Source organism: Oncorhynchus clarkii, chromosome 4 (genome assembly GCF_045791955.1).
Source record: "Oncorhynchus clarkii lewisi isolate Uvic-CL-2024 chromosome 4, UVic_Ocla_1.0, whole genome shotgun sequence".
Taxonomy (NCBI): Eukaryota; Metazoa; Chordata; class Actinopteri; order Salmoniformes; family Salmonidae; genus Oncorhynchus; species Oncorhynchus clarkii.
This window is the reverse complement of record NC_092150.1, coordinates 31362841-31434929: the sequence shown is the minus strand read 5'-3', so window position 1 is coordinate 31434929 and position 72089 is coordinate 31362841. Positions and strand designations below refer to the sequence as shown.

At 41.2% G+C, this 72089-nt stretch overlaps 1 protein-coding gene across 1 annotated transcript; it reads left to right on the top strand.

The window, feature by feature from the left end:
* The first annotated feature begins 28157 nt into the window (after positions 1-28157).
* LOC139407667 (BMP/retinoic acid-inducible neural-specific protein 3-like) lies at positions 28158-53852 on the top strand. Its single transcript, XM_071151511.1, has 8 exons — positions 28158-28384; positions 35961-36151; positions 40098-40288; positions 47360-47465; positions 47850-48086; positions 50274-50496; positions 51422-51764; positions 52578-53852. The coding sequence occupies exons 1-8, from the start codon at positions 28173-28175 to the stop codon at positions 53364-53366; spliced, it is 2292 nt and encodes a 763-aa protein (XP_071007612.1). The 5' UTR covers positions 28158-28172; the 3' UTR covers positions 53367-53852.
* Positions 53853-72089: the final 18237 nt, after the last annotated feature.

Here is a 72089-nt window from a genome sequence, read left to right as displayed (position 1 = left end):
CAGATATTGCAAATAAATGCTTCACAAATCTCAACATCAACTGTTCAGAGGAGACTGCGTGAATCAGGCCTTAATAGTAGAAGATCTCTGCATGTGTGGTTCCCACCGTGTTATTTAATAGTTTTGATGTCTTCACTATTAATCCGCAATGTAGAAAATAGTAAATATAAATAAAAACCATTGAATGAGTAGGTGTGTCCAAACTTTTGACTGGTACTCTATTTCCCTACAAAATATATGGGTGATTGGAAATTATGCAGACAATTACATTAATGGAAGCCACAATCTATCTGCAATTTTTAAAGGTGATCTACCCTCTAAAGAAAATCTAATGTATCCCATAACTGCCTATTCAAGTGGGCTTTTTATGTGGTTTTAAATCAATTTGGTGTTGTTTTTTATTCAATGTGGAAAGGAAAAGCGCTCTACCTCAATAAACCTTTCAGTAGAATACACACACACACACACACTGAGTACACAAAACATTAAGCCTTCCATGACATAGACTGACCAGGTGAATCCAGTTGAAAGTTATGATCCCTTATTGATGTCACTTGTTAAATCCACTTCAATCCTTGTAAATGAATGGGAGGAGACAGGTTAAAGAAGGATTTTTTAAGCCTTGAGATAATTGAAAGATGTATTGTTTGTGCCATTCAGAGGGTGAATGGGAAAGACAAAATATTTAAGTGCCTTTGAATGAGGTATGGTAGTAGGTGCCAGGCGCACTGGTTTTTGTGAACTGCAATGCTGCTGGGTTTTTCAAACTCAACAGTTTCCCATGTGTATCAAGAATGGCCAACCACCCAAAGGACTTCCAGCCAATTTGACACAACTGTGGGAAGTATTGGAGTCAACATGGGCCAGCATCCCTGTGGAACGCTTTCGACACCTTGTAGAGTCCATGCCCTGACACATTGAGGCTGTTCTGAGGGCAAAAGGGCTGGGTGGTGCATCTCAATATTAGGAAGGTGTTCCTAATGATTGATATCTCATTTTATACACACACACACACACACAAACTTGGTCAAGTCTTTCGCCTGCCACCATATCAAGTATCTAAAAGGGAATAGCTGTTAGCCCAGTTTTTACTTTTATATATACGACTATTCACTCAGCAGAACTAATGCTCTTTATTTAGGAGGGACCTTTTGGGCCTGCTTGTACCCGGCCACTGTCTCTCGTTTTCAGAAGAGGCCTATGTGTGCTTTACTGAGATTTATAGAAGCATTTGCCCGCTCTGCTCCCAGCCTCCCAGTGATATGCAGGTAAATCAAGTGAGAACTTTACAAGCTGAATAGCCATAATCAAGACTGTTTTTTTATCATTCCTTTCCAGAATTGACTATTCAAGTGGGATTTTTGTGGTTTTATATCGATTTTGTGTTTTTTATTCAACGTAGAATGGAAAAGTACTCTACTTCAATGAACCCTTCAGCAGAACACTCACTCACTCACTCACTCACTCACTCACTCACTCACTCCACTAATTGATTAGATTCAATTGAAATCTTTAAGCCCCCACACACACACTTCTGCATTATATCTCCGGTTGTGCCAATTAAAACCGATGCTCATTTCAAATTGATTCGGGGCTGCAAGAACTGGGAAAAAGCATATTTTAACAGCACTCAGGTTTTTCCTTTTTTCCAGTGAGTTGTGCCTAATGTTTCAAACATAAAGATAAATCAGTCATGTGATGTGTAACATACAAGCTAAAGCACTGACCAACATAATGTAGCTTCACATGTTTGTTCAGTTAATGAAGTAAATAACAAGCTGTAGTCCATGTTAGCTTACATGTAATAGCATCCACTAGTCTACATGGCGCTCTGATTTCATACTGTATTAGACCGCTGGCCAGGCAGTCATCTATCGTCCCCTAAAGCATCAGTCTATACTCAAACAGTCCATTACTCAAAGTGACAGCCATATTAGAAAGGATATTTCATTCTGTCTTCCACCACCTGACACTGTCTGCCACTGTTTCTAACACCACAACTGAATCTCTGCTTTTTAATATTGGTTTTGAAATGCTTTCAATGGGAAACCTTCTCTTTGATGCTCTCCCACACCCAGAACCGCCTCATCCTATACGCTGCACGCAGTAGTAATGCACAGGTTTATTCACCCGCACTCACCCGCAATTGCTAATAGCTCATCCGCGACCGCCCGTCTATGTGATAAAGTGAAAATCTGTGGCCTGCAAAATCTGTGGCCAACCCTAACCCGCAAAAACAGAAGATGCGCTTTATTTTACACAATTTATTTTACACGATTTTTAATGTCTAATTTAGATATGTTTCTGGTTATTAATTTCTGACATTTTGGTAGGCTATTTGTTAGTCAACTTATTTTGTAGTCTATAATTAGATACATGCAGCTTCTCTTCTGTCATTACTTGTCGTCCTAGGCCTCTAGAAGGCTAAATAAACCCTTGTTCACCAGGATAATGTCATAAATCAATAGAATGAATGCTTCAATCTAGTTGACTTTGGTAAACTTTTCTCTTTCATCTCTGCTTACATTTTTTTTAAATAATTTTGATCAGTTTTAAGGAAATTAAAAGCTGAGACTACCCAACATATTTCTGATGAGATTTCAGTTGTGCTTGGATGCATATTTTATGTGGTCGTTAAAATGCTATCAGCTTTTATGATGCTAATAAAGATAGAACTTTTTACAGTCCCTAACTGCACATTCACATTCTCTCAAGATGCTAAAAGAAAGAAATCATGTTTCTCCACTCCTGTTCCCAAGTCAAAATGTACATTTTATAGCAATTCTGCAGGAGTTAATATTATATTAGGCTATAGACCTATAGCCTAGATACTATTCTATTTAACCCATTTGAACTGTAAAGTTCCCTTGACGTGCCATATTTGAAGTTCTGTCCTGTGACTGTCAAATGTATATGGTCCCTCACAATCACTGCTATCATCCACTTTTACTACTTCACCAAATCATAGAGTTTCTAAACCCAGAGAATTTTTTTTGTTGTATTTAACTTGGGAAGTCAATTTAGAACAAATTCTTATTTACAATGACGGCCTACCACGGCCAAACCCAGACAACGCTGGGCCAATTGTGCACCACCCTATGGGACCTCCAATCACAGTCAGATGTGATGCAGCCAGGATTCGAACCAGGGACTGCAGTGACACCTCTTGCACTGAAATGCAGTGCCTTAGACCACTATGCCACTCGCTGTGTCATTTGTGAGACTTTGAGGAACAATTGCAAAGCAGATCATGCAGACCAGGCTGGGGTTTGGGATTTGATAAGTCAATGAGAGAAATAAGAGATTCATACAAACTTGGTCTCTTTTCTGTTTTCTTGAATTAGGGATCTCCAAAATGCAGGTGTTTCAGCCTAGCTCAGTGCTTTATGTGGTGGTGGGGCAGCCAGCAGAATGTGTAATGGTAATGTTCTCTAGTTGCGCTGTGATTGGCTCAGTGTTCTGTCACTCATGGGGACACTACATCACCGCGAAATCTACAAGTAGAGATAGAAAATTCAAGCCTCTTGGGTGCTGCCATAGAGTTACATTAGAAGTGCCTATCCATGAAGGCTCAAGGTCATTGGCCACAGGTAATATGAGGTAAAATAACAAATCTACAGTAGCTTTGATTGGACCTTCAAAATCTTAGTTAGCATGCAAGCAATCTACCAGCTCAATTCAGTCTCATGTAGCAACATATGAAATTGTGTTTTTTACATTGGATGAAAATACAGACTCCGAGCTAGAAAATGGCATATCATACACTACAGTTCAGGAACAATGGGAAAGTAATTTTGAAAGTTGATAAACTTGTAAACTCACTTGAGAAAATGTCCTTTGATTTTTTAATACTACTACTGTAGAGCCCTTCTTTGTCTACATCCATTCAGCATTGTTCACGGTATCCCGTCCGCGGGATGGTTGAGCTAACGTAGGCTAGTGTGATCAGCATGAGGTTGTAAGTAACAAGAACATTTCCCAGGACATAGACATATCGGATATTGGCAGAAAGCTTACATTCTTGTTAATCTAACTGCACTGTCCAATTTACAGTAGCTATTACAGTGAAATAAAACCATGCTATTGTTTAAGGAGAGTGCACAATTTTGAACATGAAAAGTTATTAATAAACAAATTAGGCACAATTGGGCAGTCTTGATACAAAAATGCAATGGTTCATTTGGATCAGTCTAAAACTTTGCACATACACGACTGCCATCTAGTGGCCAAAATATAAATTTCACCTGGCCTGGAATAATGGCCTTTCTCTTGCATTTTAAAGATGCATTTCCACAAACTTCAAAGTGTTTCCTTTCAAATGGTACCAAGGATATGCATATCCTTGCTTCAGGGCCTGAGCTACAGGCAGTTAGATTCGGGTATGTCATTTTAGGCGAAAACTTTAAAAAAGGGGCCGATCCTAAAGCTTTATCCCCACCCATCTCTTTAAGGGTTGATCTGAGCATTCTGTACTAACAGCAGTCAATCACCCAAACTAACTTGCTAGCTACTTCCAGAAACAAGTGAGAGAACAGCTCACTGAACATTACTATCTCTAGCAGAGCTGGTTAGGCTGTTATGTTATCCAGAGCGTTGGTGACTGCAACTATGCTGTCAGATTGTCCATTCGTATATTCAGAGCATTTCACTCTCGGAGCGTTCAGAGTGTACACTGGATGCTCTGGCTGAGGAGTAGAGTTGATCCGAACATTCTGACCTCACAACGGCAGACAAGCACCCAAGCTAACTGGCAAACATTGGCTAGCGTGCTAGCTACTTCCAGACACAAATGACAGAACACCCCACTCTGACCATTTTCCTCGCCTTAGCAGAGCTGCATAGGCTGTTTTAATGTTATACAGAGCGTTGGAGACTAACTGTGCTGCTGGCAACAATTTAATTATGCTAGCTAGCTAGGTAAACAATGAAAGCTAGCTAACATTAGGCTAAACTAGTCAACCAAATGGCTCTGCAATACGAATAATAAGATCACACACTTTACGTTAGCTAGCGAGCCCGCCAGCTAACATTAGCTATCTAACAATACACTAACTTGAAATGAAACCACTTTCTGTCACTTAGGAAGGTGTAATATCTGAAAATGTAGCTAGATAGACTATCTTACCCGTATACATCATGGATGGACGTGTCTCCTGTCGGATGCCATGGTTTCCCTTAGTTTGAAGATGTAATCCGGAGACAGGTGTTTTTTCCATCTCCTTAGCTATCATACTCAAATTCCACTGATTTCAAAACTCGGCCCTCCAGAAAGTGGAGAGCATCACTTATGCAATTTTACTACGCAATACATTATATATAAAAGCCGCGTTAGGAAGGATTACCTGGACATAATGACCAGCTCAAATAGACAGAAGTGTGCTATATGGCAGACCAATCCAAACTCATCCCTCGGCATGTCCAGCCCACTCATTATCTCAGCCAATCATGGCTAGCGGGAAGGTTGCTCATTTTTTCTCTGGCTAAATCAACTTGGCTCGTAATTTTAATAATTTGTAATTAATTTTTTCTCGATCTGGGGCTCCACGCAAGATCTCAACCCGTGGGGTCAAAATGATCACAAGAACGGTGAGCACAAATCCCAGAACCACACAGGGGGACCTAGTGGATGACCTGCAGAGAGCTGGGACCAAAGTAACAAAGCCTACCATCAGTAACACACTACGCCGCCAGGGACTCAAATCCTGCAGTGCAAGACGTGTCCCCCTGTTTAAGCCAGTACATGTCCAGGCCCGTCTGAAGTTTGCTAGAGAGCATTTGGATGATCCAGACGAAGATTGGGAGAATGTCATATGGTCAGATGAAACCAAAATATAGCTTTTTGGTAAAAACTCAACTCGTCGTGTTTGGAGGACAAATAATGCTGAGTTGCATCCAAAGAACACCATACCTACTGTGAAGCATGGGGGTGGAAACATCATGCTTTGGGGCTGTTTTTCTGCAAAGGGACCAGGACGACTGATCCGTGTAAAGGAAAGAATGAATGGGGCCATGTACAGTGCATTGCGAAAGTATTCGGCCCCCTTGAACTTTGCGACCTTTTGCCACATTTCAGGCTTCAAACATAAAGATATAAAACTTTATTTTTTTGTGAAGAATCAACAACAAGTGGGACACAATCAGGAAGTGGAACGACATTTATTGGATATTCCAAACTTTTTTAACAAATCAAAAACAGTAAAATTGGGCGTGCAAAATTATTCAGCCCCCTTAAGTTAATACTTTGTAGCGCCACCTTTTGCTGCGATTACAGCTGTAAGTCGCTTGGGGTATGTCTCTATCAGTTTTGCACATCGAGAGACTGACATTTTTTCCCATTTCTCCTTGCAAAACAGCTCGAGCTCAGTGAGGTTGGATGGAGAGCATTTGTGAACAGCAGTTTTCAGTTCTTTCCACAGATTCTCGATTGGATTCAGGTCTGGACTTTGACTTGGCCATTCTAACACCTGGATATGTTTATTTTTGAACCATTCCATTGTAGATTTTGCTTTATGTTTTGGATCATTGTCTTGTTGGAAGACAAATCTATGTCCCAGTCTCAGGTCTCTTGCAGACTCCATCAGGTTTTCTTCCAGAATGGTCCTGTATTTGGCTCCATCCATCTTCCCATCAATTTTAACCATCTTCCCTGTCCCTGCTGAAGAAAAGCAGGCCCAAACCATGATGCTGCCACCACCATGTTTGACAGTGGGGATGGTGTGTTCAGGGTGATGAGCTGTGTTGCTTTTACGCCAAACATAACGTCTTGCATTGTTGCCAAAAAGTTCAATTTTGGTTTCATCTGACCAGAGCACCTTCTTCCACATGTTTGGTGTGTCTCCCAGGTGGCTTGTGGCAAACTTTAAACAACACTTTTTATGGATATCTTTAAGAAATGGCTTTCTTCTTGCCACTCTTCCATAAAGGCCAGATTTGTGCAATATACGACTGATTGTTGTCCTATGGACAGAGTCTCCCACCTCAGCTGTAAATCTCTGCAGTTCATCCAGAGTGATCATGGGCCTCTTGGCTGCATCTCTGATCAGTCTTCTCCTTGTATGAGCTGAAAGTTTAGAGGGACGGCCAGGTCTTGGTAGATTTGCAGTGGTCTGATACTCCTTCCATTTCAATATTATCGCTTGCACAGTGCTCCTTGGGATGTTTAAAGCTTGGGAAATCTTTTTGTATCCAAATCCGGCTTTAAACTTCTTCACAACAGTATCTCGGACCTGCCTGGTGTGTTCCTTGTTCTTCATGATGCTCTCTGCGCTTTTAACGGACCTCTGAAACTATCACAGTGCAGGTGCATTTATACGGAGACTTGATTACACACAGGTGGATTGTATTTATCATCATTAGTCATTTAGGTCAACATTGGATCATTCAGAGATCCTCACTGAACTTCTGGAGAGAGTTTGCTGCACTAAAAGTAAAGGGGCTGAATAATTTGCACGCCCAATTTTTCAGTTTTTGATTTGTTAAAAAAGTTTGAAATATCCAATAAATGTCGTTCCACTTCATGATTGTGTCCCACTTGTTGGTGATTCTTCACAAAAAAGTTTTATACCTTTATGTTTGAAGCCTGAAATGTGGCAAAAGGTCGCAAAGTTCAAGGGGGCCGAATACTTTCGCAATGCACTGTATCGAGAGATTTTGAGTGAAAACCTCCTTCCATCAGCAAGGGCATTGAAGATGAAACGTGGCTGGGTCTTTCAGCATGACAATGATCCCAAACACACCGCCCGGGCAACGAAGGAGTGGTTTTGTAAGAAGCATTTCAAGGTCCTGGAGTGGCCTAGCCAGTCTCCAGATCTCAACCCCATAGAAAATCTTTGGAGGGAGTTGAAAGTCCGTGTTGCCCAGCAACAGCCCCCAAACTTCACTGCTATAGAAGAGATCTGCATGGAGGAATGGGCCAAAATACCAGCAACAGTGTGTGAAAACCTTGTGAAGACTTACAGAAAATGTTTGACCTCTGTCATTGCCAACAAAGGGTATATAACAAGTATTGAGAGAAACTTTTGTTATTGACCAAATACTTATTGTCCACCATAATTTGCAAATAAATTCATAAAAAATCCTACAATGTGATTTTCTGGACTTTTTTTCTCCTTTTCTCTGTCATAGTTGAAGTGTACATATGATGAAAATTACAGGCCTCTCTCATCTTTTTAAGTGGGAGAACTTGCACAATTGGTGACTGACTAAATACTTTTTTGCCCCACTGTATACGCATAATTTCCTGAAATGGGTCACACACATATCCTAAAAATCCAAAACAAATAGCTAAATGATCCATAGTATGACCATAGTGCATATATAATAAATCACTGTGTTCATTTAATGAAAATATTTGCCTCTTTTGGGTCTTGAAATGTCTGGTCAAAGATATTTACATACACAGCCTTGAATGGCTGATAAGACAGTCTAGAGCCCACCCCCTTCTACTATTATAATCAGATTACATTGTGACATCATGATGTCGGCCAAAGGCAGAAATTCCAGGATTTCTTTTCAAACTGCTCGTACACAAAAATGGTATTAACTTTTTCAACATTTCTGAGTGTTATTTCAACCTCATATTGTGGAAATATCATTAAACAAACAGCAACATCAGGTTCTTAGCTGCCAAATGGGGGACACTAAAACATTTTTCCCGCGAGGTGGGGTGCCCCCCCCCAACCAAATCTCGCCCACACCTCTTACTATTCCTTTGCATAACATAGCAGCTTTTCTTTGGGTGTTGATGTGTAAGACATCCGAATAGGAGAGGAGCTGTAGATCTGCAGACATATTATTATTTCACAAAGGCTTTGCGTCCCCCCAGCGCCTGTATGAAAGCCATTGTTGACAGTCATACCCGTAGGAGGGGCAATACTGTATGTGGGTTAATTAGGGCCAAAAACCTTTTTTAGTCAGCACCCAAGGGGAGATTGTAAAGTTTATCACTTCATGCTTCCACACTTTGAAGATGCTTTTGGGGATGGCTCGCAGACAAGTTTCAAAGTGGACCAGTTACTTCCTCCCCTCCTCCTCTCTCCCTCCTTCCCTCACTCCCTCTGCCTTCAAGTGTATTCAAAGTTGGGAGAAATCACGAAGTGAGGGCCATCCCCACATTAGCATAGTTGCAGTGCCAGCGAAGGGAAGGCGCATCATCTCTATGGCTCCGGTGTCCTAATGGGTATAGTGGCTGAACAGATGTTCTGAGAAACACTACACTCTCTTTTCTCACTCACTCACTCACTTACTTACTCCCCCCCCCCCCGATCCCTTTCTCTCCTCTGAATGGGACTAGTGGAATGCTTTAGACAGATTAGGTTGGGGAGTTCCCAAACCTCATCAAGCATACAACAGTACAGTATCTCCTCTGAGCCGAGAGGGAGAGTGAAGAGACTGTCTAAACACTGCGGTAGGTCTGACACTGTAGGTTAAACAGTCTCTGGATGTGTCACTCAAAAAGACCGGTGCAATCGAGACATACCTTTAGATCTTTAGAAGTAGCTGTAGTAGTAGTTGCATAGTAATGTCACACTTAGGGCTGGGCGATATATCAAATTAATTATGTACATTTGATTGTATGTTTAAAACACAATATTCCAAATGCCTGTATTGCAAGAATCAAGGTTTATTTTAGTTTTAGTTTATGGCCGTTTGTTCTCATGTTGTCTTTTGGTCTCATCTCCTTCACTCCTTTTGTTGTGACTGTGCACCCTCCCATTTAGACTCACACACCAAGTTCCTCCTCCTGCCACTCAGAATAACTCAAATTAAATGTCTCTTCTTTCTCTCTTTCAACTCACTATTTGCATTTGAGGTTTGGTCCAACAGCTCATATGGACACTAAAACACATTGAGATGTTATTTTACTGTAATAGAGGAGAACCGACATTGTGTGAAGAGCAGACCTTACTGAAACGGGAGTATCAATTAACATTGATTCTGGAAAATTAATGATCAGTTTCTGTTGAGCACAGCATTGCGGTACCATGTACCCCTAGCAGCATTTAAGCCACAGACTGTTATACTAGCTGTATAGTCTGTGTTTGTTAAATGTGCAAAGACCATAAAAAAAAAACAATTATATGAGGATTTGGCAACACATTCTCGTTCTGAGAAATAAGTTGGGCCACTTGATATAAACATCTGAACAAAGTGGACAGGCTAGCATGCTGTTCAAACCGTTGGAGACAGACAGAAGGGTGTGTTCATAACAATTGAACTTTTATACCTAGGTATATAACAGGTGACTGTAAAGACTCTCGAGCGTGCAAAAAGGAAATATATAAAACATGAGCTCTGAGAAATGTTCTGTGAGAACGGAGTAGAGATTACGTGAATGAATGGCATTATTAATAATCAATATGATTATTTAGCATGGATTTAGGGCAATCCTCTGTGGGACATCTAAATGGGTCACAGAGCTATAGAACCAACCATCCCTGGCCCCTTTTCAAGGCTTTCAGCACTAGCTACTAGTCCAATCTGCTGAATGAACAATGAGAATGAAGACAATCACAGTTTATTATAGTTTCAATATATTGTAATAATGTTGTCCTGTTGTGTCTAAAACTGAACATAATAAAACCTAATCAAACTCAAAACATAAAAAAAATTATATTAATATATTTTATATTAAAATCTGTACTTCTGTGCTGATTGCTGGTCTATTCAGTCAGTGTAACTAGGGTTGGGTGATATGGCCTAAAAATCATATAAAAAAAGTTTCTAATGAATGGGCGATTCACAATATACTGTATATGGACTTTTTAAATGTTTTCTCTAAGTCAGCTTTGTTATCCTAAAGCAAAACAACTGGCATGTTCATGAGAGTCTCACCTTTCCATAGAAGGGTCATATTAGTGTGAAGCCCAAAGTGTTCGGATGCTACAGAGGTTGGCAGATCGGCAGTACCGTGTTCATGAGAGTCTTTCCTTAGAGTGGTCATTTTAATTGGCCATATTGTAGGCCAAACAGTTCGGCTACTACAGACATTTTCATAAAAAATGCTCGCCGGGGCCTCCCGGGTGGCGCAGTGGTTAAGGGTGCTGTACTGCAGCGCCAGCTGTGCCATCAGAGTCCCTGGGTTCGCGCCCAGGCTCTGTCGTAACCGGCCGCGACCGGGAAGTCCGTGGGGCGACGCACAATTGGCCTAGCGTCGTCCGGGTTAGGGAGGGCTTGGTCGGTAGGGATGTCCTTGTCTCATCGCGCACCAGCGACTCCTGTGGCGGGCTGGGCGCAGTGTGCGCTAACCAAGGTGGCCAGGTGCACGGTGTTTCCTCCGACGCATTGGTGTGGCTGGCTTCCGGGTTGGATACGCGCTGTGTTAAGAAGCAGTGCGGCTTGGTCGGGTTGTGTATCGGAGGACGCATGACTTTCAACCTTCGTCTCTCCCGAGCCCGTACGGGAGTTATAGCGATGAGACAAGATAGTGGCTACTACAACAATTGGATACCACGAAATTGGGGAGAAAAAGGGGTAAACAAAAAAAATAAAAAATACCTGTCGCCAAACCCACTGGCTTCAGGTCATCTACAACATCCTGCTAGGTAAAGTCCCCCCTTATCTCAGCTCGCTGGTCACCGTAGCAACACCCACCTGTAGCAAGCGCTCCAGCAGGTGTATATAGGTATATAGGTCTCTGGTCACCCCCAAAACCAATTCTTCCTTTGGCCGCCTCTCCTGCCAATGATTGGAACGAACTACAAATATCTCTGAAACTGGAAACACTTATCTCCCTCACTAGCTTTAAGCACCAGCTGTACATAGCCCATCTATAATTTAGCCCAAACAACTACCTATACCCTACTGTATTTATTTATTTTGCTCCTTTGCACCCCATTATTTATATCTCTACCTTGCACATTCTTCCACTGCAAATCTACCATTCCAGTGCTATATTATATTTATTTCGCCACCATGGTCTTTTTTTTTTGCCTTACCTCCCTTATCTCACCTCATTTGCCCACATTGTATATAGACTTTCTACTGTATTATTGACTGTACGTTTGTTTTACTCCATGTGTAACTTTGTGTTGTTGTATGTCGAACTGCTTTGCTTTATCTTGGCCAGGTCGCAATTGTAAATGAGAACTTGTTCTCAACTTGCCTACCTGGTTAAATAAAGGTGAAATAAAACAATTAAAAGGCCGATTTTCAGGATGTCTCATGGTCTGACAAACATCGCTGTAGCTCTAGATATCTCTAGATTAAACAGACTGATTTTGATGGGAATGTTTGTATTATGCTAATTTGATTTTGGAAACACCTACTCGTTGAATGAGTAGGTGTGTCCAAACTTTTGACTGGTACTGTATGTGACTCGTTTCAGGAAACTAGCTGTATGTCACATGTCATTACTTCACAGGAGAGCTATTTGAACAAACTTACAAAATATATAGATATGTTTTTAGACAGAAATGCCTTTTGGAACATGTGAATTTTCATGAAATGTTTATGCCATCTGTAAATACTAATAAAATTGTTAAATTACGAGCCTAGTTGGTCTAGCCATGGAAAAAGACAGCAATCTTCTCGCTAGCCATAATTGGCTGAGATAATGAGTGGGCTGGATATGCTGAGAGATGAGTTTGGATCGGTCTGCCAGGTAGCACGCAGGGGTCTATAACATGAGCTGTGTGGGTAATCATTTCTAACATATTTTGAAAGATATCACATAGTAGAACTGCATAAGTGTTGCCCTTCACTTTCTGGTGGACCGAGTTTTGAAATCAGTGGATTTAGATTATGATAGCTAAGGAGATGGAGAAAATTCTGGTGTTTGATTGAAAATATGCAGACAGATTTGGAAAGAAAATGCACGCAAGGCTGTTGTATAGAACAGCTGTCTCCAGACTACTGTAACATTTTCAAACAAAGGGCAAGCATGGCATCCATGACAAAGAGGGAGAAGCGTCCATCCATGTACACTGGTAATATAGTCTAGCTAGCTACATTTTTTGATTTGACACATTTCTAATTTTGTCAAAGTTGTTTTCATTTCAAGTTAGTTTACTATTAGCTAGCTAGCTAACGTTAGCTTGCTGGCTCGCTAGCTAACGTTATGTGTATGATCTGTGTGGTAATATTATTCCTATCTCCTCATTTGCATTGCTAACATTGAACCTGGTTGGCTACCTGCAGATTCATGCAGGGTAGTAACATTATGAGTTGGGATTATGGTTAATTGTTTACCTAGCTAGCTACATGTCTAAACAAAAGACTCCACTATGCAAGTAACCATTTCAATAGAATGTTCATGATGTTACTGTGACAACTGTCGATAGCCAGAGTGAATTTACCACCTACGTCTATCTACTCCGATTTCAAAGCACTCTTGTCTGAGTGTGCCAGAGTGCAGAATAACTGACCAATTTACGAACGCTCAACACCCGTTGAATGTGGCCGGTGTCAGTAAACATTAGCAAAAAAGAATAATTAAATTGTTGCCAGCAGCACAGTTCCAGTCACCAACACTCCGGATAACATAAAAACAGCCTAACAAGTTCTGCTATTCTGAGTAAAATGGTCAGAGTGAGCATTTCTCTCATTTGTGTCTCTAAGTACTTAGCAAGCTAGCCAACATTAGCCAGTTAGCTTGGGTGCTTGACTGCAGTTGTTAGGTCAGAACGCTCGGATCAACCCTCTGAACACTCAGAGAGCGAAAGACTCTGAATTTACAAATGGACAATCTGACATCTTTATGAACACCCAGAGCACACTCTGGCATTCCAGATTGAATTTACGAACACACTTGTAGTATAAACCAGCCTTTAGCCTTGAAATCTTTGGTTGTTTAGTATATGGCCTCATGTGAATCCTTAAAGAGATGGGTGGGGCTAAAGCTTAAGAGGGTGTGAAGATGCTGAATCGGTGTAGACAAAGAGCTCTCCAGTAGGTGTACCAAAATATTCAATTTTCTCAAAAGTGAGGTTACAAGTTTATCAACATTCAAATAATTACTTTCCCATTGTTCCTCAACTGTAGTGTATGATATACCCTTTTCTAGCTCTGAGTCTCTAGTTTTAGCCAATGTAAAAAAAAAAACACAATTTCAAATTTTGCTACGTAAGACCAAATCGAGCCAGTCTGCCACAGATCATTCACATTATATCCCAAAAGTTGGATTCCATAAGATAATACATCTGATAATAAGTTCTCGTATACATTTTTGAGAATTTTAAGTCGTCGACTTCAAGTTGTTTTTGCAAATAACTAAATAAACCTGACACGAGTTGAATTAAATGGAAAATGCTTTGAAAATAAATAAATAAATCTTGCTCAGTGTTCTATTGACATTTCACAGATAAGCTGGTTTGTGTTTCGAAGTCTTCGAAAAATAACAGGAACTTCACATTTACATGTCATATCTCAAAATCGAAATCTATCTTACCTCTGTTTTATGTCCTCCGGATTTGAGAAGAGAGATGATGAGTTCAATGATAAGCCTGTGAGGTATTCTTAATTCTCGCACAGCATGCAGTCTAGCAGACGCAAGCTATTTTCCAGATTTTTAACCACTTTTTTTTCTCTGGCCATTGATTTAGTTGCCCTAATTTTTTACCATCCTACAAGGGTTAATAACTACAATACGTTTTGAAAAGATTATGATAGAGACATGACGTTGGACCATTTGTTTTCTCCGAGGACTATCTACACAATTAACATATTTATTATTTTACCCATTGGTCAAAAGATGCGTTTTTGATTGGACACCCTAATCATTTGCATTCTTATCATCCAGAACACTTCACACATACATTGCCTAACAAACATACACCCATCTCTGGCCTTTGTGCGGTGGCTACAAACAGCCCTGGGTTAATAGCTGGCCCACGTTGTGTGCTGTATAATAATATTTGAGTGGCTGTATAATAATATTTCAGTGGAGACACCAGGGCCTTTGTTCTCTCTCTTACGGCTGGTAATAATTAAACTGCCTTTCACGCCACAGCCACAGCCTCGGCTACGACAATCCTTGTTGTTTCTATATATATATATGGTGGTGTTCCAGGTCACCTACATTGCAGTCACGCTGTGCAGAGCAGTAGATTGCTATACCGATGTTGTTCCTTGGATAAATACTTCTCCAGGCATTATGACATCCCAAACAGGGAGTATTCTTGCAGGCCTAGTATCTACATAATATAAAGAATGTGATCAACAATCTCACTTCCTATTGAATGCAGAACGAGGGAGAGCTGTTTGTTGTTTTGAAAGTCTCTGAAAAAGTGTTTTATTGAAAAGGTTTGGTAACTAGTTACCTTTTGAGTTTGGATCCTGCAACATGGTTGGCATCAGTTGCTGGAACCACTGCCATATGCCAGCTGCTTGCCATAGCAGATAGGCAGCTTACAGTGGCAGCTAGGCTATCAAGCTGGCGGGGTTTCCTTGAGGGCTTGAACGCAGCTTGTCTCGGACTTGTGACTGTCTATATCCTTGCTGTTTCTTGCTACTTGCCCTGTCTGGAACTGTGAGGAGTAACAGCATAGCTTACATTTTTACCATGACAAATACCATGGTAAAGGACAGTGGTGTCTCTCTCTCACAGTTGAAGGATCTTTTAAATAAACAAAAATAGTTCTACAAGCAGTTGTTACAACAACAAGAAAATAGCTTCAAGTGTTTTGTCCAAATACTGGTGGAGTCATCTAATAAAATTATAGATTACATGACCAGAGAGGTCCAGGACCCGAAGAACAGTTTGCAGTTCTCCCGGGGTCAACTCGATTTAGTGTCAGCAGGAAAACGGCAAGATGACAGCAATCTGTAAGTCACTCAGGGAGGACATAAGTTCTTTATGTGAATCCAAGATAACAATGACAGAGAAATCAGACTCAAGGGACAATTAAATGTGGAAAAACATTGTTTTGGACGAAATTTAAAAATCTCCACATGAAACCTGGACCAAATTTGAGGACAACGTGAGGGAAATGATCTTGGAGAAACTGAAGATGGACCACAGGAAGATTGAGGTGGAGCACTCCCACAGGATTGGGAAAACCCACCACTGGCCCAGGTGACCGGCCCAGGCCGATCGTGCTCAGGTTCAAGGACAAGGTAGCTGTTCTGGAAAGAGCCAAGAACTTGAGAGGAACAAGGACTATCCTGAAGTTGTGCACCCGAAGAGAAAATAACTTATCCCAGCCATGAAAGCTGCCAGAGTGCTTGGGGACATGGCTTACATCCACTATGACAGGCTCATTACCCACCCTCCCTCCCAAAAGCCTGGAAGGGATGAGAGAGGCAAGCCTATGGGTTCAAAGCTTCAACCCCGCAGCGGCGCACACACACACACACCAACTGATTAATGGACTGCAGAATGTTTTTTTTCTTTTCTTTGCTTTGTTTTTTATTTTCCATACGTGACCGACCATCTTGATTCGGTCTTATGTAGAAACATTTGAGATTGTGTTTTTTACATTGGATAAAAGCAGAGAAACATAAATACAAAATGGTATATCATACACTGCATTTGAGGAACAATGGGAAAGTAATTCTGCTTTGAAAGTTGATAGTTTAAAGTAACCTCAGTTTTGAGAAAATGGCCTTTGAATGTTTTGGTACCTCCTGGAGAGCTCTTCTTTGTCTACACCCATTCAGCATTGTTCACACCCTCTTAAGCCAACCCCACCCATCTCTTTAAGGATTCACATGTGAGGTCATGTTTATTTTATATTTTTTTTATTTCACCTTTATTTCACCAGGTAGGCTAGTTGAGAACAAGTTCTCATTTACAACTGCGACCTGGCGGTCAGCTAGGTAGGCTGTTTTGTGCTAAACAGTGAGTAGTATAGTAAAGATTAAGACTAAAAGTGGTAAACGTAGTAGCCTAAAATAAGAAAACGTTCCAGGTAAACAAAATATCCAGATAAAAATATGATATAAATATTAGATGATGCTTACCCAGACACACTTGATTGATGGGTCATGTGAAATAAATGCTATAACCTCCAGCCACATCTCGCTAAGTGGATGGGTCTCTACAGAAAGTTTAAACGGTATAGTGAAATGATTACTTGCATAGTACCAATATCAAAAAACAGAGTGCCAATATGAAGAAAATAATATACAGTATGTACAAGAGCATACAATCAGGGGTCAAACGGCTGAGCAGCAGAATAAAAAAAATAGCAGCAACATATGTTGTGTGTTAGGAGAGAGTCATTTGAATAGAGGTACTGCAGAGAGTGCTGATGACTGGGAACTCACCCCCGGTGATGAACTGGTCCGTCCAGTTCATCACCGGATAAACGCATAAACAAGATAATATATAATCGGAGAGCCTGTTTCTGTCCTGCCCTTGACTTTGTTTCAGGGCATGTGACGTCCATAGCCTCTTCGTCACAAAATTCCCTGATCTTCTCAAAGATATTTGTCTAGCTGTGTCCAGTCCAGGTGATGCTTGTACAGAAAGACCATCTTTGGGAGAAATGATTTCAGTGTTGCGCAGCAGCTGAAACCTGGTTCCGACTTGAGTCCAAATGCTCCTTGTCGACAATGACACCAGGCTCCAGAGCATCAAAGTTGTAAAACAGAAAATTACAAAAAAATTTATGTGAGATCAATAAAAGGAGCGCCACTCATGTTGGAGGTAAATTAAATAATCAAAATGTGTTTATGCTTTACATACCAAGTTTTGTCATCGATTCCTTGTAGAGACGCCACACCGCTGCTTTTCTCATATGGGATGGTGGCAGCTTTCCATCAAGTGTTTGTGTCCTGGGTGGCATCCTCGTAATACCATTGCATTATCCTTTGCATAGTTGTTGATGAAGTTCACAACTTGCTGCAAGTCCTCAAATCATAATCCTAATGCATAAAGTAATAGCAATACAAACCGATTGTCATATCTAGCTAAAGTTAACCAAATGGGTTCAATGTTAGGTAGTTAGCTAGCTAACATTAGGCTATAACTGGCAATGCGAAATTGTATTCTGAGAACATTACTACACACAGATCATAAACGTAATGTCAGCTAGCGAGCCAGCCAGCTAACATCCGCTAGCTAGCTAATGGTAACCTGTTAACTTCTCTAGGGTAGGGGGCAGCATTCAGAGTTTTGGATGAAAAGCATGCCCAAATTAAACGGCCTGCTACTCGGGCCCAGAAGATATGATATGCATATAACTGGTAAATTTGGATAGAAAACACTCTAAAGTTTCTGTGAGTATAACAGAACTGATTTGGCAGGCGAAAACCTGAGAAAAATCCATTCAGGAAGTATTTTTTTGTGGTTTTGTAGTTTTCTATTCAATGCCATTACAGTATCAATTGACTTAGGACTCAATTCCTATGCCTTCTACTAGATGTTCTTATAAATGAGGGAGTAAGACCAGTCTGAATGAGTGGACCCTGACGTGTCACAGGGCTTTTTCATGCGCAATCCCGAGAGAGTGCATTTCTTGTTTACCTTTTATATTGACGACGTTATTGTCCGGTTGAAATATTATAGATCATTTAGGCTAAAAACAACCTGAGGATTGAATATAAACATTGTTTGACATGATTCTATGAACTTTACGGATACAATTTGGATTTTATTCTGCCTGTTTTGACTGCGTTTAAGCCTGTGGATTACTGAAGAAAACGCACAAACAAAACAGAGGTTTTTGGATATAAAGAGACTTTATCGAACAAAATGAACATTTATTAAGTAAATGAATGTCTTCTGAGTGCAACCATATGAAGATCATCAAAGGTAAGGGATTAATTTTATCTCTATTTCTGAGTTTTGTAACACTTCTGCTTGGCTGGTTACTGTTTGTAATAATTTGTCAACTGGGCTATGTTCTCAAATAATCGTAAGGTATGCTTTCGCCGTAAAGCATTTTAAAAATCTGACACCGTGGTTCGATTCACAAGAAGTTCATCTTTAAATCTATGTAAAATATGTTTTTGTTTTCTGAATTTTTATAATGAGTATTTCTGTATTTGAATTTGGCTCTCTGCAATCTCACTGGATGTTGGCCAGATGGGACGTTAACGTCCCATATACCCTAGAGAGGTTTTAACTTCAAATTAAAACAACTTTCTGACAAAATTAGAAAGGTATAGTATATGAAAATGTAGCTAGACACTTACCCGTATACATGGAAGAATGCTTCATGGCAGACTGCAATCCCTTTCATTAAATAAGACTTGGCCCGTTGTGCCCGTTGTGTCAAGTCAATCTGGTTCACACTGACAATGCCATAAGAATCATCTTAAGCTTGAGCCCCGACCCAAACTTTGACCATTTTGCTCTCTCTGGCAGAGTTGATTAGGATGTTTTCATGTTATCCAGAGCATTGGTGACTGTAACTGTGCTCCTGGCAACAATTGAATTATGCTTTTTTGCCAACATTTACTGACACCGGCCATATTCAACCGGTGTTGAACGTTTGTAAATTCATCAGTTATTCTGCGGTACAGCAATAGCAATACAAGGATATAACATCTATAGAAGAGACAGGAACGCTTAAATGGGAGGTGTTGCTACAGTGTACATTTACAGTACCAGTCAAAAGTTTGGACACACCTACTCATTAACTTTTTCTTAATTTGTACTATTTTCTACATTGTAGAATAACAGTGAAGACATTACAACTATGAAGTAACAAATATGGATTCATGTAGTAACCCAACAAATCAAAATATATGTGAGATTCTTCAAAGTAGCCACACTTTGCCTTGACAGCTTTGCCCACTCTTGGCAATCTAATCTAAATCCATCCTCAAACTTGCCCACTTTTGATAGACTTAACGGGGCAATCTGTAGTTGCTACATCCATTTTTAGACTTATAAATTATATATATTTCAATTGATTCTTGAAGAATATGATATAATAAATGCCTCATGAGCTTAGTTCAACTGTCACACTCCATGAGAACCCAAACATAAGGATCGTCAGTCCCATGTATCCATAGCTATGTCTTAATCTGAGAGTTGTTACATTTCTCCAAGCCCATCCCTCAGCTTTTTGCCAAAACAGAGGCGGGTCAACCATTATTATTTCATCTGTGGATTTGCCCTTTAAACAGCTGCATATTATTGAAATATCAAAGTGTCACCAACAAAAAGGTATACAATAGGCCTATAGCAAATGCAGCATATGACATTCATTTTACACATGTGAATAGCACTTTTCAGTTGTGCTCAAAGCATGCCATTCCGTGATGAACTCGAATCCATGAGCCCAATCAGTTACCCATGACAAAAGTGTAGGGCTGGCTAATAAGTCCTTAGTTTTGGGGTCATGCTCAGGTAAAATATTTAGGCTAATCTATATTTCCTATTCTTAATTGTCAAAGTGGGCAAACTTAGGCAGGAAATGCCAACAGCGAACAGTGAGCCATCGTATTCATGCATTAAAACAAATTAAATAATGAAAGAAAGGCATTGTAAGTTTCAATTATTTAAAGTTAGTGTGGGAGAGGTGGATCTTTTTTTTGTCGTTCAATGATGACAAACCTTCTGGCATTGACGACTTAGATGGAAAGCTACTGAGGATGATAGGAGTGGCCATAGAGTCATCTATCTGTCATATATTTAATCTGAGTCCAGAGGAAGGTGTTTGTCCTCAGGCCTGGAGGGAAGCCAAAGTCATGCTGCTACCCAAGAGTGGTAGATCAGACTTTACTGGTTCTAACAGCAGACCTTGCCAGCTCTTAGTAAGCTGTTGGAAAAAATGGTGTTTGACCAAATACAATGCTATTTGTCTGTAAACAAATTGACAACAGACTTTCAGCATGCTTATAGAGAAGGGCACTCAACATGTACTGCACTGACATAAAGGACTGATGATTGGTTGAAATAAATTGATAATAAGATGATTGTGGGAGCTGTACTGTTATATTTCAGTGCAGCCTTTGATATTATTAACCATAAACTGTTGCTGAGAACTTACATCTTATGGCTTTTCAAACTCTGCCATATTGTGGATTCAGAGCTATCTATCTAAAATAACTCAGAGGGGTTTGCTTTCATAGAAGCCTATCTAATGTTAAACGTATAGGGTGTGGTGTGCAAGAGGGCAGCTCTCTAGGCCCTCTATTCTTTTTTTATATTTACCAATGACTTGCCACTAGCATTAAACAAAGCCTGTGTGTCCATGTATGCAGATGATTCAACCATATTCAGTTGAAGTCGGAAGTTTACATACACTTAGGTTGGAGCCATTAAAGCTAACTTTTCAACCACTCCACAAATTTCTTGTTAACAAACTATAGTTAGAGCAAGTCAGTTAGGACATCTGCTTTGTGCATGACACAAGACATTTTTCCAACAATTGTTTCCAGACAGATTATTTCACTTATAATTCACTGTATAACAATTCCAGTGGGTCAGAAGTTTACATACACTAAGTTGACTGTGCCTTTAATCAGCTTGGAAAATTCCAGACAATTATGTGATGGCTTTAGAAGCTTCTGATAGGCTAATTGACATAATTTGAGTCAATTGGAGGTGTACCTGTGGATGTATTTCAAGGCCAACCTTCAAACTCAGTGCCTCTTTGCTTGACATCATGGGAAAATCAAAAGATATCAGCCAAAACCCCAGAAAAAAAATTGTAGACCTCCACAAATCTGGTTCATCATTGGGAGCAATTTCCAAATGGCTGAAGGCGGGACCATGCACCATGGGACCACGCAGCCGTCAGACCGCTCAGGAAGGAGCCGCGTTCTGTCTCCTAGTGATGAACATACTTTGGTGCGAAAAGTACAAATCAATCCCAGAACAACAGCAACAGACCTTGTGAAGATGCTGGAGGAAACAGGTACACAAGTATCTATATCCACAATAAAACGAGTCCTATATCGACATAACCTGAAAGGCCACTCAGCAAAGAAGAAGCCACTGCTCCAAAACCGCCATAAAAAAGCCAGACTCCGGTTTGCAACAGCACATGGGGACAAAGATTGTACTTTTTGGAGAAATGTCCTCTGGTCTGATGAAACAAAAATAAAACTGTTTGGCCATAATGACCATCATTATGTTTGGAGGAAAAAGGGGGAGGCTTGCAAGCTGAAGAACACCATCCCAACCGTGAAGCACGGTGGTTGCAGCATCATGTTGTGGGGGAGCATTGCTGAAGGAGGGACTGGTGCACTTCACAAAGTAGATGGCATCATGAGGATGGAAAATTATGTGGATATATTGAAGCAACATCTCAAGACATCAGTCAGGAAGTTAAAGCTTGGTTGCAAATGGGTCTTCTAAATGGACAATGACCCCAAGCATACTTCCAAAGTTGTGGCAAGACAACAAAGTCAAAGACAACAAAGTCAAGGTATTGGAGTGGCCATCACAAAGCCCTGACCTCAATTCTATAGAAAATGTGTGGGCAGAACTGAAAAACTGTGTGCGAGCAAGGAGGCCTACAATCCTGACTCAGTTACACCAGCTCTGTCAGGCGGAATGGGCCAAAATTCACCCAACTTATTGTTAGAAGTTTGTGGAAGGCTACCCAAAACGTTTGACCCAAGTTAAACAATTTAAAGGCAATGCTACCAAATACTAATTGAGTGTATGTAAACTTCTGACCCACTTTGAATGTGATGAAAGAAATAAGAGCTGAAATAAACCATTCTCTCTACTGTTAATATGACATTTCATATTCTTAATAAAGTGGTGATCCTAACTGACCTAAAACAGGGATTTTTTGTTTTGATTAAATGTCAGGAATTGTGAAAAACTGAGTTAAATATATTTTGCTAAGGTGTATGTAAACTTCCAACTTCAACTGTACATGTCAGCAAACACAGCTAATGAAGTCACTGAAACCCTTAACAAGGAGTTGCAGTCAGTTTTGGAATGGGTGGCTTGTAATAAACTGGCCTCTACAACTAAGAGCATTGTATTTGGTACGAATCATTCCATATGCTCTTGACCTCAGCTGAATCTAGTAATGAATGGTGTGGCTAATGAAGTTGAGACTCAATTAATGATGTTACCTTAGATTGTAAACTGTCATGGTCAAAACATATAGATTCTATGGGTATAAAGATGGGGAGAGGTCTTTCCATGATAAAGAAATGCACTGCTGTTTTTTGGCACCACATTCAAAAAAATACAAGTACTGCAGGCTGTAGTTTTGTTTTATCGTGATTATTGTCCAGTCATGTGGTCAAGTGCTGCAAAGAATGACCTAGTTAATCTGCCTCTGGACCAGAACAGCGTGGCACGTCTTGCTCTTCATTGTAATCTGAGGGCTAATACAGTATGAATACTATGCATGCCAATCTCTCTTGGCTAAGAGTTGAGGAGAGGCTGACTGCGTCACTTCTTCTTTTTAAGAGAAACCTTAATGTGTTGAAAATTCCAAATTGTTTGCATAGTCAATTTACACACAGCTCTGACAAACACACTTACCTCACCAGACATGCCACCAGGGGCCTTTTCACAGTCCTCAAATCATAAAAAAAAGTCCACAGTCCTAAAAAAAAGTGTGCAATATTATATAGAGACATTATTGCATGGAACTCCTTTCCATCTCATATTACTCGAATGAACAAACCTGGTTTAAAAAAACAGATAAAGCAACACCTCACGGCACAACGCATCTTCCCTATTTGACCTAGATATTGTGTGCCTTTGGAAAGTATTCAGACCACTTGACTTTTTCCACATTTTATTACATTACAAATGTATTCTAAAATGGATTTAAAAATAAATAATCTCACACAATACCCCATAATGACAAAGCAAAAACATTTTTTTTTTAAACATTTTTGCAAATGTATTAAAAAATAGACTGAAATGCCTTATTTACATAAGTATTCAGACCCTTTGCTCTGAGACTCGAAATTGAGCTCAGGTGCATCCTGTTTCCATTGATAATCCTTGAGATGTTTCTACAACTTGATTGGAGTCCATCTTTGGTAAATTGAATTGATTGGACATGTTTTGGAAAGGCACAGACCTGTCTATATAAGGTCCCACAGTTGACAGTGCAAAGGCATTATCATGTGCTCCACTAAGGATATTTATCTTATAACGTATAACTATAAAAATGATGTGGGTAAAACAAAGTGCAAATTAAACGTACAAATCTCGGAGCATCATAGCACCATTAGGTGCAAAAACTCGACTTACCCAGTTGCGGCCCACTTTGTGCAAACAAACCACTCGATTTCGTCCCTACTTTATATCGGCATCGACCATGTTACCCTCGCAAGGAGAGGGGGTGACCTCGACAATTTGTTAAAATGAGAGGCTGCTTGGATCTTTAATTTAAAGGCCCTCACTCCCTTCGGTCTCGATGTAGACTTCGATCTGAAGCCATTCTTGTGATTTTGCTATTGTAAATGTTTGTATCTACGATCGTATGCTATCCTTTAATGTTTTTGGTATGTTATTTTTATATCTGAGAATTAACCAATGATATCAGGCCACACTCAGCCATGATTACAGACACACATGTGTGTCCTTTGACACTATAAACTAGTCACCCTGTAGTGTTTGTCATTATACCCTGATGAAGACAGCTTGTCTGTTGAAACGTTGGTTATTAGGTTATTCAATTATTGCATTGGACCTCCTAGAGTGTGCAGCTCCTCCTTTAATTTTTCATGCGTTTTATTCCGCTAGCCTGCACCTCGCCTAAATAGTTGTCTATTTATTTCGCCTCTAGTGCAAAAACCAAGCCATGAGGTTGAAGGAATTGTATGTTGAGCTCGTAGACAGGATTGTGTCGAGGCACAGATCTGGGAAGGGTACCAAAAAATGTCTACAGCATTAAAGGTCCCCAAGAACACAGTGGCCAACATAATTTTAAATGGAAGAAATTTGAAACCACCAAGACTCTTCCAAGAGCTGCCTGCCTAGACAAACTCAGCAATCGGGGAAGAAGGACCTTGGTCAGGGAGGTTACCAAGAACCCAATGATCACTCTGACAGACCTCCGGAATTCCTCTGTTGAGATGGGAGAACCTTCCAGAAGCACAAACATCTCTGCATCACCCCACCAATCAGGCCTTTATGGTAGAGTGGCCAGACAGAAGCCACTCCTCAGTAAAAGGCACATGATAGCCCGCTTGGAGATTGCCAAAAGGAACCTAAAGGACTCTCAGACCATAAGAAACAAGATTTTCTGGTCTGATGAAAACAAGATTGAACTCTTTGGCCTGAATGCCAAGCATCACGTCTGGAGGAAACTTGGCACCATCCCTACGGTAAAGCATGGTGGTGGCAGCATCATAAGGTGGGGATGTTTTTCAGCGGCAGGGACTGGGAGACTAGGCAGAATCGAGGGAAAGATGAGCGGAGAAAAGTACAGAGAGATCCTTGATGAAAACCTGCTCCAGATCGCTCAGGACCTCAGACTAGGGGCGAAGGTTCACCTTCCAACAGGACAATGACCCTAAGCACACAGCCAACACAATGCAGGAGTGGCTTCGGGACAAGTCTCTGAATGTCCTTGAGTGGACCGGCTAGAGCCCGGTCTTGAACCCGATCAAACATCTCTGGAGAGACCTGAAAATAGCTGTCCATCGACACTCCACATCCAACCTGAGTGCTTGAGAGGATTACCAAGCTTGTAGCGTCATGCACCAAGCTTGTAGCGTCATACCCACAAAGAGACAAGGCTGTAATCGCTGCCAAAGGTGCTTCAACAAAGTAAAGGTCTGAATACTTATGTAAATGTAATATTTACATTTTTATTGCAAAACATTTTAAAAACCTGTTTTTGCTTTGTCATTATGGGTTATTGTGTGTAAATTGATGAGGAAAACATCTATTTAGTCCATTTTAGAATAACAAAGTGGAAAAGGTGAAGGGGTCTGAATACTTTCCGAATGCACTGTAAATGAAAATATCAATGAAAATATTGTATTTCTACCGGTAAATGTGCGCTTATCACATGAGGTTGGTGGCACCTTAATTGGGGAGTACAGGCTTGTGTTAAAAGCACATTGGTTCCATTTGTTTGATGACATTCCATTCACTCCTTCCCAGCCATTATGAGCAGTTCTCCCCTCAGCAGCTTTCACTGGTGCTTATAGTATTGTTTTCTTTGGCAACGGTGGTATAAGCAGGATAAACAGCTTATACATACACAACAAAATAAAATATGTGACCGTGTAGCAATAGTTAGTTGGTTAGCTAGCAGCAAGGATTGGATAAGAACGTTGCCACTGAGCATGGCAATGGAACATAAAGAACAAACGACTGGGTCGTGTCCATAAATAATGGAACTAATTGAACAAACGATTAGTTCTCTGGCAACCAAAAGGTGAGAAAGTATGAATTTGCTTATACATTTTTTAAATATTAATGTAGAAAAAAGTATTTATACCACTAAATGTGTACCTTCATATTGTTTATTTGGCCATGGTGGTATAAGTGGGATAAATGCCTCTGTATGTTACCTTGGAAAAATGAACTCCACAAAGGGACTCGGCTCTGCCTCATCCTGCGCCATCGTCCATTATTTCCAAGGTAATGTACAGAAAATCAGAGTTTATTCCTTATATATCATGTCATGTTATGTGTGGACCACAGGAAGAGAAGCAACAGCAAATGGGTATCCTAATAAAATCCCAAAATATTACCAAAATATGATATTTATTGCAGCTCAAGGATGGCATTTTAACCATGTTTGAAAATGTAATGTTTATGTTTGCGTATGCAAGCACATATGTGATCCAGTAATGCCCTTGTAAAGTGGTAATGGTGTGTACCGGATATGATTCAGACAGATAATAATCTGGTTAGTTGGGTCTGTGTTGTCTGTTAATGTGATTATAGAGCTGGTGTTGTCTGAATCTGTGGACAGATACATGTTTACATACTGGACTTTTACATTGAGCAGGTAGAGATAATAGAGATGATGATGAGTGAGAGAGAAAGTCAGCTAGAAAGAGAGAGAGAGAGACTAAATAGTTGTCCTTCCTGCATCAGTGTTTGTTTGGCCCCATGCCTGTTGGATGATAAAATAAAGCATCTTTAAACATGACCCCTGTACTCTTTTCTAATATTAACAGGTTAGACAGTCCCCTCGCTGTAAGCGAAGGTCACTTTTACACAATGTTTACAAAAAGCCATGTAAACCCTACGTGCTGCAGGGGGCCCTACGTGCTCCAATTGACTTGGTGGAAATAGTGTTGCTGTTGCATGAATGTTGTAAAAGCTGAAAGGCTAATTCACTGTTTAACATTAACAACAGCCACAAAAACAAAGTTATAAGGGAATTACTGAGGATAGCAATGGTTGCAGTGTTTCATGGCTTCCCTACCTCCCTCACTATGTGGAACACCACTGTGCTAAAATGAACTGCTCTCCATTGTTGGCTCCTTAACACACACACATGCATACGGACATGCACATACACATCTCATCAATATGTATTGCCATACACAGATGTCTGCACTGAGGAATTAAATGTCATGCAGCAAAATCGGAGCTTTTGAATCTGGTGTGATCACATTGTGAACCAGATAAAGCCTGTGTTTGCATTGGTGAGGGATATTCACTTTTCTGTGAATAACACCCAGTCTGCAATTCATTATAGTCACACACATGATGCGCGCACACACCTTCTCTCACACTTCTCTCTTTTTCTCTCTCTCCTCTCTTTCTAGCTCTCTTTTTCTCCATATTTCACTCTTTCTCCCAGTCTCTCTCTCTTTCTCTCTCTCGATACCGCTCTTTCTCTCATCTCCTAGCACCTGCTCCCATGTCCACCCCCCACCCCCTGGTGTCTTGTGCTATTGTTTGAGAATAATGATTTCTGAAACACTCCCACACACATGGTCACATGGCTGAGTTCACTTGACAGATTGTCATCAGAATACAGTAATGGGACTTTAAAAAAAACAAGCATCTGGTTTGGTCACGGCTACAGGGAGAAATTGACAACTCTTAGGAGGAAGATGGGAGGCTTGGACTAGAGATGGAACAGCAGGCTAGTCTTAAAACAGATGTCTAGTGACTTAATCCATAAGAGCTAAAGAGATCAGATTTTTTTTGTTACTTGTCAGTATGGGATCTCTAAAATTATGAAGGTGCTTGATGATTATAAGAGCATTCATTTCTCAAGTGACACTGATGTCTCTCACTCCCAGGTCATCCGGGGGAGGTGAGGGAATGCAGATCCACCTGTCATCCCAGAGGAGGTGTAAGCTCACGTGTGGGAATCCCTTCCACTGCTGATCCCTTCCCTCTTTCCCTCCCTCACTCCCTCCCTCAACCTCTGATGGCTCTATGGGGCTTTCTGATCCTGCACTGCTGGGTCTGGTTCTGGCTCTTGACCGGGGCCCCTGCATTGGCCAGCCTGCCCCACGACCGCCCTGGGGGGCCCCTGGACTGGCTGCTGTCCGACAAGGGCCCCTTCCACCACTCCCAGGAATACACAGACTTCGTCGAGAGGAACCGGCAGGGCTTCTCCACCCGCTACAAGATATACAGGTTAGTCTCATATCAGAGTTTATACGTAGGGGGTTTACAGTTAAAGGGGTGAGTCTCCATTGCAGAGTTCTCTTACATACAGGAGAGTCAGACCACAGATAGTCTGATGAGGTGTTGGGAGAATCTAAAGTTAAATCAAATTGTATCAGTCGCATATTTGGCAGGTGTTATTGAAGGTATAATGAAATGCTTGTTTTCCTAGCTCCAACAATGCAGTAATATCTAACAATACACCACAATAAACACATCTAAAAAGTAACATAATGAAATTAAGAAATTTAGAAATATTGTATTTTTTTAATATATATATATATGAAATGTGTGTGTGATGGTACAGTATGTAAATAGAATATGTAGTATATCTGAATAATACTATATGTACAGCAATGGTTAAATAGGATAGGTCTTGACTAGAATGCAGTATATACAGTGCATTCAGAAAGGATTCAGACCCCTTGACTTTATCCACATTTTGTTAAGTTACAGCTTTATTCTAATTTTGATTAAATCATTTTTTCCCCCTCCTCAATCTACACACAATACCCCATAATGACACATTTACTCAGTACTTTGTTGAAGCACCTTTGGTAGCGATTACAGCCTCGAGTCTTCTTAGGTATGATGCTACAAGCTTGGCACACCTGTATTTGTGGAGTTTCTCCCATTCTTCTCTGCAGATCATCTCAAACTCTGTCAGGTTGGATGGAGAGCGTTGCTGCTCAGCTATATTCAGGTCTCTCCAGAGATGTTCAATCGGGTTCAAGTCCGGCTCTGGCTGGGCCACTCAAGGACATTCAAAGATTTTTCCCGAAGCCACTCCTGCGTTGTCTTGACTGTATGCTTAGGGTCATTGTCCTGTTGGAAGGTGAACCTTTTCCCCCGTTTGGGGTCCTGAGCACTCTGGAGCAAAGTTTTCATCAAGGATCTCTCTGTACTTTGCTCTGTTCATCTTTCCCTCGATCCTTACTAGGGTCCCAGTCCCTGCCGCTGAAAGACACCCCCACAGCATGATGTTGCCACCATGCCTCACTGTAGGGATGGTGCCAGCTTTCCTCCAGACATGACGCTTTGCGTTTAGGCCAAATAGTTCAAACTTGGTTTCATCAGACCAGAGAATCTCGAGTCCTTTAGGTGCCTTTTGGCAAACTTAAAGTAGGCTGTCATGTGCCTTTTAATGAGGAGTGGCTTCCGTCTGGCCAATCTACCATAAAGGCCTGATTGGTGGAGTGCTGCAGAGATGGTTGTCCTTCTAGAAGGTTCTCCCATCTCCACAGAGGAACTCTGGAGCTCTGTTAGAGTGACCACCGGGTTCTTGGTCACCTAACTTACCAAGGCCCTTCTCCCCAGATTGCTCAGTTTGGCCAGGCACCCAGCTCTAGGAAGAGTCTTGGTTGTTCCAAACTTCTTCCATGTTCTTGGGGACCTTCAATGCTGCAGAAATGTTCTTGTACTCTTCCCCAGATCTGTGCCTCAGCACAATCCTGTCTTGGAGTTCTGCAAACATTTCTTTCGACTTCATGGCTTGGTTTTTGTTCTGACATGCACTGTCAACTATGGGACCTTATATAGACATGTGTGTGCCTTTCCAAATCATGTCCAATCAATTTAATTTACCACCGGTGGACTCCAATCAAGTTGTAGAAACATCTCAAGGATAATCAATGAAAACAGAGGCTACTTAGGTAAATAAGGTATCTGTTTTTATTTTGCAAAAATTCTCAAAACATGTTTTCACTTCGTCATTATCTGGTATTGTGTGTGGATATTTTTTTTATTTAATACATTTTAGACTAAGGCTGTAACATAAACAAAATGTGGAAAAAGGGAAGGTGTCTGAATACTTTCCGAATACACTGTAGATATGAAGTGGGTAAAACAGTATGTAAACATTATTAGTGACCAGTGTTCCTTGACTATAGGGCAGAATACTCTAATGTGCATGGTAGAGTAACAATGTGACAATGACTAAAGTTCAGAGCGTGGTACTGACCGGAGGCTGGCAAGTATTGACTATTTTACAGTCTGATAGGCTTGAGATAGAAGCTGTTTTTCAGTCTCTTGGCCCCAGCTTTGATGCACCTGCACCGACCCTGTACCGACCTTCTGGTTGGTAGCAGGGTTAAAAGGGTGTGGCTTAGGTGGCTGAGGTTCTTGATGATCTTCTTGGCCTTCCTGTGATAACGGGTGCTGTAGATGTCCTGGAGGGCAGGCAGTGTGCCCCCGGTGATGCATTAGGCAGACCGCACCACCCTCTGGAGAGTCCTGCGGTTGCGGACGGTGCAGTTGCCCTAGCAGGCGCTGGTACAGCCCGACAGGGTGCTCTGAATGGTGCAGTTTGAGGGTCTTAGGGGCCAAACCAAATTTCTTCAACCTCCTGAAGTTGAAAATGTGCTGTTGCGCCTTTTTCACCACACTGTCTGTGGGGCCCCTATGTTGAGGATCAGCGTAGTGGGGGTGAAGTAAGTGGGGGCAAAAGACTGGGATAGGGAGAAATGGAATATGTCCTTAAACATTCCAGCCAGCTGGTGGTCTGTGCATGCTCTGAGGATTCGGCTAGGGATCCCGTCTGGGCCGGCAGCCTTGCGAGGGTTAACACACTTAAATGTCTCTCACGTTGGCTACGGAGAACGACAGCTCACATTCAAAGGGAGCAGTGTTTTCCTCGATGCAGGCAAAGGAAAGGTGTTTCTCTTGTCTGGGAACAAGACTTCTGTGTCCGCGGCGTGGCTGGTTTTCCCTTTATAATCCGTGATTGTCTGGAGTCCCTGCCACATACGCCTTGTGTCTGAGCCGTTGATTTGCAACTCCACTTTGTCTCTGTACTGATGTTTTGCCTGTTTGCTTGACTTACGTTTGTTCTCAATCATATTCCCAGTCACCTTGCCGTGGTTCGCGCTTTCAGTTTTCTACGAATGCTGCCATCTATCCACGGTTTTTGGTTTGGATAGGTTTTAATCGTCACAGTGGGAACAACATCTCCTATGCACTTCATGCTGAATTTATTCACTGTGTCAGTGTATACATCAATGTTATTCCCAGAGGCAAACCGAAACATATCCCAGTCCGCGTGATAAAAACAATCTTGAAGCATGGATTCCGATTTGTCAGACCAGCGTTGAACAGTCCTTACCATGGGTTCTTCCTGTTTGAGTTTCTGCCTATAGGAAGGGAGGAGCAGATTGGAGGTGTGATCTGATTTGCCTAAGGGAGGGCGGGGGAGGGCATAGATGGACAGAGTGGACCACAAGATCCATATGCATATTCTGAAATGCATCAAAGCCAGATACATTTTTTATCCACTTAAGTATGTTCGGTCTCATGTGGGGTTTAAAGGTGTGAAGTAAATACCACTGGAAGGAAGGCCTTGAACACTTATGTGGAAAGACCTCACCTCACCCCTTTTATAATGATCTAGTGGAAACATTATTCACTTCACATCATTTGACTTCATTGCAGTTCCTTCAGTTCAATAAAGGCCCTTGGAGAGGAGTGAAGAACTTTCCTTTCTCTAGCAAGTAAACTAGAATGACAAAAAGGCACCTACTTGTGTAGCAATTGTGGAAATGTTCTTATCTATGTAAATATTTTTTTTTATCTATGCACCTAGACACCTACATAATATAGCTATTGTGGGTGATTTAAAAAAATATATATATTTTTTTTTTAAGTGCATCAAGGTTATTACAAGCAAGGGCCCATATGCATATTCTGAAATCTGATCAGGTAAAATATGTTGATTACTTTAGTGCAGGGAAAGTAACTGATGATTTGTCACGCTAAACACAATTTCATATATTGGCTTGTTATATGAAATTAGTGGCAATTATGCCATAAATACCATTCATCATGGCTTGGAAGGGTATTGAACATGCACCGGGAAACTGCAGACGGGACTATGAAATCTATGGATTTGTGTTGGGTGTTTAATGGGCTATGGTGATCGGCTTCCCGCGTTGAAGTTTTTTAAAATATATTTCTCCCCTGGCTAGTGCGGCCCAACCTAGCTCTGTGGCCTGAGCTTCATGGGTGGTAAGATTAATAGTCTTATCATGTGGCCAAGTGATTAGTAGGCTCTTAATACTTATTACTCTGCATTATCAGACAGTCCCCTGAGAGGCTACTGTCAGCCTCAAGGTTGTGTCTGAGGCACGCTAAATTACAACCAGTCCATGTTTAATGGGGGGAATTTCCTGTAATTCTACAGCAAAATCTGTAGAATTACAGGAAATGAGCATTAAAACTGCAACATTTCCTCTCTGCCAAAAAAAGGAGTGTGAACAGTTTGAACAGTTTGAGATCGCATGGGATGCGATGTGGTGGTTTGTTACGCAGATAAGTGACAATATCCATTCGGACCATTGTCACCTAGGAGATTTTGTGTGACCGGACCTTCTCAAATAGTACTTGACTAGACTACCCCTGCCGTGTAGACACTGCTTTGCCGACTTTGCAAGACAACTTTTGGTTTTATTGTGGAATTGTGTGGTGGCCATTTTGTGTTAAAGTGCATGCAGGTTGTACTAATTGCCTCTGTCTCTGTTAATATGTGGCATGCTGACAAGCATACATCCAATATGTCCACTCTGTTGACAATTCCCAGAGATTGCAGCATAGCCAAACAGTCCACCACACTGTTTGTTGGTTTTCAAATGACCTCTCATATCTGACAATCTATTCCCTGGCCCATAACAGATAATTTCACAGCAAAAGAGACTTGAGGAGATGGAAAGTGACAATATTATTTTCCTGCCCGGTTCTGCTCCTGCAGAGTTTTGGATCTCTGCTAAATTCTCATAATCCTCACTGACAGAGAGAAGATGAATTACCACAACTGGGTACTTCTAGTTACAGTGGCGGCGTGTTTCTACGCTGCAGTAATGAAATCGCACCATCTCCTCCTGATTGAATTTGAAATAATTTTAATGAGTCCTATAACAGGTAAATGAAGGCTGTTTTCCTGTTTGGTGAATCACTCAGTGATTTAGCGAGTGAAACAGTGTTTCCCTCAGTCAACATGAGTAGAGACGGGGTTCCGCTGCACCACCTGTCCTAGGCATCCATTGCCAAGTGACAGTTGCCATAGACAACAGGGTGTAGGCAACCGTAGGCTATGTGTGTGTATCTCTTGTTTTTGACATATTGCATTTGAATAACATAAGTGGGTGTGTTGGCGCCAAATTGCATAGAGAAGGTCACAGGGTGAATTACATATTTAGTTAAGGCTGCAATGCGTCAAATTTTAAACTGTCTTTTGGAAACCTGAAAAATACCTTGGTTTTTGATTTCATACCCATACACTCTTACAAAAGGGGGTTTCCAAAAGGGTTCTTTGGCTGTCCCCAAATGAGAACCCTTTTTGGTTTCAGGTAGAACCCTCTGTGGAAAGGGTTCTTCATGGAACCCAAAAGGGTTATTCAAAGGGTTCTCCTATGGGGACAGTTGAAGAACCATTTTAGGTTCTAGATAACACCTTTTTGACTAAGGGTGTTAGTGAGGAGGCTCAGTGCATATGTGTTACTTTTAAATGAAAACCAAGGTAGCTGCAGTATGCAGGCCAAGATACATCCCAGTTCTCAGAAATCTCAGCTCTCATAATCTCCACTCCCAGAAATAGTCCAACAATGAGATGTGTGAAAATGAATTAACGGTATCGCAAATGAAACCAATGTAGCTACGTACAGTACAGTGATGAGAGAAAGATATAAATAATAACTGCATGGTCTAGTATAAGGAAAGACAGCAGAACGCCGAAAACTGCACCATGGTGAAATCCATTTCATCTCACTTCCCGGTGGACATGCCATTAGGTCTATGGGGGGTTTAAGATAAGACAAAGGGGACAGAGGGGATTTGAGGCTACACTTTCCTTACCTGTTCCTTTGCTCCCTCTCTTTTCTCACTACTCTCTCTCTCTCCCCTCTCTTTTCTCACTCCTCTCTCTCTCTCGCCTCTCTTTTCTCACTCCTCTCTCTCGCTCCCCTCTCTTTTCTCTCTCCTCTCTCTTGCTCCCCTTTCTTTTCTCACTCCTCTCTCTCCCCTCTTTTCTCACTCCTCTCTCTCTCTCCCCTCTCTTGCGTCTTACGTGTGATACCTTTGAACTGGCGAGTTCAGCTCTAACATAGCAAAGCTAGTTAGAATTGGTGAGGGATACGATAGTATGCCAGTTGAAGAGGAATTTATGTTAGGTGTAACTGACTGACAAATTACTCAAGGGCCATGTCTAAAATTAGAAGTATATGCGTATATACTGTATATATATTACACTGTATGTTTCATGTATGTATTTCAGAAAGCTTTTCCATAAATGGACACATGCAAATTTATATTATACAAAGTAAATGTATTGCTACATTACTGACTATACAAGAGCAGCTTGAAATGATTTGACATAATTCCACATTGCCCCATAAGAAGCAGGTTGCACTCAGGGTTTTTACCATGATTGAATCCATCAAACATCTGGGTGTGATGCTTTCCCTCATTACTCTTGCTTTAATGTGATATATCTTCCATCAAAAGGCCATCCTCCCTCCATCCATCACCTACAGCCCAGGATGTCCAACCTATTCTGATTATAGCAGACAAGCCTCCACTTCACACGGCAGTGCATCATTTAGTGCTAACCCGTACCTGTGAGAGTAGTTAGGGAGTGTGTGTATGTGTGTATTTTTTGTGTGTGTGGTGGAGGAGGATAGAGAAATACATTGAAGTATAGCAATTCAAGACAGAGGGATGGACAGAAGAGGAAAAACAACTGGCAATAGGCCTATGCTTTCCTACATGACATAGCTTCTACTGTAGCTTCCAGCTAACTGACACAGCGCATGTTCATTTCAACCTGACTCACAGAAATATTATCTGAACCTGTCAGAGCCAATTAAAATACTAGATACTAAGATTATTTAAACACAGCAGATTAATGCAAACAAAGTCTGTCAAGGCGTAACGGCATACGAAGCTCACATCTTTAAGGTTGCATTCAGAATAATTTAGTAATGTTTGTCAATGTAAACAGAGGAGGATGTCACATCTACAGACGAATATTTCATGAGAAATATTTTGTTCAGCGGCATTCAGAACTTTACAGCCGCCTCCAGCATTTCCTTTGCTGCGCTTTTCTTTCTTCCCTCATTATGAGTTGTATTGAGTGTTAGAGATGGGCCGATGTCTATGGGTTTCACTGTCACTACAAATTTCTGTCATGATGTGGTTATTAAGGAGAGCACCTGTCAGCTGTTCGCTTTGAGAGCAGTCTCCTCCCCAGCTACATTCATCTTCCAAATGGTACCTGTTTTGGAATAACTTTCTATTCTCTCTCTCGCTCTCTTTTGCTCTCTCCTTTCTCTCTCTCTCTCTCTCCCCCCATCTCTCTGTCAGAACTTAAAGCTAATGATGCAGTGAGGCGAGGCAATGTGGTTGATGGCTGCCCCCGTAGATTCACCTCTCCCCTACTCTTCTGCCAGACAGACAGGACAGACTGACAGAAAATCATTAATACCATCACGTAATTAGTGAGTCTTATTTACCAAACAGCATCTTCAATGGTGTCTTATCCTCTCTGTCATCTCCTTTCCAGGGAGTTTGGGAGGTGGAAGGTGAACAACCTGGCTGTGGAGAGGAGAGACTTCCTGGAGTCGCCATTGCCCCTGACGCCAGAGTTCATCCGTAACATCCGTCTACTGGGTCGGAGACCCACCACCCAGCTTATCACTGACAACCTGATCAGGAAGTATGGGACTCACTTTCTGCTGTCGGCCACACTGGGAGGTAAACAAACCACTGTGGGTTATTCTGTGGGAATGCAGGAGGAGGTATAGCTGTAGAAGTTGACCCCTATCAACTGATACAGGGTCATATTTTTTCATCCCCCTAATGGTTAGGATAGGGGGTACGGTAATCTGATAATCTTTGTGTAATCTGTGAGTAAATTCCCAGAACCACAAAAATTCTGATGTTTAACAGATCTGTATCTATATCAATTCCACTGACGGCAGGACATGTACAATAATGGTACAGCAGCCTATACGAATTCAGAAGAAGACCTTTCAAGAATGTGTTATCTACATCAATAAAGCCCATTTTAAAAACCTCAATACATGTACACTATAACCCTCAGCGACACTGCATTGTTGTGCTTTGATAGACATGTGGACAATGCCGTGAGGGTGGTTGCTCTTTACAGGAGAACAGCTTATTTCAGCTACAAAGCAATGGGGATGTCGGGGCAGCCAAGGGAATGGGTTTCCTGTTGGAAAGCAACACTTGTCGATTACCTCAGCCGGGCTCCTGGAAAGGTCGTAGTTATGAGTGGCTCCGTAAAATGCCCACACACACAAACACATACACTGCTGTGCTGGCTGATGCAATGTAACCTCCATGCTCTGGCACACAACCAATTCAGACTAGTATGAGGAGAGGAAGATGAGGAGCTAGTGCTTGGCCATGAGCCAGAGATGTGCTGCTCGCTGCTGACTGGGGTTATAAATTGATTGCCTGTCCGTGTTCTGGAACATGGGATATTAAGGGCACCTTTCTTCAGCGGAGGAAGAAGAACACATAATACGGATTACACCTTGCCTTATCTCTGAATCTGAATGTATATTTAAGCAATAAGGCCAGAGGGGGTGTGGTATATTTAAGTAATTAGGAACGAAGGGGTGTGGTGTATATGGCCAATATACCACAGCTCAGGGCTGTTCGTAAGAATGATGAAATGATGAAACAATATACCACAGCGCTTAGCCGTGGTATATTGGCCATATACCACAAACCTCCGAGGGACCTTATTGCTATTTTAAACTGGTTACCAACGTAATTGGAAACATTTTGTCATACCCGTTGCATTCAGGGCTTGAACCACCCAGTTTATAATTTGCTACTATTCCACAGCATTCTTGAATAATAGTTTCTGATTGGCTAGAAGGGCACTCTAGAGTGGGCATTAAAACCAGATACTGTATACGCAACAGTTAGAAAAGATATAGGACACCTGTCACGTGTGCTCCCTCTCTGACCTCTAGGTCACCAGGCTGCTCGTTATGGCGCACACTTGTCACCATCGTTACGTGCACCTGCGGATCATTAGACTCACCTGAACTCCATCACTTCCCTGATTACCTTCCCTATATGTCACTCCCTTTGGTTCCTTCCCTAGGCATCATTGTTTCCGTTCCTGTGTCAGTTCTGTAACGTTGTTCGTGTTTCTGATTTATGTTGTGTTTATTTATTTACCCTGAACTTGCTTCCTGACTCTCAGCGCACATCTTTACAACACCTCTGAAGTAGTTCCAACAATAGGTGCCTTTTTATCTTTCTTAAGCACTACACCATGCAGACCATACTTGCTACAAAGTTACAGAAAGCTAAACTAACGACCACACAAACTGAAATTAGATCAAATCAAATGTATTTATATAGCCCTTCGTACATCAGCTGATATCTCAAAGTGCTGTACGGAAACCCAGCCTAAAACCAAAACAGCAAGCAATGCAGGTGTGGAAGCACGTTGGCTAGGAAAAACTCCCTAGAAAGGCCGAAACCTAGAGAGGAACCAGGCTATGAGGGGTGGCCAGTCCTCTTCGGGCTGTGCCGGGTGGAGATTATAACAGAACATGGCCAAGATGTTCAAATGTTCATAAATGACCAGCATGGTCAAATAATAGGTCTGGGACAGGTAGCATGTCCGATGAACAGGTCAGGATTCCATAGCCGCAGGCAGAACAGTTGAAACTGGAGCAGCAGCATGGCCAGGTGGACTGGGGACAGCAAGGAGTCATCATGCCAGGTAGTCCTGAGGCATGGTCCTAGGGCTCAGGTCCTCTGAGAGAGAGAATGAAAGAGAGAAATAGAGAATTAGAGAGAGCATACTTATATTCACAAAGGACACCGGATAAGACAGGAGAAGTACTCCAGATATAACAAACTGACCCTAACCCCCCGACACATAAACTACTGCAGCATAAATACTGGAGGCTGAGACAGGAGGGGTCAGGAGATACATTGTCAATGCAGGTCCAATAAGGAAAAACCTAGCTAAATAGCAATAATTTGTTTCCGCAGAGACTTATGGTGTGTTTGTAAATTTCCACCAGTGTGTCAGAGTGTGTTCTGGGTTGTTTGTTAATTCAGAGTGTTGTCAGATTGTCTGTTCGTAAATCCGGAGCATTCAGAGCACACACTGACCCTCTGGCCGAGGTGAAGGGTTGATCCGAGCGTTCTGACCTTGCAACGGCAGTCAAACACTCAAGCTAACTGGCTAAAGTTGGCAAGCTCGCTAGCTACTTCCAGACACAAATAAGAGAACACCCCACTCTGATAATTTTACTTACCCTAGCATAGCTTGTTTGGATGTTTTTAATTTATCTAGAGCCTAAGTGACTTTAACTGTGGTGCTGGCAACAATTTTATTACATGTTTTTTCCGACATTTATTTACACTGGTCATATTCAACGAGGGTTGCGTGTTAGTAAATTTAAAAAAATATTCTGCGCTCTGGCACACAGACGAGAGTGCTCTGAGAACAGAGTAGATGGCCATAGTGAATTTACGAACGCACTGTTATTATTTTGCAGCAGCTTCTGATGACTTAACGTGGCGAGTGATGAACCTATATTTCTCCGGACCTTCAATGTTGCAGTCATGACGCAAGTGGCGCTATGCTATCAATTCCTCTCATGTCTCTAGTTTGACCAGCTGTTTTCGGCAACTTTTGTTGAATTGGGTTGTTAAACAACTTTTCTATGCCAGGTGAAATTGCACATCATCAGCTCATTGTTATGGATCTATCCAAATAAATGCCAGTAGAAAACAGCCTAAACCAACGCAAATGCTACTTTGCTGTTATTGTGGCTGTATTGTTTGTTAGCCATAGGCATTGTTTAACGTGACTGTTAGCCAGAGTTAGCTAGCAAGCAAGGGAAAATAACATTGCCAACTAGCATGGCAATAGAATTTTAAAAAATACCAACTGGGCAACAGACTAACAAGCAGGGTTTGTGGGAGGATGAAAAAGTATGATTTTATATAAATGGCATTTCTATTCTATACCAGTAAATTTTTTTCCTTGACTGTGGTATAAGCAGGATAAATGCTTCCGCTCTGTACATTACCTTGGAACGAATGAAGTCTGCAGAGGGACTCTGCTTATGCATCGGCCGTCTCACTGAGTTTCCAAGGTAATGTACAGATCGGGAGCATTTATCCCTTATATGTACCACGGCTAAGGGCTGTGATGTGAAGCAGGGTGCCTGTATGCCGTTCTTAGCCGTGGTACAGTATATTGTCTATATATCACAAACCCTTGAGGTGCCTTATTGCTATTATTAACAGGTTACCAACAGAAAAAGATCAGGAAACAAGTGTTTTGGAATCGTACTTGTGGTATATTGTCTGATCTACACACTGCTGAAATGTTGTTTCTCCCAATCAACATCCAGGACCCAAACTTCCTGGTTTATAATTGTTCATATACTACCAAATAGCACCTGGTTAATAGTCATAATCACTGGCAGTGAATAATACATTGATATTACATTTTATTGCCATTATTACTAACAGTTGGTTATGTAGTTCAGACTGTCTAAATAACACCAGCTGACATTTGTATAAACTGTTTCAACCATGTTAGCCATCAAACTTTTTCCCAACCTTTGTAACAAAGCCTGTTTAAACACCGTCAGCAAACATTGTCCCAACGCTGTCTTTCTGTTTGCAGGGGAAGAGGCCTTAGCGATATTTGTGGACAAGAGGAAGCTGAGTAAGAAGCCCGAGGTGAGCGACTACTCTGGCAACTCGTCCAGTGTTACTCTGGAGGTTCTGCACCAGTTGGCTGCCTCCTACTTCATCGACAGAGAGAGCACTTTGCGCAAGCTGCACCACATCCAGATAGCATCCACAGCCATCAAGGTAAACCTACAAGTTGCACTACATCCAGATCACATCAGACATACACACACAAACATACAGTACACACCCTGACTTTCGGACAGACTCATAACTGCAATCAGACTTCTGCAATCAGCTATTTCCCAACAATGCAGTAATATGCAGTAATTATAATAATATAGATAATAAATACATCTAAAATAATAAAATAAAATATATATTAAACAAATCAAAAACACAAATATGGGTTGAAAAACACGAGAATGTGGGTATACACTGCGCATTAGAAACATTAGGAAAACCTTCCTAATATTGAGTTGCACACCCCCTTTTTTCCCTCAGAACAGCCTCAATTCGTCAGGGCAGGGACTCAAGGTGTTGAAAGCATTCCACAGGGATGCTGGCCCCTGTTGACTCCAATGCTTCCCACAGTTGTCAAGTTGGCTAGATGTCCTTTGGGTGGTGGACCATTCTTGATACAGACCTGAAAATGTTGAGCGTGAAAAACCCAGCAGCGTTGCAGTTCTTGACTCAAACCAGTACACCTGGCACCTACTTCCAAACCTAGTTCAAAGGCACATTTTTTGTCAAAATGCCACACCTACACAATCCATGTCAACTATCTCAAGGCTTAAACCTGTCTCTTCCCCTTCATCTACACTGATTTAAAGTGGATTTAACAAGTAACCTCAGTCAGGGATCATATCTTTCACCTGAATTAACCTGGTCAGTCTGTGTCACGGAAAGAGCAGATGTTCTTAATGTTTTGTATACAGTTCAGTACCAGTACCTTAGTGCAGTGGTTGAGATAGGTTAATACATAATAAGTGACTGGTAGCTACTGGTAATATATACAGTACCAGTCAAAAGTTTGGACACCTACTCATTCAATGGTTTTCCTTGCTATTTTCTACATTATTACTCTACAGAATAATAGTGAAGACATCAAAACTATCAAATAACACATATGGAATCATATATTGACCCAAAAAAGTGTTAATTAAAGTAGCCACTCTTTTTCTTGATGACAGCTTTAAACACTCTTGGCATTCTCTCAACCAGCTTCACCTGGAATGTTTTTCCAACAGTCTTGAAGCAGTTCCCACATATGCTGAGCACTTGTTGGCTGCTTTTCCTTCACTCTGCGGTCCAACTCATCCCAAACCATCTCAATTGGGTTGAGGTGGGGTGATTGTGGAGGCCAGGTCATCTGATGCAGCACTTCATCACTCTCCTTCTTGGTCAAATAGCCCTTAAACAGCCTGGAGATGTGTTGGGTCATTGTCCTGTTGAAAAACAAATAGTCTCACTAAGCGCAAATCAGATGGGATGGTGTATCGCTGCAGAATGCTGTGGTAGCCATGCTGGTTGTGTGTCTTGAATTCTAAATAATTCACAGACAGTGTCACCAGCAAAGCACCCCAACACCATCACACCTCCTCCTCCATACTTCACGGTGGGAACCACATATGTGGAGATCATCCGTTCACCTTACTCTGCGTCTCACAAAGACACAGAGGTTGGAACCAAAAATCGGAAATCTGGACACATCAGACCAAAGGACAAATTTTCACCGGTCTAATGCCCATTGCATGTGTTTCTTGGCCCAAGCAAGTCTCTTCTTCTTATTGGTGTCTTTTAATAGTCGTTTCTTTGCAGAAGAATGATTCAGGCCTGATTCACGCAGTCTCTTCTGAGCAGTTGATGTTGTGATGTGTCTGTTACTTGAACTCTGTGAAGCATTTATTTGGGATATAATTTCTGAGGCTGCTAAGTCTCGTCTTATTATGGATAGTCTGTGGGAAAAGGAGAGGAGTTGTTAGCCATTAAACAGTCTTATGGCCAGGGGATAGAAGCTGTTTAGGAGTTCAGGAGCCTTGATGTGCCAGTACCGCCTGCTAGATGGGAGCATGGAGAACAGTCCATATCTTGGGTGACTTGATTCTTTGGCAATTTTCCGGGCCTTTCTCAGATAACGCCTGGCATGTACGTCCTGGATGGCTAGAAGCTTGTGGAATGTTGATCAGTAGGTGATGTTGAACTCATCTGAACTGAGTAGCTGATGAGATGAATGTTGTGACATGCATGCCATACCGGTAGATCACCGAAAAGGTATTCTGTTGCTACCTTGCTTTCCAACCAAGGTACATGAATAGATGTGTGAAATGTGAAAGATATTCAGGAACAATAGAAAAAATACACAAAAAACAAAACCTGATATGGAGGTACTGTATATACGTGCCAAAACATGTCGGATGTGAATGAAGAAAGTGATATAAATACCTCTAAATTGATAGGAAGGATTTTGTTAGGCTGAACTATAGTGCGTAGGTATTTACAGGAAAGTATACTTGACTTTTTCCACATTTTGTTAAAGCAAAAACAGGTTTTTAGAAATTTGGGCAAATGTATAAAAAATGTATTTGTCACATGCGCCGTACCGTGAAATGCTTACTTACGAGCCCTTAACCAACAATACAGTTCAAGAAATAGTTAAGAAAATATATACTATATAAACTAAACCAAATAATGAAAATAAATAGTAACACAATAAAATAACAGTGTAGTGTAGCAGTGTAAAATAGGGGGGGGGGGGTGTCAATGTACAGTAAATAGTCTGGGTGGCCATTTGATTAATTGTTCAGCAGTCTTATGACTTAGTGGTAGAAACTGTTAAGGAGCCTTAGCGGGCACTATGGTGTTGAAGGCTGAGCTGTTGTCAATGAACAGCGTTCTCACATTTGTGTACCTTTTGTCCAGGTGGGAAAGGGCAGTGTGGAGTGAGATTGAGATTGCGTCATCTGTGGATCTGTTGGGGCAGTATGCAAATTGGAGTGGGTCTAGGGTTTCCGGGATGATGGTGTTGATGTGAGCCATTACCAGATTTTCAAAGCATTTCATGGCTGCTGACATGAGTGTTACGGGGCGGTAGTAATTTAGGCTGTTTAACTTCGCTTTCTTGGGCACAGGAACTATGGTGGTCTGCTTGAAACATGTTGGTATTACAAACTCGGTCAGGAAGAGGTTGAAAATGTCTGAAGACACTTGCCAGTTGGTCCGCTCATGCTCTGAGTACACGTCCTGGTAATCTGTCTGGCACCGCGTACTTGTGAATGTTGACCTGTTAAAAGGTCTTTCTGAAAACTTTGGCTACAGAGAGCGTGACCACTCAGTTGTCCAGAACAGCTGGTGCTCTCATGCATGCTTCATTCTTGCTTGCCTCGAAGCATGCATAAAATACATTTAGCTTGTCTGGTAAGCTTGTGTCACTGGGCTGCCCACAGGCTGGGTTTCCCTTTATAGTCCATAATAGTTTGCAAGCCCTGCCACATCCGATGAGCGTCAGAGCCGGTGTAGTAGGATTCGGTATTGACGCTTTGTCTTTTTAATGGTTCGTTTGAGGACAGCAGGATTTCTTATAAGTGTCCGGATTAGTGTCCCTATCCTTGAAACTAGTGAGGATGTTGCCTCTAATCCATGGCTTCTGGTTGGGATATACAGTTGAAGTCGGAAATATACATACACCTTAGCCAAATACATTTAAACTGTTTTTCACAATTCCTGACATTTTAATCCAATTAAAAATTCCATGTCTTAGGTCAGTTAGGATCACCACTTTATTTTAAGAATGTGAAATGTCAGAATAATATTAGAGAGAGTGATTAATTTCAGCATTTATTTATTTCCTCACATTCCCAGTGGGTCAGAAGTGTAATGTTTCGGGTAGCCTTCCACAAGCTTCCCACAATAAGTTGGGTGAATGTTAAATTTTCTAATTTTCCATTCCTCCTGGCAGATCTGGTGTAACTGAGTCAGGTTTGAAGGCTTCCTTGCTCGCACACGCTTTTTCAGTTCTGTCCACAAATTTTCTATAGGATTGAAGTTAGGGCTTTGTGATGGCCACTCCAATACCTTGATTTTGTTGTCCTTAAGACATTTTGCCACAACGCGAATGACTGGGATTTGGGCCTGGTCTCAGACAAACAGTATACCCTTCGCGTTGGACTCGTGAAAAAAATAATCTTTGGAGTTGGAGGTGAGTAATCGCTGTATTGATATCCAGAAGCTCTTTTCAGTCATAAGAGACAGTAGCAGCAACATTATGTACAAAAGAAGTTACAAACAATGCCGGGGAAAAATAGCACAGTTGGTTTGGAGCCCGTAAAACGAAAGCAATCCCCTTCGGTGCCATTGTACTGATTTACATAAGTATTCAGACCCTTTACTCAGTACTTTATTGAATCACCTTTGACAGAGATTACAGCCTCAAGTCTTCTTGGGTATGACGCTATAAGATTGGCACACCTGTATTTGGGGAGTTTCTCCCATTTTTCTCTGCAGATCCTCTCAAGCTCTGTCAGGTTGGATGGGGAGCGTCACTGCACAGCTATTTTCAGGTCTCTCCAGAGATGTTCAGGTTCAAGTCCTGGCTCTTGATGGGCCACTCAAGGACATTCAGAGACTTGTCCTGAAGCCACTCCTGCGTTGTCTTGGCTGTGTGCTTAGAGTTGTTGTCCTTTTGGAAGGTGAACCTTTGCCGTAGTCTTACGGCCTCAGTGCTCTGGGGCAGGTTTTTATCAAGGATCTTTCTGTACTTTGTTCCGTTCATCTTTCCCTTGATACTGCCTAGTCTCCCAGTCTCTGCCGCTGAAAAACATCCCCACAGCATGATGCCGCCACCACCACCATGCTTCACCGTAGGGATGGTGACAGGTTTCTTCCAGACGTGATGCTTGGCCTGAACACTTTCCAAATGCACTGTATATTAATTTATTTTGAAATGTTTCTTATCCTACACCCGAAAATGTGCATACACCTTTTGAAAATAGGAAAGAAAAACCTTCCCTATCCTTCATGTTTCTATATAGTGAAAGTCACAGCTGTTTATGACAGAGCAAACTATGAATAACTACTATCAAAGCTCTCTACTACCTCAACCATAGAGCTTGTTGGGAGGTCAGGCATTTTGTATCACAGCAGATGTAGTCACTCCTCATATAGCAAGACGCGCTGCTTTGTCTGTTCTGTTGGGAGTAACTTTAATAGTGTGTATGTATGTGTGAGTGCCGGATTTCATTTTTCAAAGGCAGAGATTAGTTCAGAGTATCAGGTGAGAGCAGAGTGGCAGAAAGGTTGAGCAGAGGGAATGATTGACAATTTCCCTGACTAAATCAATGGTGATATCCCCACCTGACCCAGACCATGGTTGGCAGTGTGTCTGCAGAATGATGAACAATGAGAAAACGTTTCTCGGCAGCGGGGCTCTCACAACACCGTGAGGATTCATATTTATTTCCACTCAGAACAGTATTGCATTATGTTCCCATTATGGCAGCATTGAATTTTTTATGTTTCCGCCCTGCTACTCAATCGATTGCTCTTTTTTTGTCACAGGTGCACTGTATCCCAGCAGTCTTAAAGCTACATTCTGTACCTTTCATTTTCAGTCTAAAGTCCTGCCCCTGCACTTGCCAGTAAGTCTTGGGCAATTGTAAATAAAAGTGCTTACCACGTCATTTAAATAACCACCTTTCCTCATATCTTCCTCATCTTTGCTTCACCAAGCTACTGTATCATATACCTATCTATCTCCTTACCCTCTAGTGGTCATGAAGAAAAGCAGAAGCAGAGAAAGAGAAAAATAAGCTCAGCAGACTGTACTGGAACACAGCCCCTCTCTGTACTACACGTGAAACCTCCTCCAGCAGCAACACAGAGATACAGCTCGCCAATAATGTGCATTAAGCATTTAGTAATATACCAGAATGTATCTGCAATAAAATGTACCTGCTATCCATAGAGTAAATGGATTGCCGTGCTCATCAGTCAACATTATGCCATATGGGCTATCATATATGTCATTTCAAGTAATACTCTTAATAGATTAAATATTCAAGTGTCCCAAAACGTTGTTCCTCATTTCTACGGTCTTACCAGCAGTAAAATCCCATATGAAGGACATTTGTGATTTACAATGTGCTGTAAATAATAATGGCGAAATCATTCCACACAGATTCTCCCCTTTCTCTGATTAGCATATTCTATTCATTTTCCTAGACACCCAGGTTTTGCTAGGTTCAAGGTTTGATTTAATAGCTCCAGAAGTTTCCCTGTATATAGTATTATCATCAGGTCTCTCTCTAGTTTTTCTCTCCGTCAGCACTATGGGATTGTGTTTGATTGTGTAACTGATGGACTGACCCTTGTTTTCTCGCCACATCCATCTGTCTCTCTGCCACCAACTGTCCTGTGACAGGCCAAACCTGGTCATGTCTCTGGGCTGACAACACTGTCCCTCTCCTACAAAGGGAGAAAAATGGCAATCAGTTAGGTGCTCTCCACCATGTAACCTCAAACAGAAAGAGAAAAGACATCTCATGTTGCAAATGAGGTAGAAAGGATGATCAGGTCTGGCAGATATGTTTTGCCATGAAAAGGTCAGGAGAGATGTCTCAGTCATTACGACAGAAAAGACCTGCCATGGCCGAGTTGTTTGAGGCCCTCCTTCAACACCACTCAGATGTTTCTCTTTTCTTTGAGTGGGAGAGAATAAGAACAGCAACGCTGCCATTTTCTCTGTGGGTGCATAAGAATGAATGTAATGAAGGAATCCATGTAATCAATTCAGTGTCTGTGGGTGGAAGGAAGGAGAAAGAGGAGAAGGCGTACTGTAAATGTGCTCTACCACTGTGCAATGTTCAGTGTCTCTCTGCTAGCTGTGATTCAGTATCTACTCAGAGCTGTGGGTGATGGTTATTAAGGGGCCTGTGTAATGTGTGTAATAGGGGCTTGGCTACAGGGGCACAGGAAGAAGGGGCACAGAAAGCAGAAAACCATTGCTGAACACTCATCTCACCAGGGAACTCACATTCTCATCACTTCATTGCATTTTCCCAGCAGAGAGCAACCTCTCTCAGAAGTGTTTCCTTTGTCACATACAGAAGTACTGTAGAAGTAGTGTTTTTCCTCCATATTTTTAGTTTGATATTTCATTTGGGCATACTGATGTAATAGTATGGCAAAGCATACAAATGTTGCTGTGATGTTATAAGGAATGTGCATTAAAAGCTTTGTATGTTTGTTGTTGCCAAGGTAACAGAGACCCGGACAGGCCCTCTCGGATGCAGTAACTATGACAACCTTGATTCTGTCAGCTCTGTTCTGGTTCAGAGTCCGGAAAACAAAGTCCACTTGCAAGGTCTGTATTATATATTTTCTTGATTACGTATTCCCAGAATGCAAATCCTATACACCATTGTCACGCTCCACACCAGTGCTTTGGAATCAACCACAAAAAAGCAAAAGAAAATTATGAAATATGGTTTATAGCACATCCTATCATAAATTCCCATACAATAGCATCTTCAAAGAGATCCACACATCCCATTTCAACGATTGTATAGAGTAAAATACAGTTATTGGTATGCTCTTACATTGTTAGTCTACCAAGGCTAACAACTACACTTGCACTGCCTTGCAATTCACTCACTATAGATCACAAATTGTTGTCCTCTTATACAGTACCATAACAGTACACCTTAATGGTGGTTTTAAATCCTGGCTATGTTGTGTTGTTTTACAGGCCTACAGGTTATCCTGCCAGACTACCTGCGGGACAGTTTTGTCCAGGCTGCTCTCAGCTACATCGCCTGTAACGTGGAAGGGGGCTTCATCTGTAAGGACAATGACTGCTGGTGCAAGTGTGACCCCAAGTTCCCAGAATGCAACTGTCCCTACATGGACATCCAAGCCATGGAGGACAGCCTGCAGAGGATCACTGAGACATGGGGGACACTTTACAAGGAGTTTGAGGACTCAGGTGAAGATAAACGTTTTGGATCCTCTTTGATCTTTAGATGCTGAAACTATTAAACTTTTAATTTGATATATGAAGTGTCCAGTGCAACTCAGTTGTCATGCAGCATTTACGAAATGTCATAAGCTAGCTTAGCTCTAAACGTAGTCGCTGCGCATGCAGTTGATAGTTTATATATTCATATGTGGACAATCTTTGGATAGTTTTTGTAGGGGACTATGTGAGCTGAGTAAAAGTGTTTTATCATATGTCACGCAATTAAAGGTGGAGGGCCGTTCCATGGTGTGTACCCCAGACATTATGATTTACGGTGTAAACCGTAATGAGTCACAGTGAAACCTGGGGGACTTGGCACACAGTCTGTGTGCAGCAAATCACAACCTGATAGGATTGGATAAAAAAACAACATCTCGAGCAGATTAATCATCCATGAAACACATTTATTACCATTCCAGCATTTTCACATCGGTGTAGTAACAACGTATGAATGAGAGCACTTAGCATAATGTTGGGATATTATTGCCTCTCTAGGTCACCCTGTAGTGGCCACTATTTCTGAGGTGAATTCAGAATGGATGGGCCTTTTTTCTCTTCAAATATTTTTGGTGTGTGAAATATCTATAAGTGCAATTACTTTCAAAGTTGATGTTTTAAGAGCAGAGAGGAGAGTGCAGGCGTGTGAGAGTGCCAGGAATAAAGAGTTTCTCAGGTGAGGTCGTAAACATGTCCTTCGGTAAAGGATATCAAATACGTTTCAACATTCAGCGGAATGGGATGCTAGCAGGAAGAAAATAAACCTGGAAACATGGAGCATGGCAGTACTGGAACCAATGACATTGTTCTCCTTTGGCCTTGAGGAATGTGGCAACATGCATGAAGTGATCTTATGCTCTTTCTTTTCAAACATACAGAAAACATTTTTCCAAAAGGGTTCTTTGGCCATCCCCATAGGAGAATCCTTTTTGGATCCTATTACCCACTGGGCACACGCTGGTTGAATCAACTTTGTTTCCATGTAATTTCAAATTACGTAGATCCAAAGTGGAATAGACGTTGACTGAACGTCTGTGCCTAGTGGGTAGCCTTTCTTGACGGACTATTTTGTTTCAATCAAAGCATATATACTGCCTAATGGCGCACGCTGTAGATTATTAGCCACATGAGGGGGAAGAAATGTGACTCCTCAGCTTCAGATTAGAAATGACTGAGGAGGTGTTTTTGGTGTAACATATTATACTGTAGGTGTCTATGCTACAGTATGCTATCATATTTGGTTCTGCTAGGCTATGTAAAATACTAATTCATCATTGTGTGATCTTGTGAGACATTGATTCAGCTTTTATCTAACTTTAGGCTACTAAATGAACACTATTGTGAGAAGTGATAATAATCATAAGTGATGAGAAGGATTATTAGGCGTAGGCAACAGTTCTTGATTAAGGTTACTTAAAGCGATTTGAGCGCCTTTGAATCATGGTGCTGAAATGACAGCACCATAACCAAGTGGTCGTTCTGGGTTCCATTGCGCAGGAGGGGGTCTGTGGAGTTTTATGAACTTCAGGGCAGACATGCTGTCAATTTGGATCCTAGATCTTGTTGGTGTGATAAGGTTCATGCAGTGGATGAGTTTGTCTGCATACGCAATTGAGGTGGTGCATTTCTGTAAGCTAAGCACATGTACAGTAGGGCGAGATCAAGTGAGTTGTACATGTGTCCCATGTCCATAACACAATGTTTTGAGGACAAATGTTTCAGCAACCCCTGGTAGAGTTTTCTGTCTGTGGCTGTTCTTGTCATGGTGGATTTGGCCTGCTCAAAGTTGTCAAGCCTCTGACCGTTGGGCCTCTGCACACACGCCTACAGATATTCATCATTTGCGCCACCTCCAGAGAGAGAGACTACAGGGAAGAAACCACAATTGTCGTACCTGTAGGCTGCTATAGCCTACATATCTATTTAGTTTGTCATTCTTTTGTTTTCATGAAACTTTTGCGGTGTGACATATTATTTATTTAGAGTTGACCAGAATACTTGTTTTACGTTACCAACTCTATGTATTCTCAAATTTTAAAGTGATGGAGCACGGTCCCCTCACGCTACGGCAGCACTAGATCCCTATTCACCTGGCCATATTCATGACATGTTAATTTCAAAACAATCACCTTTTAATTTTCACTCTCTTTCTGCCAGATGAGTTCAAGACCTTTCTGACGAGGCTCCCGCAGAACTTCTTCCTGAACGTGACGACAATCCAGCACCTGTGGTCGTTGGATGGCGTGTTCCAGTGGCGCTACGAGCAGCTGGAGAACAGCATGAGAGTGCTCTTCAGACGAGCCCAGAGAGTGGTGTTCAAGCTATTCAGCCTCAGCAAGAGGTGTCAGAGGCAGCCTCACATCCGTCTACCCAGAGAACTGTGAGACTCCCACTCTGCTCCCACATTACACCTCTTACCACTGAGCCCCAATTACACTTTAATCACCCATCCAGGAAGCTGATAGCAATCCTCTCCATCTACCCCTGTGTGAGTGGGAGAAACAGGAAGCAAGCCAAGCAGTGTTTATCTACGTTATTACTGCCGCTGTGAGGAAAATGTAAAGCACTATACTTATTTTGTGACTATAGACTGTGGAGAGAGGGAGTGGAATGTTTGTCATTTTGACTGGGAGGCTCCCCTACATGGCTTTAGTTCGCAGTGCTTCACACAGACGAGAGATGCGTGATTGATATAACTTCCAGGGGCCAGTTCCACTGCTGACAATTATGAAGGAATAATCTGCAGGGAGACGACGGCTCAGTTTTATACAGCGAGTAATAATACGACTTCAGAATCGGTTTAAACTACACTTTGTGTTCAGACAGGCAGCCATATTTTGATATTTGTTTCACTAATTGGTCTTTTGACAAATCAGATCAGCTCTGAAAAAAATCTGATGTGAAAAAATGTAATGTCAAAATACCAATTTGTGGAAAAAATATCATGATTGGGCTAGTTTTGCGGCCGCAGCCTTTGTGCTCAAACTTTGACCATTAGTCCAAATTATGCAGGTTTACTTTCTGCATGTCTATTTCACAGATGAAGCAATATGTTTGTCTCTTTGTATTTTTTTTTTTACAATACTACAAACAAACAAAATTGCAGAATGCATTAATGGTATATGTTTGTTTAAATGAACTCAAACATGCATTATTAGTTCCTGGTACGAATAACTGTTACTAAGTACAATTGCACAGATTTTTTTTTTATACAATAAACCAATTCAATTCACATCAATTTTCATTCACCTACTGTATTGCCATCCTATGTTATATTCCATTGTGTCTCTCTGTCTCCATCACAGGCCCCAGTCCTACTGGCTGAGTCACTTCCAGTCTCTCCTCTACTGTTCTGAGAACAACCAGCTGGGTTCGTTCTCTGAAGAGCTCCACAGCTGTACCTGCAGCTACGAGCACAGCCCTTGCCAGCTGTCCCCGCCATGTGCCATCGGAGAGGGTCCCGCCTGCGCAGCCTGCGCCCTAGACAACCACACCCGCTGTGGAAGCTGCAACCCTGGATACGGCCTAACCCAGGGGGTCTGCAGACCCATGGTGGCTGATTCTACAGAGAACTACCTGGGCTTTGAGACAGACCTACAGGACCTGGAGCTGAGATACCTGCTACAGAGGGCTGACCGTAGGCTGGAGGTAAATACAGTGCCTTCAGAAAGTATTTATACCCCTTGACTTATTCCACATTTTGTTGTGTTACAGCCAAATTTATTAAATGAACGTTTCGCGCACATCAACACACAATACCCCATAATGACAAAGTGAAACATGTAAACAATTATTTTTGCAAATGTATTGAAAATGAAATACATATATATCTAATTTACGTAAGTATTCACACCCCTGAGTCAATACTTTGTACAAGCAGCTTTGGGAGTGATTACAGCTGTGAGTCTTTCTGGGTAAGTCTCTAAGAGCTTTCCACACCTGGATTGTGCAGAATTTGCCCATTACTTGTTCAAGCTCTGTCAAATTAGTTGTGGTTTATTGCTAGACAACCATTTTCAGGTCTTGTCATAGACTTTCAAGTAGAGTTCATTCAAAACAATAACTTGGCCACTCGGGAAAATTCACTTTCTTGGTAAGCAACTACATTGTAGATTTGGCCTTGTGTTTTAGGTTATTGTCCTGCTGAAAGGTAAATTTGTATTCCAATGTCTGGTAGAAAGAAGACTGAACCAGGTTTTCCTCTAGGACTTTTCCTGTGCTTAGCTCCATTCTGTTTCTTTTTTATCCTGAAAAACTCCCTTAGTCCTTAACGATTACAAGAAAACTTAACACTTTGTGTTCAGGACATAAAGTAAATTGCTTTGTCAAATATTTTGCAGTATTACTTTAGTGCCTTATTGCATACGAGGATTCATGTTTTGTAATATTCCGTATGATCTTGAGAAAGTAGATAGACATATTGTCCTAACAACTTAAACAACCATGAATATGTCCTTCCAGGTCCACGCCATCTTCATCAGTAATGATATGCGTCTGAACAGCTGGTTCGACCCGTCCTGGAGGAAGAGGATGCTGCTGACTCTGAAGAGCAACAAGTACAAGTCCAACCTGGTCCACATGCTGCTGGGCGTGTCTCTCCAGATCTGCCTGACCAAGAACAGCACCCTGGAGCCTGTCCTCACCCTCTACATCAACCCCTTTGGAGGCAGCCACTCTGAGAGCTGGTACATTCCCGTCAGTGAGAACAGCTTCCCAGACTGGACAGCCACCAAACTGGACCTGCCCCTGGAGTGTTTTAACTGGACCCTGACGCTGGGCAACAAGTGGAAGACCTTCTTCGAGACTATCCACATCTACCTGCGGAGCCGGATAAAGACGCAAGGCGGTGGAGGCCCGGCAGGGGCGGTGAACGACAGCCTCTACTATGAGCCATTAGAAATTCTGGATTCTTCTCGGAATCTGGGCTACATGAAGATCAACAGCATCCAGGTGTTTGGCTACAGTATGCACTTTGACCCAGAAGCGATCCGCGACCTGATCCTGCAGCTGGACTACCCGCACACCCAGGGTTCCCAGGACACGGCCTTGCTGCAGCTGCTGGAGATCAGGGACCGGGTCAACCGACTGTCCCCTCCAGGTCAGCAGAGACTGGACCTGTTCTCCTGTCTGCTCAGACACCGGCTCAAACTGACCGCCAGCGAGGTGGTCCGCATACATGCCTCACTGCAGGCCTTTAGCAACCGCCTGCCCAACTCTCTGGATTACGAGACAACCAAGCTGTGTAGTTAACAGTTACTAGGGGACGACTGGGGGACGTTACAGATAAACGGCTACAAGGGTGAACTATTGGACAGCAGAATGGTGTACTGGTACAGTATTTTGGCTTTCAGTGGTTTGTTGATTCTCTGGATTACAAGACTGTAAAACTATGTGCTAAATGGAGCAGTTGGATGAGAAGGACAACTGAATAATGTTGTTTAGCTTTCAGTTGTGTGGCGACTCAATGACTTGGGAGGTGCTGATAGCCGGTGCTTTTTGGTCGAGAGAAGTCACACGCAAACTCTGACATCTGTAAACAAAAGCAGATCTAGAAATTGATATATTTAACACTCTCTCCACATCCATTTGACCATCTTGTTTAAATTCAACCCTTCTCATTTATACAGTATATACTGAAGCCAACTGGAGGAACTTTTTAAGAAACATGGTACAGTCTGTTTGTTTGTAACTCTTTTATATGTTATTTTGCTTATGTGACCGTGCACTTTCCATAATGACCAGAATATAGTGGTGTCAGTCAGTTTTGTAGATGACTTGTTATTAAAACATAATGGATTAACAACTGGGGATATTTTTTGTCAAACTTACTTAGAGCCGAGGAACAGCTGTTATCACATCTCATTGTAAGACATTCAACACATTAATCGCAGGAATTGAAACCACTTAAACTGAGTGAATGAAATTAAACATGATAGAGGAGTTTGATCAAATCATCAGGAATCTCTATTACTCTCATTTATGTGGTTCGTGTATGACTTGTGATCAAGCTTATTTATCCTAATTGATTAGTAGACTTTGTTAAAGGAACAATTGAAGCCCTAATTATTTTACAAAAAACTATAGGTTATGTACACTGAATGTGCACACACACACGAACACACATACTACAGGTGCTGAAAGAAGTGAACAAAGCGGAGTTTGTCGTAAGACTGGTTCCATTTGGGTCATGGCTAGAAACACACAGGGTGAATTGTTGTATTTATTTATCTGAAAGCAGATTGAATTGGAGCAGATCAGTAGACACTCCAACTGCCCTCTAGAACCAGGAGTGATGCCCCTCTACTTTACTTGGCAACAGATCCATACCTGCAGTATTAAATGTCAGGACTATAAGGTGTCAGATCTCATTTACTAACATGGCCTGTGTCTCATGGCTTGTCTGTCCAGGGGAGCGGTCACACACCTATGAAGGTCAATGGCTGTAACCTCCATTTGTCTTTCCTCTTATCAAATCCTTCTCATGTCATAAGACAAACTCCAAGGAGGGTAACACGGATGAACATGGATTGATGCTGAGGTGTGTGCTGGATGTATAACTGAATTTCAGGGTGTCCTTTGGATGCAGGAGTGTCAGAACATGGCCACTGTGAAGAGATGGAGAAAGTAAGGTCCTGATTGTCTTTTTGGTCTTTACAAGTTAATTATTTCCCCGAAAACCATCAGAACACTTTATCCACCTACTCCTGGTTAACATGTCCCATTAAAGGTGAGACAGAGAACAGACGAAAACTTTACATCCCATCATCTCACATCAACCCGCCAACAAATTAAACCTTTTCATCTCACAGTAAGTGAGCTAGGGTCGCTGGAGTAAAAATAAAAAACGGAGGAAAATAAATTCTGTCTGCCCATTTATTCTTTCTGAGGTAAAAATGAAAAAATTACCAGGTAGGTGACTATAATTATGATGTTTAACAGCCCTCTGCTTGTTCTGCAATTACCAGACTCAGTTCTATAGCCCATCCTGGCGAGGCTGGCCATAATTCATTATTGTGAGCTTGTAAATTGTTTTTATCCATACTGTGGAGTCCCGCCATGTCCCTTATGAGACACTGAGTGGGCAGAGGAGAGGCTTTGATGAAGGAAAGTCTGACCTTTACTGAGATGTCAATCAAAAGTGTCAGATATAATAACTTTGCTCATGTACTGTATGACTGTCCTGTTGCAACTAGATTGCATACTTTTATGCTTTTACTGTTCATAACGCAGTTCTTTTTCTAACCTGAATGCCTTAATAAGACATGGCTGCCCATAGAAGAGAGACATTTAATTATTCTGAAATAGGTCATTATGATGTTATGATAAATGTAAAAGAAAGACGTGTTACCCCTGTCACAGACACAATCATAACATTTGCTACAATGACCAATTTTCTTGCACTCCACATTATACCATGTTGGAAATGCATTCACACATTCAATTATACATTCAAGTAATTTAGCATAGTTGAATTTCTAATGTAAGATCAAAGAGTGTAATAATGAAGTGAACGGTGCTGCTTGGTCTGTTATATTTAACATATTTAGTATTTTTTAAATTAGTCTATGTAATTATGATTGTGCCACATAATCCACATCCCCATTATGAGGCAAAATGCATTTTGCATCATCACCATGATGATGTGGCCAGAGACACTTAGCTTCTTGAAAGTCCAGTATCTTGACAACTTGACTGCTGACATGCAAAACATTTTGGGACTGTATCAACAGTGGACAAAAGAAAAACACATTAAAACCATTGTACTATGATACAGGAAGTAAGATCCCAGGTTTCTCTTTGAAAAAAGTCCCCTCGTGGGGACTTTGCAGTTAACTCGGAACAGCAAACACAAGAGGAGGCAAAAGGTAACCGTCACCGGCCGATAAATCAATAGTCTGCTTCATTACCTGGGAGAACAAAAGGCTCTGCAAAGAGATCGATAATTCTTCTGAGGAGGCTCCTCTGGCATTTTGTCCCCCCTCCACTCCCCCTTCCCCCCACCTGTCCCCCGGACTAGACGAGACTAGATCAGCACCCATTACTGAGATGGCAGTTTCCGCCCGGCATGGTTTGTATAATCACAAATCAATCCTGACTTTTAGTTCCAACGATGATGCATTGTAAAATGACATTAGTTTGGGTGTCTGGCTAGCAATCGCCATTGCTTAGCCACTCAGGATTTGTTAAGGATTGTTCTAATGTTCAACATTATTAATTTCCATGGCGGCTCTGTGAAATGTCTGGAGCAAAGGATCACAATTTCAAACTCTTCCCCCCAAAACAATTAAATTCTAAAAACTGGCAACAATGAATATGAACTTAAACAAGGGTATTATGTAGCATCTTTCAGTAGCCCTTTCTGACTTAAAGGAATATTTCTCTCAAAACTGTGATTCCTTAAAAAATGGTGGTTTTTGGTTACTCTGTCAGATTTGTCTAAACTCCTGAATGAATCAAGTTTGAGCAGGGTCAGATACAGTATAAGGACCCCTTCTTCATATCCTCATTACATGTAGTGCAACAAGACCACTCATGGTCTGTAAAGTTCTCTACTTTCGATAGATTTAAACAAACAATGTTGAAATCACTATTGTCACATCCATAAACTGTCAACTCCATCTCCCTGACAGATTAAGATAGGTTTTAGTCATAAAGCAACTGAGGAAAAACTAAATTGCAACTGTTTATATCACTTGAATGAAGAAAAACATGATATTCAATTCTGACTGATTTTTGTCAAACATCAACTCTGAGTGCTGTAAGATCTAACAGAATTGTTGTTTTTATTGGGAATTTTCAAGTAAAAAAATATATATTTAGAGGCAAAATATGTCTGTTTTAAGTATTTGTTGTCAACTCCGTCAGTGGCTTGTCAACTGTAGTGGAGCAGGTCAAGAGCTTCAAGTTCCTCGGTGTCCAGATCACTAAGGAATTATCATGGTCCACACACACCGACACAGTCGTAAAGAAGGCACGACAATGCCTCTTCTCCCTCAGGAGGCTGAAAAGATTTGTCATGTGCCTTCAGATTCTAAAATATTTCTACAGCTGCATCGAGAGCATCTTCAGCTTCTACCTCCAAGCTACAAGATTGCTGAATAGTTAACCAATGGCTACCCTCATTGACCCCTTTTGCACTAATTATTTTGACTCATTACATACACTGCTGCTACTGTTTATCTGTCCTGATGCCTAGACACTTCATCCCCACTTACAGTGCCTTCAGAAAGCATTAATGCCTCATGACTTGTTCCATGTTTTGTTGTGTTACAGCCTGAATTAAAAATGGATTCAATAATGACAATTTTACTAATTGATCGAAAGTTAAATACAGAAATATTTAATTTACATAAGTATTCAAACCATTGAGACAATACAGGTTAGAATCACGTTTGGCAGTCATTCTGGGTAATTCTCTAAAGAGCTTTGCACACCAGAATTGTATAATATTTGCATATTAATTATTAAAAAATTCTTCAAGTTAATTGTTGTTCATTGCCAGACAGCTATTTCCAAGTCTTGCCATAGATTTTCAAGCCAATGTAAGTCAAAACTATAACTAGACCTCTCAGGAACATTCAATGTCGTCTTCGCAAGCAAATCCAGTGTATTTTTGGACTTTGGGTTTTAGGTTGTTGTCCTGGTGAAAGGCAAATTTTTTCCCAGAGTCAGTTGGAAAGCAGACTGAACCAGGTTTTTCTATAGGATTTTCCCTGTGCTTAGCTCTATTCTGTTTCCTTTTATTAAAAAATCTCCTTTTGCCGATGACAAGCATAGCCATAACATGATGCAGCCACCACCATGTTTGAAAATATACAAACACTATTATTGCCCACAATGTGAGTCCATGCAGCTTATTATGTGACTAATTTACGACATTTCTTCTACTGAAATGATTTAGGCTTGCCATAGCACATTTGTAAAAACATCTAGAAACATTATTCAATTTTGACATTATGGTGTATTGTTTGTGGGCCAGTGACACAAAGTCTCAATTGTATCCATTTTAAATTCAGGCTATAACACAACAAAATATGGAAAACGTCAATGGATGTGAATACTTTCGGGAACACACTGTATATGTGCATATCTACCTCAATTACCTCGTACCCCTGCACATCGACTTGGTACTGGTAACCAAGTATAGCCAAGTTATCGTTGCTTATTTTGTATTTATTCCTCATGTAATTATTTTTCTATTTATCTTTTTTCTCTCTTTTTTCTTGGGAAGGGCGCATAAGTAAGCCTTTTACTGTTATTCTACACCCGTTGTTTACAAAGCATGTGACAAATTCGATTTGATTTAGAATTGAACTGCGTCACTGATGGCTAACCCTCTTAAAATTGTTTTTTTTTGTAAATAATCTGAAATAATATTTTAATCACTGTTCTGCAACATATGCTTCAACTATTTAAGTATTGCTGTGCTAGATCTAAGGTATAATGTTTTATTTATACACTTTGTTCTATGTTCTGAATCTAAAAAAAAACATGCCAAAATGCTAACAAAATTAGCCCTGGAGCATTATATGGCATTATATAAGTTACAAATAATCAATCAAGGCCTTTAAACACGGTTCTTACACGGTATGATGTGATTAATCCATTGTAAAAAGGTTTCATTTGGGCTATGGTGGGTTAATAGTCTTTCAATCAGGTCACATGGTTTTAAAAACTCCAGGAAAAACTCCTGGCCTTGGGGAGGATGAAAACCTTGTCAAACTGCAGCAACCTTGTACTTGTTCATATTAATTATATTTTAATGAAGGACTAGGGGGTTTCCTATATACAGACACAGAGACGTTAATATTTAGGTGTATGGGCTGCTATATTTATGTAAGAACTTTTGCTTGTATCTGTCGGGAGTGATGTGTTATCACGCTTGCTAAATAAATACCGGAGGAAAGTGGAGAGCACACCTTGAGCTTTTTGTGTTGTGCCTGACCTGCGATTTCCGTGAATCTGATTGGTCAAGACACGCAAAGAGGATGCAGCAGCACACCGTTGTGAAGGACAGAGAAATTGTGTGCAAGTTCACAAATCATGAGGCAAATCAGAAAAAGAAACAGCACTTTGCCCCTCTTTTAACAATTTACTTCAATATGTTTTATTAAACTAAGTCGAAAGTGGTGTGGAGCTGCAACATCTGATTGAAAAATGTTGTGGCAAATGTCGTCTCACAACACTTTTTCCAGTGGTCCTGCTAACGAAGTTGACATAAATCCAGTTAGTTGCCTTTTATGAAATGTAAGAATTAGGTTGTTCCTTTGCATGGTATGATAGCTGATACTTTGGTCTATCAAAATATACATTTCAAATGTTGTTAATTTTAAGAATAACATTTGTGAAAAAAAATTGATTGTTCCGTCTTTCAAGAATCCCTGAGCTACAGGTAACTTCCAAAATAATAGAAACACATGATTAAATGAGGAATACAAAGTATATTGAAAGCAGGTGCTTCCGCAGAGGTATGGTTCCTGAGTTAATTAAGAAAGTAACATCCCATCATGCATAGGGTCATGTATAAAAATGCTTGTCAGGCCATTTGGCCATTATTTTGGGTACCATAGCTATGCACCCATAGGATGATAATGCCTCAATCCACAGGGAACGAGTGGTCACTGAATGGTTTGAAAACATGAAAATGATGTAAACCATATGGCACGGCCATCTCAGTCACCAGAGACGTCCATGGCATTTGAATACTTATGGAAGATTCCGGAGTGGCGCCTGAAACAGTTTTCCACTACCATTAACAAAACACCAAATTATGGAATTTCTAGGCATTCCTCCAATAGAGTTCCAGACACTTGTATAATCTATTCCAAGGTGCATTGAAGCTGTTCCGACTCGTGGTGGCCAAACGCCCTATTAACACACTTTATGTTGGTGTTTCCTTTATTTTGGCAGTTATCTGTACATAGCTTGACAATGCTGTGAGAAAAATAAAACTCCAACTAGAATATAAAGTTTCGGACAAGAGAAATATTGAGTATTTCTGATTCGAGAATATGATAATCATAATAACTTCTAAGTGAGAAGTTCAAAGAATATCCCTTCGTAGTTTCTGCCTGTGGGGGGTAAAGTGTCTTGGGACCCAGAGCAAAGTGCCCTTCAAAATCAAACCTCAGTGAGGGGGAGAGCAGCATGGGGTCAGTAATGCAGATAAAAGGATGACTTTGACACCTCTAACGCTTTCATCACCAGAAAATAATTACACCACTACATCCAGACCTCTTACCAAAGAGTTCCACAATAACAAATACATAGCCTATAACTCTTCAACATCAAATAACACCCAAACTGTTATTGTTGATCTCTACATTTGCATTAAAAAAACGAAAATGAAAGAAAAATGCAAAGAAAACAAAGTTAACCCTCTAGAGTCGATTGACGCACTGGTGAATCAATCTACACTATATATGCAAAAGTATGTGGACACCCCTAAATCTTTGTCGATTTGGCTATTTCAGCCACACCCGTTGCTGACACCTGTATAAAATCATGCACACAGCCATGCAATCTCCACAGACAAGCATTGGTAGTAGAGTGGCCTTACGGAAAAGCTCATTTGCATTCAACGTGGTACCGTCATAGAATGCCACCTTTCCAACAAGTCAGTTATGCCCTGCTAGAGCTTCCCCGGTCAACCGTAAGTGCTGGTTTTGTGAAAATGTCCAGGAAGCAACAATGGCTCAGCCGCCAAGTGCTAGGCCACACAAGCTCACAGAACGGGACCGCCGTGTGCAGAAGCATGTAGTGCATAAAAATCGTATGTTCTCGGGTTGCAACAATCACTACCGAGTTCCAAACTGCTTCTGGAAGCAACGCTAGCACAAGAACTGTTCAAACGGGATCTTCATGAAAAGGGTTTCCATGGCCAAGCAGCCGGACACAAGCCTAAGATCATCATGCGCAATGCCAAGCGTCAGCTGGAGTGGTGTACAGCTCGCCACCATTGGACTCTGGAGCAGTGGAAATGCGTTCTCTGGAATGATAAATCCCGCATCACCATCTGGCAGTCTGACGAACGACAATGCATGACAGCATGACAATGCCCCCTTGCACAAAGCAAGGTCCATACAGAAATGGTTTGTCAAGATCGGTGTGGAGGAACTTTGACTGGCCTGCACAGATTCCTGACCTCAAGCACATCGAACACCTTTGGGATGAATTGGAACGCCAACTGCGAGACAGGCCTAATTGCCCAACATCAGTGCACAACCTCACTAATGCTCTTGTGGTTGATTGAGAGTTAACTGCACCTCAGATTGCAGCCCAAATAAATGATTCACAGAGTTCAAGTAACAGAAACATCTCACCATCAACTATTCAGGGGAGACTGCATGAATCAGGCTTTCATGGTCAAAATGCTGCAAAGAAATCACTACTAAAGGACACCAATAATAAGAAGAGATTTGGTTATCCCAGGAAACAAGAGCAATGGACATTAGACTGGGAGAAATGTGTCCTTTGGTCTGAAAACTTGAGATCTTTGGTTCCAACCGCCGTGTCTTTGTGAGACGCAGAGCAGGTGAACGAATAATCTCTGCATGTGTGGTTCCCACCATGAAGCATTGAGGAGGAGGTGTGATGGTGGTGGGGGTGCTTTGCTGGTGACACTGTCTTGGATTTTGGGGGGATTTAAAGCACACTTATCCAGCATGGATACCACAGCCTTCTGCAGCGATTTGCCACCCCGTCTGGTTTGCACTTAGTGGGACTATAATCTGTAATCTATAATCTGTAATCTGCCCTAACACACCTCCAGGCTGTGTTAGGGCTATTTGACCAAGAAGGAGAGTGATGACCTGGCCTCCACAATCACCCGACCTGAGCTGGACTGCAGAATGAAGAAAAAGCAGGCAACAAGTGCTCAGCATATGTGGGTACTCCTTCAAGACTATTGGAAAAGCATTCCTCATGAAACTTGCCTAGTTAAATAAATGTTAAATAAAAACAAATAAATAAAAAGCTGGTTGAGAGAATGCCAAGAGTGTGCAAAGCTGTCATCAAGGCAAAGGCTTGATACTTTTGGTCACTACATGATTCCATATGTATTAATTAATAGTTTTGATGTCTTCACTAAAATTTTACAATATAGAAAATAGTAAAAATATAGAAAAACCCTTGCATGAGTAGGTGTGTCCAAACATTTGACTGGTACTGTTGATTTCCTCAGTTTTTCATATCTCCTAGATTTAGGACAGATACTTCAAAACCTTGTTTCTTATGATTCATTTTTTTTACTGTAATGTTTGCCAATTATGAGTTTGTTATTTAATGTGTTTCTATGGGCTTTAGTAGTAAAGGCCAAAATCTATATTTTATCCAAAAACAATTTAATATATTTTTGTTATACCTAAAGGAGTCCTAAAATTCAAAATCAAATAGCTAAATGATCCATATTATAATCATCTTAACAATATTCGATATGTCAGCTTAGTTTTCCCCCTCTCCCAATGTCTTAGACTCTACAGAAGTAAAAGAACATGCAGAAATGTCATGAAGCTAACAAGCAGAGGCATTCCTACAGGAGGATAAACACCTTTTCAGAGGCAGGCTGTTAGTTGAGCCTGGCTGTAACCAAGAGTCACTGGAACCACATTAGCATTCTATTCCTAGAGTGCACCCAGCAAACTGCTTTATAAATGAACAAAGTTAGGGAAGAGAGAGAAAAGGAAGAGAGAGAGTGCTCCAAGCTGCTATTTAACTGTGACTCCTGCATTTCAAAAAAAGGTTGAGGGAGAGGTAAAGGGAATATGCTTGTCCATGTACAGTACCTTTCCTCAGTTCATTAGAATGCATTACAATGCATTCAATATACTGTATATAGAGGTTGTTTGATATTGAAAGCAGTGTATGGATAATGGGCTTAAAGGTCTAGTTCACCAACAATTAGAAAATGACTCAAATGTTTCCCTACATAAAAAGCAGAGTATAGACGATAGGATAATTTAATATGAAGCTGTAACTCTTTCTGGTGAGTTGAGTGTTTGCGATGCAGACAGAAACAAAGCCAACCTAATAATCCCAGGCCTACCGAGAGCCATTTTACACAATACATATTACAAAAGAATTGCTTTGGGGATCTTCTGGCCAGAATTTCAATGCACCTCTAATTAGACAATCCTTTGCTGCGGCATGTACTCATCAGGGGATAGTGTTTTGTGACAGGTCTGGAATAAGTCATTTATGAACTGTTTGGATTCCCAGCACATTTTACAAATATTCTCAGTCAACTGAGACTGCCTCAGATGATGAGTCGAGGCTGGTCGGTGCAAACAGGCCTCTCAACTATCACCGCAGATGTTTGTTGTAATGCTGTGTTATTCAGTCTGATGTATAATTTACCTGGTATCTCCAGTATTTTCTCAATTATTTGAAGTAAGGAAGGACACCTGTATCTTTGTAGTGACTAGGTGTATTGATCCACCATCCAAACTGTAATTAATAACTTCACCATGCTCAAAGGGATATTATTTATTTATTTATTTATTTTACCCATCTACCAATAGGTGCCCTTCTTTACAAGGCATTGGAAAACCTCCCTGGTCTTTGTGGTTGAATCTGTGTTTGAAATTCATTGCTCGACTGATGGACCACAGATAATTTTATGTGTGGTTGTACAGAGACGAGGTAGTCATTCAAAAATCATGTTAAACACTATTATCGCACACAGAGTGAGTCCATGCAACTTGTGTGACTTGTTAAGCAAATATTTACTGCTGAACTTGTTTAGGCTTGCCATAATAAAAGGGTTGAATTCTTATTGAGTCAAGACATTTTAGTTTTAATTTTTGTCAATTTATAAAAATGTGTCCAAATATAATTCCACTTTGACATTATGGGGTATTGTGTGTTGACCAGTGACATACAATCTCAATTTAATCCATTTTAAATTCAGGCTGTAACACAACAAAATGTAGAAAAAGTCAAGGGGTGTGAATACTTTCTGAAGTCACTGTGTACAGTACCATGCAGTCAAAATTAATTAACAAGTGATAGTGTGAACCAATATCACAACCGCAGCTGAGATTGAACTTCTTGGTGGAACTGGACGGCGCATAATTCAAATAAATAATTATAAATATTATGGATTTTAAAAATGTAGGTACATATAAGTGTCGTATATTGGCTGAGAGCTTACATTCTTGTTAATCTAACTGCACTGTTCGATTTACAGTAGCTATTACAGTGATAACATGCCATGCGATTGTTTGAGAACGGCGCCCCACATCAAAATATTTTTCCAACGGCACAGGTTTCATACACTCACATATAATGATTAAATATTCACTTAGTTTTTGAAAATCTTCCTCTGATTTGTCATCCAAAGGGTCTCAGCTATTACAGGTACAGTAGTGGCCAAAGGTTTTGAGAATGACACAAATATTAATTTTCACAAAGTCTGCTGCCTCAGTGTCTTTAGATATTTTTGTCAGATGTTACTATGGGATACTGAAGTATAATAACAAGCATTTCATAAGTGTCAAAGGCTTTTATTGACAATTATATGAAGTTGACGCAAAGAGAATACTTGCAGTGTTGACCCTTCTTTGTCAAGACCTCTGCAATCCGCCCTGGCATGCTGTCAATTAACTTCTGGCCACATCCTGACTGATGGCAGCCAATTCTTGCATAATCAATGCTTGGAGTTTGTCAGAGTTTGTGGGGTTTTGTTTGTCCAACTGCCTCTTTAGGAGCGACCACACGTTTTCAATGGGCTTAAGGTCTGGTGAGCTTCCTGGCCGTGGACCTAAAATACCAATGTTTTGTTATCACTTTTGCCTTATGGCAAGGTGCTCCATCATGCTGAAAAGGCATTGTTCGTCACCAAACTGTACCTGGATGGTTGGGAGAAGTTGCTCTCGGAAGATGTGTTGGAACCATTCTTTATTCATGGCTGTGTTCTTAGGCAAAATTGTGAGTGAGTCCACTCCCTTGGCTGAGAAGCAACCCCACACATGAATGGTCTCAGGATGCTTTACTGTTACTGCATGACACAGGACTGATGGTAGCGCTCACCTTGTCTTCTCCAGACAAGCTTTTTTCCAGATGCCCCAAACAGTTGGAAAGGGGATTCATCAGGAAATTGACTTTATCCCAGTCGTCGGAAGTTCAATCCCTGTACCTTTTACAGAATATCAGTCTGTCCCTGATGTTTTTCCTTGAGAGAAGTGGCTTCTTTGCTGCCCTTCTTGACACCAGGCCATCCTCCAAAAGTCTTCACCTCACTGTGCATGCAGATGCACTCACACCTGCCTGCTGCCATTCCTGAGCAAGCTCTGTACTGGTGGTACCCCGATCCTGCAGCTGAATCAACTTTAGGAGACGGTCCTGGTGCTTGCTGGACTTTCTTGGGTGCCCTGAATCCTTCACAACAATTGAACCGCTCTCCTTGAAGTTCTTGATTATCCGATAAATGGTTGATTTAGGTGCAATCTTACTGGCAGCAATATCTTTGCCTGTGAAGCCCTTTTTGTGCAAAGCAATGATGACGGCACATATTTCTTTGCAGGTAACCATGGTTTACAGAGTAAGAACAATGATTCCAAGCACCACCCTCCTTTTGAAGCTTCCAGTCTGTTATTCGACTCAATCTGCATGACAGAGAGATCTCCAGCCTTGTCCTCGTCAACACTCCCATCTGTGTTAACGAGAGAATCACTGACATAATGTCAGCTGGTCCTTTTTTGTCAGGGCTGAAATGCAGTGGAAATGTTTTTGGGGGGATTCAGTTCATTTGCATGGCAAAGAGGGACTTTGCAATTAATTACAATTCATCTGATCACTGTTCATAACATTCTGGAGTATATACAAATTGCCATCATACAAACTGAGGCAGCAGACTTTGTGAAATTAATATTTGTGTCATTCTCAAAATTGTGTCAGTCTCTTCTTTTGGCCATGACTACAGTGTTGTTTTGTTAGATAAAATCCTTATTTATATCCTAAAAAGTCTGTTTAGTTGGTGCCATCGATTTGACCAATCCACTCGTTCAACTCGTTCAACTTGCAGAGAAAGGAATCCAAAAATCTACCCCTATACTTTCTCTGCAAGTTTCAACAAGTCAAAATATGTTTATATTTACTCCTCAGATACCCTAAAATGTAATCAAACTATAATATTTATTTCGGAAAGAAGTATGTTCAATAGGAAACCGATTTTAGAAAGTTCGTAATTTCTTCATAGCGCGCAAACAGGGATTTCCAGGACTATGTCCTTCTACAAAAACTGTTATTTCTTATTCGTTTTTGAAGTTACAATCCTGAAACTTGATCATAGACTGCTGACATCCTGTGGAAGCCATAGGAATTGCATCCAGGGAGCTAATATACAATATGACCTTTCTCTTGCATTTCTAAGAGGATGGTCTCTCTCAAAAAAATAATTCTGGTTGATTTGTCTTTGGATTTTCTCCTACCACTTCTATTGTGTCATATTCTCCTACATATTTTAACATTTCTAAAACATCAACGTGTTTTCTTTCCAATGGTACCAATTATATGCATATCCTGGCTTCAGGGCCTGAGCTAGAGGCAGTTTCCTTTGGTCACGTCATTCAGGCAGAAATTGAGCAAAAAGGGGCCAAGCCCTAAGTTAAAAGCACATATTGTTATTTTTGATTGCATTTGCATTGATGTCTGAGTTGTTAGAGGGACTATAGAGCCCTGAGTTCAAGGCCATTAGTGACCTGATGATCATTAGAAAGTTGGGTACTACTAACACATGCATAAAAGGAGATTACCATGATTCAATTGTCACATAGAATTTTTCTGAGGTCATGACATATGACTGCCGGTGTGGCGGTAATACAGTCACCGCAACAGGCCTGTTCGATGCATGTGGCAAGGATTAAAGTCTATAACAAATTATAAATGGAGACCCAGATGTGAACTGCCTAACGATGCCTTCCCTACCAGACGAAATTACAGTGCCTTGCAAAACTATTCACCCACCTTGACATTTTTCCTATTTTGTTGCCTTACAACCTAGAATTAAAAAAGATTTTGGGGGATTTTATTTCATTTGATTTACACAACATGCCTACCACTTTGAAATTAAAAATATTTTTTATTGTGGACACTCTTCCATAAAGCCCAGCTCTGTGGAGTGTACGGCTTAAAGTGGTCCTGTGGACAAATACTCCAATCTCCTCTGTAGAGCTGTGCAGCTCCTTCAGGGTTATCTTTGGTCTCTTTGTTGCCTCTCTGATTAATGCCCTCCTTGCCTGGTCCTTGAGTTTTGGTGGGCGGCCCTCTCTTAGCAGGTTTGTTGGGGTGCCATATTATTTCCATTTTGTAATAATAGTAATGGTGCTACGTGGGATATTTTACATTTTTGATCTATTTTTATAACCCAAACCTGATCTGTACTTCTCCACAACTTTGTCCCTGATCTGTTTGGAGAGCTCATTGGTCTTCATGGTGTCACTTACTTGATGGAGACCCTTGCTTAGTGGTGTTGCAGACCCTGGGGCCTTTCAGAACAGGTGTAATATATTTTTTATTTGAACTTTATTTAACTAGGCAAGTCAGTTAAGAACAAATTCTTATTTTTAATGACGGCCTAGGAACAGTGTGTTAACTGCCTTGTTTAGGAGCAGAATGACAGATTTTTACCTTGTCAGCTCTGGGATTCGATCTTGCAACATTTCGGTCACTAGTCCAACTCACTAACCAGTAGGCTACCTGCCGCCCCATATATACTGAGATTATATGACAGATCATGTGACACTTAGATTGCACACAGGTGGACTTTAATTAATTAATTATGTGACTTCTGAAGGTAATTGGTTGCACCAGATCTTATTTAGGGGCTTCATAGCAAAGGGAGTGAATACATATGCACGCACCAGTTTTCCGTGTTTCATTTTTTTTTCATTTCACTTCACCAATTTGCACTATTTTGTGTAGGTGGTGAGGTTAGGCACAACACCTCTGCCACGCTAACCCTCAACATGGGGCCCCCTAGGGGTCTGTGCTTATCCCGATGCTGTACTCGCTGTTTACCCATGACTGTGTGGCCACGCACAAGTCCAACTCCATCATCAAGTTTGCTGACGACACGACGGTGGAAGGCCTGATTTTTTCAAACAAGGAGAGTTATAGTGGTGAGATGTATCGCTAGTGGTGTTTTTAGAATTTGTATTTGTTTTAAATTAAACATGAGCTGGTTAAAAAGAGCTGGTTAAAAAAGAGGAAGACCATGTTTCGCCGGTCACTGGAAAACTAAAGGTTGTGAAACGCTGTACTATACATTCTTATTATTAGTGGTGACTCGAGGAACCCTGGAGCTCCTCAATGAACCCCTGGAGTTCCTTAAGGTAATAGCTAGTCAATAACCACGTTTCCATCCATGCAAGGCAGAGTATCTGAGAGGAGAGGAGTGGAGCTGGAGCAGAGCGTGCCCAATTTGACTGGAGCGCGGAGTGAGATTCGCAAAGGTTGGAGCATCGGCCTTCTCACCCCTCCAATTTGATTCCAGTACCGCTCCATTACTGCTCACTTCACGAGCTCAGGGCATGACCAGCCCAGAATGCATTTGTAGTCTTCTTGTGTGCTGCTATAGCCCCTTGCCTTAGCTACTGTCATGGAGTTCGCTAAATATTTTCATATAGAAACTGATAAAACACACAAGTGCAAAATCAAGGTGACTTACAAAGATGAGAAGTACCAAGAGCAAGAGAGGGAGTGATCTAGTGTCCACAACCAAATAATCATTGTGGAATCTGGAAAGACACGTATCCCGAAAGGATGAGGGTGTACATATTACTTGCCCATACTGCCAGAAAGGAATGAGGTGGGTAGTTAGTTAAATGTGTCATTGTAGCAAATTATTTATAACCCCAGGGGGTTCACTACATGTAACAACAGATAGTCCCCCTCAAAAAATCTAAAGGAAGTTTGTTTAGGTAGTAGAGCAAAAAGGAGAACACCATTGTGTTCATGAGGGTCTCCCCTTTCCATAGAGTGGTCGTAATAGTTTGTAGCCAAACCGTTTGGACGCTACTGACATTTTTCGTGAGAAGACAGATTTTCTGGATCTCTCATGGTCTGACAAACGCTGTTGTAGCTTGGCTAACTTCCACCGCAGATGTGGAAGGCTGCCTTAGTCAGACCTGGTGGATTGTCTCACAGGCCACGCAAAAAAATGATAACTCTTTCTTAAATTAGCAGATTTTGATGGGAATTGTTTTATTATGTTACTTAAATTGATGCACCGGTGTGTCAATTGACTCTTAAGGATTAAAAGTTATATTATCTATACAATAGACTATAATTTATACAAAAATGTAAACACACCATGCAACAATTTCAAAGATTTTACTGAGTTACAGTTCATAAAAGGAAATCAGTTTAAATAAATTCATTTGGCCCTACCTAATCTATTGATTTCACATGACTAGACATGGGTGGGCCTGGGAGGTCTACTCACTTGGGAGCCAGGCCCACCCACTGGGGAGCCAGGCCCAGCCATTCAGAATTAATTTTTCTCCACAAAAAGGCTTTATTAAAGACAGAAAGCCTCCTCAGCACATGATAGATCTGTGGAATTGTGTTGTGTGACAAAACGGCACATTTTAGAGTGGCCTTTTAGTGTACCCAGCATAAGGTGCACCTGTGTATATGATCATGCTGTTTAATCAGCTTCTTGATATGCCACGCCTGTCAGGTGGATGGATTATGTTGGCAAAGGAGAAATGCTTATTAACAGGGATATAAACACATTTGTGCATAACATTTGAGAGAAATAAGCTTTTTGTGCATATGGAACAGTTCTGGGATCTTATATTTCAGCTCATGAAACATGGAATCAATACTTTTCATGTTGCATTCATATATTTGTTCAATATATCTTCCAAGGAGCTTTCCGCTTTGATAGGGTTATTTTGCCCAAAAAACTTTAGGCCTACTTATTGAAAAATAAAAAAGCAACTCTGCATCTCTTCCCTGGCATGAGTGGCCTGAAGGGTGTTTATGCCCAGTGGTTCTGCAAGTCCGGAGACGGTATTCTCCGCTGCTGGCCTGCTCTCCAGGCACCGTCGCATGAGTCTGAAGCCAGACGCTGGCCAAATTTGTTGTTCTAAAAATGAATTCAAAGGTGCTGAGCCTAATAATTAATTTGTATTTAATTCTAAGTAAGTCAGAGCCTATATACACAATTTATTGACTATAAAGTTTTAATACAAGGAAATGTTTAAATGCTGAGCGCATAATGTGTCACGTTCTGACCTTAGTTCCTTTGTTTTGTTTTTTGTTTTAGTATGGTCAGGGCGTGATTTGGGTGGGTTGTCTATGTTAGTTTTTCTATGATTTTCTGTTTCTGTGTTTGGCCTGACATGGTTCTCAATCAGAGGCAGCTGTCAATCGTTGTCCCTGATTGAGAACCATATTTAGGTAGCCTGTTTTCCTTTGTGTTTTGTGGGTGGTTATTTTCATTCTTTGTGTGTCTGCACCAGACAGAACTGTTTCGGTTTTTCACTTTGTTATTTTTCATAGTGTTCAGTTTCTTATTAAAAAGATGAACACTAACCACGCTGCGCTTTGGTCTGATCCTTCTTCCACCAAATACAACCGTTACAGAACCACCCACCAAAAAAGGACCAAGCAGTGTGGTAACAGGCAGCAGGAGCAGCACTATAAGGAGGGATGGACATGGGAGGACATTCTGGATGGCAAGGGTTGCTACACATGGGAGGAGAGCCTGGCTGGAAGGGATCACCTCCCATGGGAACAGGTGGAGGCAGCCAGGAGAGCGGAAGCAGCAGCTAAAAAAGGTAGAGTAGGTAATGGTGATTTTAATGAAATGAGTGACTTTGGAGGCATTTCTTTCTTCTTACGAGGAGTGTTTATTAGCGGAGTGGTTAGAAAGGAAGTGGAGCTCCGGAGCAGTGCAACCAGGGCCTTTATAGAATTTACAGACCAGGAGAGATAATTGCTCCATGACTTAGGAGATGCTGATTCTTCTAGGGCCACCACACTTCATCCACGTGAGTGTGTCTGAGATGGTAGGGGAATGAACTGAAATCATTCAGAATGTAAAGAGCAGGGAACTGTTTCAGAGCAGCTGCAGTGTGAAATTGATGATAATTTAAATTGATTGCACAATCTGGATCATGGATCATTAATTTCTAATCTCTTCTCAATAAATACTATATCCTTTTCTCTAACGCAGCTTTTGGTAACTTTTGTTTATGAATAAAAATGAGAACAATGGTGCTCGTTGCTTAATTAAAACAACGATTCCCTCAACACTTCCACAGCAAAATCATTACTATCCTCTCAGTCTGGGGTGGTTTTACATTGGAGGGGAAAGTACTGCCTTCTGTCACACTCATATTTCTCAGGTTAGGGTTATTTTCTCTATTGTTGTCTACAGAAAGCAAGAGTGGCATTCATTACATACTGTATACCCATCATTTGATGACGTATGAAACTGGAGGACTCAAATGTTGAAAGTGTCTTTAAAATGCGTTCCTCCTTCCACCCACTTCTCACCTCTTGCTTCAGGAAACGATAACAAACTCTCTTCAGACATCCTAAGTTTTTTAGAATATGCAGGGGTGATTGAGGTAGGTATATACATGTAAAAAGTGACTGTTAGCAGGATAAATACTTATTTTTTTTGTAATGGTGAAAAGAGATGACAATGAGGCGCTCTCGTTTGTGTGCATGCATATGGTACATTTAGTATGTATCCATCTGTCTTGAGAGCTCTAGAGTTGATGTTGAAACCAAATTTAATGGATGAGGTGGTTGCCCAGCGAGAGCAGCATTGTGACATCTCAATGGATATGCCCTTATCAGGAAATAAAAGTTATTTCAATACCCAACTTAAACCTGCATAGCTCACCAATCAGAACAAAATGTTTTAACTGAATCGTATCAGAGGATTTGCATATATTGCTTGTCTAAAATATATCAACAAGAATGTCAAAAGTAGATCAAAAAACCTTTCGATAGATA

Coding starts and splice junctions, on each gene's coding strand:
- LOC139407667 (XM_071151511.1), top strand. CDS start 28,173: ATGGCTCTATGGGGCTTTCTGATCCTGCACTGCTGGGTCTGGTTCTGG. Junction 36,152..40,097: donor GCTGTCGGCCACACTGGGAG/GTAAACAAACCA, acceptor TTCTGTTTGCAG/GGGAAGAGGCCTTAGCGATA. Junction 40,289..47,359: donor TAGCATCCACAGCCATCAAG/GTAAACCTACAA, acceptor GTTGTTGCCAAG/GTAACAGAGACCCGGACAGG.